Genomic DNA, 72,089 nt, shown 5'->3' on the forward strand with positions numbered 1-72,089 from the left:
AATGTTATTGCCCTAAAAAGTGTGATTTATCATGTCCATCATTACTCTGAGCACTTCAAGTGAAGTTGTTATACCATAAAGCTTTTATTTTTCACTGCAGTAAATCTCCCCTGTATTTGCAAAGTCTGGAAACAAACTCCTTTTTCCTGATTTCAAAAATTACAAGTTTTCAAAGCACTGAGCCATTCAAACCCAGAAGGTGACAGGGAGCTGAGTGACAGACCTTTGTTTTCCAGTATGACTCTCAGAAATTTGCTCTGAGGAGGCCCAAGTACTCCCAGCTCTAGTTTTGCTCATTAAACCTGGAGTGGTTCCATTCATGCCAGCTCAACAGAAATCAAAACCTGGCTTGAAGCCTTGGATCTTCATATTTCAGCTGCTCATAGCAGAAGAGGCCCTTGGAAATTAGTTCTCTCAGCATGTGGTCTGGATGGAGTAATTCTACCTCCAAAGCAATAAAAGACAAGAAAATGGCTGCTTTGAGCTGAACTCAAGGAGTATGGCAATGAGTATGTAACCAAAGCCATGGGCAGGGACAATTTTCACTATCCCAGCTCTGACCAACCTGGCCTTGGACACTTCCAGGGATCCTGGGGCAGCCACAGTTTCTCTGGGCACCCTGTGCCAAGAACTCAACCTCAGAGTAAAAAATTTCCTCCTAACACCTCCTCTAAACATTAATTGTATATCAAAAAGCAATGACCCCAGTGCTAAAGAAGCCCTTGACCTAGAACAGGAACAGAAGGGAGAATGAGCATTTTGATCCAAGCCAGGAAAACCAGCTACTATACAGGCAGCCTTCATTTTCTCACAGGATCTTTTTCTAGTTTTGAGATGGACAAAGTGCCATTGAAATGACAGTTACTGGCCTACTCTTCCCTACAGACCTGGGAGATACAGCTACAGAAAATTCAGGCAAAAAGTGATAAAGCACACAGCTGTTTGCAGCTGCCCCAGCCCAGATTGGAAGTGCTACATAAATCAGGAGCACTGGATGCCTCCCGACTCATTGCAGAAAGGAGGCACAATCTGTCTGAGCAGGCATCTGGCAGCACCACAACTGAGTTTTTACAAGCAGCTTTGTAAATCATTGTCTTCAGCAATTACTTGGTCCTGGGAGTAGCAGTGAAGTTATTTGCAACCAAAACAGCTCAATTATCTGAAATGGTAATGGAGGGAATTATCCATGAACTTAGTGAAACATTTCTGTGGAAGTCATGAGCTATCAACACCAGCAGGGGATTAAGATGTTCAGTGGGCCAGACATGGAGACGTTTCCTTCTCCAATAGGTTGTTATTAGGGAGGGCAGGGAAACTCCCAAACCAATTCAGTCACTATTTCCTTTTAAAATTAAAGTAGTTTTCAGGTAGACCTGGAGACCTCAATGACTAGATCTGAGCTCTAGTAGACACTCCCTTGTTATTAAAATGATGGCCTTAGTTTAAAAAAAACCAAGAGTGCAAAGAATTAGCATCTTTGCTTAAATCAGAAAATAATTTATCTCTATACACCCAGCAAAGATCTCTTGGGAAAGATTTCCAGCTCTCCAGGTGGTTTTCTGCACTCCTAAATAAGAGTTGCTGAGTTCAGATTGTGAAGGGTCATAGATGGTGACAGACAGAATGCAGGTGGGTGCTTGAGTTGGTGGTGAAATGCTCAGTTGGACACTCTGGAGCTTTGTCTTCTCCCCACCTGATCTTCTGAGGAATCCTAGAGAGAAGGGGAATCCAAAAAGTGGCACAGAGTCACATCAGTTTTCCACAGCAAAGGAAAACCAAGTCAGGAGCCCACCACAGCAGTGAGGGCACTGAGGACACTGAGCCTTCACTCCCAGTCCTGATCCCTGTTGAAGACTCTTGATTTTAGAATTTTTGATGTTAGCATCCCATTTTCCTGTTTCATTGCCAGTGTTACACCAAGACCATTTCTGGTTCAGATGGTATAAAAATGGGAAGAATCAAATCTCCTTCCATACCTCATTTCTAACAGTGCATAGACTTTACAGAGACCCAGACCTGAATTAGCTTTTTGATTGTTTATATTAACTTTACACTCAACTTTAGATTTCCTGCCTTTCCATTATTTTGTACCAGGTAAAACTTCAGCTAAAATACCTTGTGTTTATATATATATATATATAAATATATATATATATGTGTAGTGTAAAGAATAAAAATATGAAGGTTTCCCCAAACTCCTTGCAGGTTTTTTTGTTAAAAGGAAAAATTGGAAAAATTAGAGCAGGTACTTTTTAATTAGCAACAACTGATGGTTCTTCTTAGCCAGATGAATTAACATGGGAAAATTCTAGATAATGTCAATTACAATTGTTATTCCCCAAACTTCCTAAGAAATGAGTGAAATATCCTCTGAATCAACTGGAATCTTTTTTTGGTATGTCTCTTAACAGCGTGCCTATTTCTATAAACCAAACAAAAAAATTCACTGGAAAAGTTTAAAAGACACAGAAATATCAGATATTAGTAACTTTAACATATATATATAGAGGCCAGAAGCCTATAAATAAAGCTCTGGAATAGACAGGTGATCTTCACAAGATGTTATTTTGCACATAGTTTGATGTGACCATCAGTGATTTTCAATAGAGATGCTGCTCTGGGTGCTCAGGCAGACCTAGACTTAAAATCTGGCTGGTTTTAGGGTGTTGAAGGTGGGCAAATAAAAACGGAGGCCTCTACAGGCACCATCACTTCTGCTCACATTCTAGACTCACAAAATCTCTGTGACCAGCTGTGAGCTAAGGGCACAGGGTTCTGCACCCAGCATCACCCAGGGATGTTGCGTAAGGGAGAGAGCTAAGGATGACATAAGTTAGAAACAAAACTTACCAAAGTGGTTCTGCAGGAGACTCACTCAGGTTTTCCTACTTCCTTGGCAATATCTGGGGGCTGTAATGTTAACTGCTTGGACATCTGCATCCTCAGAACAATTTATTCCTTTAGTAACCAGCATAAACAGTTGTGTGCTGCTAGGAACCAGAATATATCACTACTCAACAAAGGCAACTGAATGCAAGGAAAGAACTCAATCTACTCTTAAATTTAATAATCTTGATTTTAATGCCTGGGAGAGAACAACTTTTTTTTCTTGCTTTCTTTACATGAAATGGAGAAGGACATTTTTAAGGTCAGGCATTTCCTGAGCCTTGCCCATGGTGGTTTTTTTGAGGTCTGTTATATGCACTCTTCTGCAGTGCTCCTGTTTTTTATTGTTCTTAACCTCCAGCACGGCACCTGATAAAGGTTAAACCCTGTAGGTTGGAGCATGTGACACAAAGCCCACACCCCAGATGTCATATCCCCCTCAGAGGACATGGAGGAAGGAAGTAAGGAAAGGAAGGTGCCAAACTGCCTGCATGATTCTGTTTCAATTAGCAAGACTCCTTGCCAGCCATGTGGAACTGGAAGAAGCAAAGCATGAGGAATATGCTTTGCCTGTAACTCTGAGCCACTTTTTAATTGCTGTGACAAGTGAATAAAGCTGAATGAACAGAAGAATTTTTTTCTAGGTAAGAAAGAGAGAAGACAACAGTGATTTAAATATCTAAACATTTAGAAGTCCTCCTGCTTCACACTGCAAAAGTAACTACATGTATCACAAATTAATTTGTGGTGCTCTCTGTGAATCATGTGCTCTGGTACTAAGTAGTATTCAAATGAGAAATGTGTGGATGGGATAGAGAAACTATTCTAGGAGTTATCCTTTCTTAATCCCTGGCCACTCATCTTCTGAATGGCACCTCTGATTCATACGGGAAATGTTGGGATGCTAGAAAAAACCCCAGTCAGTATTGATACCACAGTTTCTTGTTTGTACCAGCAGCAATGTCTCCCAGATACCAAGGGAGTGAGGGATTCTGTGTTTAAAAGATACAACAGGCCTGTTTTACCACGGAAATATGTGGCCAGTTTTTCAGGAATTAATACACTAAGGACTCTTGTAAACCTTTTGTCATTTTTTTTCACTCATATGAAGGCAGGCTCATCTTGGCTGGGCAGCTGTGCCTTGCAAGGGAAGTGGAACTCGAATATTCCATAGCAGTACCAAAAAATGGAAAAATAGTTAACGGTTTTCTCATTTATTGTATTCATGTGCTTCTTTCTATTTTATTTACCTATGTCCTCTGAAGTACATTTTGTGCTACACAGCCTGGAGAACGTAGTAACAGAGGGCTGTGCCATCAGCTGAGGCATGCTGGGGACACAGCACTTCTGTAACCTTAGCAGCACAGTGCCATGTTGGGAAATTGCCACTAAAAATAAAACAATGATGAAATCTGAGGACATGATTCACCTTATTCGGTTTAAAGGCAGCAACAATTGTTGCTGGAGAAGGGGTTGAATAAAACTCAATCATACATACTCATGCACATATTCATACACAAAACAGTGGGAAGAACAAGCCCAGGGGAGATGTGTGATGGGAACCACCAAGTAAATAATTTGTTGTGAGTGCTGCATGACTGCAGACCCCATCCTGGCTGATTTTGTTACAGTCTGAAGCCACAGTAACTCCTTTGTGATTTATGGGGTAACAGCAGCACTCAAGTGCTCCCATCACTGGTCCAAGTGCCAAGATCATACATAAAGACTCTTTAATGGCTCAGGTCTCACTTTCTAAGCTTCACTACACTGAACTATGGAATAAAAGAAACCTAAAACCAAACAGTAACAGGGGAAGGTTTGGCCATGAACTTCTCAAAGCAATTTTAAGGAAAACACATTAAAAGCACCGCTAGTTCACAGATCAGCTGTGCAATGGTTTTTATTCCAAATCTGTGAAAGTGGATATTTTCCTTGTAAGCAGGATTCATTTTCCATAACCATTTTTTTAGTGCCACCTGTTCTGGAGAAGCATCTGATGTTTTAAAATTAAACCACGGCTGCCAATACACATTTGAGTTTACTATAAATTTGTTCCTGACAGGTTTTTCAGAGGCCTCAGGCCAAAGTAGCATTGAGTTCTCTGCAATGTTATTTAAAATTAGCAAATAGATTTTTAAACTTTTATAATATACTCAGTGTACTTAAGTGTGAAAAAATACCCTAAATTGCCCTAAATTGATTTGATTAGTTGTCTGTTCTCAAAATTATTTACGGTTCTACCCCTTCTCTACTACTTTGGTCACCATACTTATCCACTCTAATTTTTAGTAACTTCTGTGAGTTGCACACAAAAGTCTGATTTCACTCATATCTCTAAGAGAAAGCAAATATTTTCAAAGCTAGATCTATATTTTACTCCTTTAGTTCTTTATCCTTTTATTTTTAGTTTTAATGATTTGCTGCCATGCTTTATCTGCTAGTTAGTGCTAAGCAACAAACCACACTGCCTTGGAAAAAACTTTCCATAGGAGTGTGAAGCAATGCCAATACAGGGAGAGAGTAAAACCTATGGTGAAATGGTCCAGAAGGAAACAGGTAGAATTCTTCTGTTCTCTTTGAAGATAAATCCACTGACAAAAAAAAAGTTTAATTGGTATTCACATACTTTATGGAAATTAGAAATTATAGATAGTGCTGGCTGATCGAGCTGTTACATTTTTCCAGAATAATACACGAGATATTCTGCATCACAGCACAGCAGTACTCTGCTGAGAGGTTTTAAAAGGACTTGCAAACCACGGGAAACCAAGGATGGTAGTAACAAAACATGAGTTGCCAATGCAAGTTTCTGTGGGGTCTCCTGTGGTGCCAAGGAACTGTCATCAGTGCACCAGGCCTGACTGGGGACGTGTTACAGCTGATACCTCTGTGGTTCATGCTGTATGTGGGCCAGAAATTATTTTTCCAGAGCTATCAGTGAAAAATAAAGATGAGTTGAAGTGGGAAAAACTTCTGCCTGTCCATCTTCTTCCTCCACATTGTTCCTGTTTGCCTTGGACAGTCATGAGGGTGGCTGGGACAAGGACAAGCTGGTGGCTGCAGAGAGAATAACCCTTGGAGAAACCCCTTCATGGACCTTCCTCAGTTCTCCTGCCATCTTCAGGCACATCCTTGTGTCCATCTCCATCTCATCCATGTAACCACTGCTGTGTCTCCTTTCTGCTTAGAACAACACAGACTGATTACAGCAGTTATGGGTCTGTGGGAGAGGGACAGGCAGGATGCTCAAATCCATCACTGTCATCTCATCTTTGAAATATTTGTTCTCACATTGGTCTGTCTTTTCCATAGCCCAGTGGACCACCATGCCAGGTGGCTCATAGCTAAAGACATTATTTTCCTCTCATATGGCTAATTAGAAACCCACAACCTGCTATTAAAATCTATGCAAAGGGGCTTAAAAAGAGAGGGGATATTAGGAATCCTTTTAGACACAGTATTATTGTAATGGAAATTATCAAAAGAGATGTTGATCATATGTGCAACTTCCATGAGAAGACTGGATTTGTACAAAGAGCTGGCTATAGGCAAATGAGCAACAGGAAAGAAAACCATAAACTGATTATTTTAAGATGTAAGATTTGCAGGATCATGTACACATCCCACATACTTTTTTCTTGTGTTTGTTTAATTTTGCCAGAGATTTTTTTTCTGTAAATTGACTGGCAATGACCTCACTTAAAAATCCTGTACATTCTTGCATGCAATGTTATGTAATACTGTTATTTGGCTTCCTTTACCAGGCAGGTTAAACTTCATATGCTAATGGTTCAGGGACACTACTACTTAGGCAGGGGTTTTGAAGAGCTGGATTGGAATGCTTGGCAAACAGTAATAAAAAGTAATGGAAGCTATGTGGAGTATGGTGAAATGGGAGACTAAAGCTTCAGGCTTAAATTTTACCTACAAGGGAGGCCAGGAAGCAATTTTTCTCCTAATCACACTGCATAATTGGAGAAGTAGACAGTGGGTCTGATCTAAAGGCTGCTGCTGCTAATGAAGCACTTTGCATTTATTTTCCTGAGCTCTGGCTCAAGCCTGTCACAGTCAGAGAGCTGCTCATCTTCCTCTTGGATCCGTGGAAAATTTTCATTGCTGGAAGCAACAAGGCAGACAACAGCACAGTTTGATCAGCCATCAGGCTAGAAAAGAAAAATGCAAACTATTATCGCAAACTCAACCCCTGTGAAGTTCCCAGGCACTGCAGATGTTCAAAGGATGAGCACACGTTTGTGCTCCCTGAGTTTCTTGGCTGCTGAATGCAGAGCAGACTCTGCTGAGTTACTTAGGGATCCTTTCTTCTCCTTAAAGCTTCTCTTCCTGAGCCTGGCTCCACGTGAAAAAGAGAGCCCAGATATTTTTTAAGCTCTTTCTAAGCTTTAATTGAGAGGAGGGAAATAGTGAGTTCTCTCAGCAGAGGTGCCAAAACTATTGTTCACCAGACAGACTTCTCAAGCCAGTTCTCCTCTCCATCTGCAGATTGTGGGAGGTCATGGATTCATCTGGGTGCTGCAGAGGAGATCAAAGAAACCAAAGCTTCCATAGCAGTGCTGGCTGATGTGATACTTTCGTCTGCAGATGCTCCCACTTCCAATACCTATGGCTGTCACTGTCCTGAAATATGGATGTCTGCTGGAGAGATAAAAATATTTTATTCTTAAAATATTAGATCATAAATGAGGTTTGTGAGTTGGGTTTTTTTCCTCTGTCTCCACACAAAGTTCCCAATAGCTAATAAATATTTCCTATCAGCTGGGAACCTCTGAGTGGGAACAATTATAATAAAAAAAAATATTGCAAAATCTTCCATCACCCTTCTGCACAGTTCCAGTGAAAACAAAGGAAGAGCAGAAAAGCGATATTCCTTATTTCAGTGTGATCAAAATTGCTGAATGCCCTTCCAAGGCCATACAAATTACTTCCATTTTATATTTTGAAACTGTCACAAGTCAAACCTAGATGCTGAATTAATTAATGATGCATGTAAGAATGACTTGTCCTTCAGCTTTTTTATTATGCTTTTCCATTTGCCCTCCCAGGATCTGTCAAGGCAAGCAAATAGCTCAGTTGCATTTTTACTTTATTCCTAGGAAATGCAGAGTGAATTTAAACTGAGTTACCTCCTTAAGTTAAATTAAACTGAAATATTTCAGCATAGCAGCTGGGGTTTCACACTGGTCATTGCTGCTCTTTGGGGCAAGAAAGTGCCTCTCTCTCACCAGTCCTTTGATTACTTTGGGACATTAGTTGGGTGCCAGATGCTCCTTTCAAGTTTTCTGTTAATGCACGCTCTGCGTCACACTTAATGATTTTTTACGTCAAGTGTATTGGGTTCTCAGGAATAATGTAAGGACCTATCCATCTTTGGGGAAAACAGTAAAACAGATTTATGTGGGTAAAACCAAATGTTAATAATGTCCTTTATTTTGTGTCAATATTTACAGAAATGTCTTATTAATGTAAAAGAAAAAAAACAACGCTGATTGAAAAAGCAGTTTCCACCCATTAATATTCACTACAAATTTTCCAGCTGATTGTAGAGGAGCCTACACATGACCTAGCATGGTTCTAATTATTTATACATAGATGTAAGCATTTAGGGATAAGCAATGCAATTGATTTTATTTAACTTTGCATCTTGTAGGGCTCTAACATTTTTCCTAAAATCCTTGTTCCTATCTGAGGAGCAAAAGAAAAGCGCAAGGGTTTAAAATTGGCCTGTGATGAATCTGCAACATGATCAGCCTCAGCTCTGGTGAGGGCTGTGAGGCCATGACTCCACTGTTGCTCATCTGTTTCATGTGATGCCTGCAAGCTCCAGAGTACAAACCAACCAATTACAAACAAGGTTTCAGCCTGCAGCCACAGAACAAGCCAAAGCCTGCAAGAAGGATGCTGAGAAACAAATGGTCAGCAGAGTTTCCTGGTAGACAGACACAGCCATCTGCAAGGACACAATTGTGTTGTCTTCTGCAAGACTCACAAGTTGTTTTCTCCATTATTTTATCAATTTAACTGCATTAGCAAGGACTGAATTAGTTCTTGGGTTGTTTCTCCTTATTAAAGCAAAAATCTCTCATGAAAGGGACCCGATGTTTATTTCAGGGTAGGAGCCTTCTCGGGAGATAGCAGAGAAAATCTGGTTTCATTTGTACCAGTGTAACTTTGAGGTGTGCTCAGACTCAGGAAACACTTGAGTCTGTGGGAATCTGCAGGGACTGGGGAACAGAACTTCACAGGGCTTGCGGCAGAGCTGTCCTTCACGGCAGGTGTCAGCCTGAGGAGATGCTCACAGCCCAGAGGGATGGGTGATGTGGGTGAGACCTGGCAACCCCACCACAACTTTCATTTTGTCCCGAGCTGACAAGCTGACATGAGGCAGCTGAAAAAGTTGAGAGATCTGAAAGATAAAGGGAACGGGAGTGATGTGAGAAACAAAAAGAAGAGCCAATAAGCAAGAATTTTCAAACTTATATTTTACCTTCTCTGTTCATACAGTAAAGCAACATTATAGAGAAAAGGGTTAAAAGTGACAATAATCCTTCTTTCATGCCAGACTGTAAACATCCACTTCCTTTGGAAAAGAACCAGGAACACAAGATAGAAGTGCTCTAAGCAACTGTCTACACAATGACCTGTTCATGAGCTAAGAGGCCCTGCCATCTGATCAAACTTCGTCAGAGCAAAGATTACATCCTAATGCTTAATTTAAAGTACGTTATCCATTTATTTGGGTTGGATTAGTTCGGTTTGTTTTGCTTTGTTTTTTTACAAGTGTGTACAGATATTATTTCGTGTCTCTTTCCTTGTGTACACATGCTGGTCAGAGAAACATATCAGCTCTAAGAAGGAAAGAGGAACTTAAGAATTATTTAATTTGTAAATTTAAAGTAATTACAATTTACAGCTTAGCTTAACATGTAGGTGGCAGCTCAAATGGAAAGATCCCTGTGAGTTTAGTGGAACATCAAAGGTCAGCAAACCTTTGATGGCTGTAAACAGGTTAAAAAAAGGTGTGGCTTTCCCGAGGTCCTTCTCTGGTATCAGCAGTACTACAGATCATAGTTGGTACTGAAATATTATGCTCAGTAACAACTGCTTCATAACTATCCCAGGTTAGTTAGTCCTCCCTTGGAAAGGGTTAAAGGGCTGTGAAAACTCTGTGTGACTTCAGTCCCTGCCATGAGCACGACAGCTCTCACAAGAGCTACAAGACATGGCTTTGAAACCAGGGCAGTCAAGCAGAGACCAAAAAACCAGAGGTTTACTCTTTCAACAGGCTAAACCTTGCCCTGAGTAACATTAAAATGATGCCTCCAATGAAATTAAATACTTTACAATTTGGCCTGAGGGTTTTATTTGCACTTTACAGGAAGTCAAGGGACCACAGCGTTAGTCAGAGAAGAATTAATGACCATTTCTTATTAAACACAGAGACCTTTAAAGTATAAGTGGAAAAAACAAGTTTACTGCTGTTCCTCTAAAAAAGACACATACTTAAAAGGAAAAAATAGGAGTCCAATGGTATGCAATAAAAGTAGCTTACAGAGAACAACAAATACCAAAATACTGCTTGGTCAGTAGTGTTTTCATTCCCCTGCCTCTGTTCTGCTATGTCCTAGCTCACTAGTAAACGGAGGTGATACAAAATCAATGTATGACTGCATTACAGGGGTGTCCATAGTACTCTGTTGAAAAGTACATTTTAAAACCAACATCCATGCAAAGATACAGCAGCACAAATTGGTGTACTGAGATTTTCTTACCTGAGGCCAAACTTGTTTTAACTTAAGAGCTGCTGCCCTTTAGCCAGAATTAATGGGCATGGCAATTATGCAAAATGGCAGCACTTTTTTACTCTTTCCCTGGTCCTGCTTGGCTCAGGATCCTGATCACCCTCTGCAGGCACCCTGAGCTCTGCTCCAGTGTCACCACCTCGCTCATTACAGAGGCCTTGGGTCTCTCAATCATGCGTGTAACTTGTAAAGGCACTTTTACTTTGTTGGTGACACAGGGGAAGATCAAAGGTTTGACCAGTTCATATTGAAGCAATAATATTTGGCTATCACCAGCAGCATCTCCAGATTTCTTGCTTCCAGATGAGGTCAATATATCCAGCAAATAATGTTGTTTTATTTTTAGTTCAATCTCTCTGTGTTATGCCCTGCCCTGCTCAGCAGGTTTAAGGGGAAGGTAGTTTGACTCACTCTGATTTCACCCAGTCAATGGAATACAGGCCACTACACATCTCATCCTGTAGTAAACATCTAGAATAGGTCAGGGAAATCCTAAAACATCCTCTTGTTCTCCTCTGACAGTTAAATGAGCCTGGGATTCCTGGTTAGGATGTTGACTCTACTTGATAAGCAGCCACGGTCAAATGAGATGAATCTTGACACTCTGGGACCAGGAAAAAACAATTTCCTGAAGTCTGTGCATAGATTTCAATTTTTCTGATTTCTAAAGTCACACTGAGACTTCACTAATTCTACCACTCACAACTTTTAGTCACAGAAAATCTTCCTTTCTGTTCTTTTTCTTTCTCAAGGTGTGGACTATGAGAGCTTAAAAATTTACAGTACCAACTGCAACAAAATTCTTAAATGCAAAACATTCTTTCTTTTTCTTTTATGAGAGTGAACAATTCACAGAATTGCTTACCACATTATACAACCTGTCAGAGACCACTCCCCCATCCCCAAAACTGACATGAGATGGTATAAAATAACCTCCAGATCATGGCTGTGTCCTCTCCAGACTGCTGGAAAAATCAACCCTGTTTTTTTACCACTTATTGGAGCTCCCAGTTAAAATCCAGTTTTGCAAAATTCTTGCTGTCCACCCTTTTTTTTTTCCTTCTACCTTTCCCTTTTTTTAAAACTAATTGTTATAAATTATATATAAGGAAGAGAAGAGAGGAAAACACCTGGATCAACAATCCAATGGGCAATAAACTGAAAGGAGACCATTTAACCTCATTTTCCAGGAAGCCTGCTGAGCCAGGAAGAATATTGACACACTAATTTCTATTATAACAGAGCAGTGGATTTGAAAATAGTGACTCGGAGGCATTTGAACATGGGGATTATCACTCAGCTTTCCAATGGGAACAAGCTATCCTGCTGCCTAACTTCCACTCTGGTTGAACAGGAATCAAAGTTTCTTACCTTTCTTTTGAAATCCTGGCCCACAGTCACAGAATTATCAGTAAATAGTGACTTATGAACATATTAACCCACTTATTCATAAGCAGAACTTCTCAGAGTATTAAATAAAAGAGTTTCATTTAGAATTAGATGTTATGGTCTTCCTGAGTTGGTTTATGCCTCCCTGTGAAAGTTGACTTGGAGGCAGTTCCCAAAATTTACTAGATTTCGATATTTTTAGTGTAATAATTCTTCATGTTAAAAGAAAAGTTAAATAACTGATGTTCACATAGTTTAGATATACAGAAAATTACAGCAATACTTTGATCTCAAGCTGTGATGAAATCCCAGCTATCACATGTGCTCACAGCAGTTATTGGAGCACAGAAGTTATCAATCATCCACTTTTCATCATTACAAATTTGAATTTTGCTTTGTATGCTTGCCTAGAAAATGAAAATACTTCGTAAACAGGTACCAGACACTTGGGTAACAACAGGATTGCACAAGCAGGTTACATCAACATTCCTAAAAATGAGATTTGTTCCTTACACTTAATACATAAAATTTAACACTCTTCTTTTAGTGGCAGTGTGGAAACAATATATAAGATTTGGGGTTTTCCCCTTTGGAAAGGAAGAGCAGCAGGCTGCATGTGAGCAGCAGGCTGAATTGTCCATGCAAAAGAGCAGTTCTTCTCCCAATTCCCAAACCAGCACACAGGTACAGGCTTTTCCCAGCTGAACACCTTGGAACCAGGTGTATTTTCTTTCTGATCTCTGAAGTCCAATGGAATCACATTTCAGAGTCAAAAGAGTGGGATTTCCTCTGCTCAGAAGTGAAGCCTGCAGACAATTACAGCTTTGTCGCTGTCAGTGTTTGCACTGAGTCAGAAGCACATGCCTGGGCAAATCCAATCAATTTACTGCTAGCACTCTACAATGTGGATTTCACACCTGCTAGGACAGAAAAACACTTGTTTTCACCATATGTAATAAAATGCCCACGTACAGGTCACATTACAGAAAGGACAAAAGGCTGGCATCACACCAGCACAGCCTCAGTGAGCACTGGCAGAGAGAAATTTGGTTACAGCCACACTAAGGAGCAGCCTCATTACATTTCAGAGATGGTGCTCCTCCTTCTTCAAGCTAAGAGAATGGATTTAAAGGCAAATAGCAACAGGGACAAAGCCATTAGAGATTTCTTTCTCTTCAGTCATCATTAATCCTCCACCAGGAAGAATTTTTGCTGAGGCTCTTGCAGGACCTTCTTCTCTCATCCCCATGTGCTGAGGCCACACTTGGAGTGCTGTGTCCAGTTTTGGGCCCTGCACTGCAGGAAGGACTTGGAAGGGCTGGAGCATGTCCAAGGAAGGGAACAGAGCTGTGGAAGGGGGTGGAGCCCCAGGAGAGGCTGAGGGAGCTGCAAAGGGGCTCAGAAGGAGAAAAGGAGGCTCAGGAGGGACCTTGTGGCTCTGCACAACTCCCTGACAGGAGGGGAAAGCTGGGGGGATCAGGCTCTGCTCCAGGGGACAGGGACAGGAGGAGAGGGAACGGCCTCAGGCTGTGACTGAATTTTACTATTTTGCCATTTTTATTTCTGCATGATCTTATTAGCTCCTAAGTTTGTTTCAGGCATGCATCCACTGTTTAAAAATCCAAAGCTCTGACACGTGTACTCGATTCTCTGGCAGATCTCAGCAAACAGAAAGAAAATACTTTTCAGTTGGACCAACATCAGAGTTTTCAAATTTTCTAAGGAAAGGACTCTTTTAGTACTTTTGGATTGAAAAAAAATCAATTAATTTTCATCCTGGCAATTTCAAAAATGGCTTTTTGTTTAAATCAAGCTTATAGATATTTTGTAATGAAACAATTGCTTCAAAAGAAAAATAAAGAGACTTCAAGAAGTCTCTGATGTGATATATCCTTTGCCCTGGCAGCCAGCGCCTGGATACTTGGCCTTGCACAGCTTTTACATTTATTTGCCAGAGTCCATGTAAATTAGTTCACCTCCCCTCCATCCCCCAGATATACACAGGAGCAGAGAAGAGCTCTGCTTGAATGCCTATCATAGCCAGAGAACCTACAAATCACATCCATGAAAATGGGATTCAGATCTTTCCCAACAGATTTAGCCTCTGAGGAGGATGAGAACAAATCTGTAGGAGGAGCTGGTTTTGCCATCCTGAAGCTGGAAAGATAATTACATGCTCTCCACCCACCTCCTCAGGGGGCTGAGCTAGTGGGACCTTCACTGTAACCTGCAGTTAACTAATACAAGTCAAAGCAAAAACACAGACTTGCCTCACAGGCCCCAAAGGTCAGCTTGAAAGGCCAGTGGATAGAAATCCCTTAACACCTTCATTTTATCTCTCACTGATGGTTTTTGGGCCACATGCACAAATCCTACAAAGGGGTGCTTGTTGGGGAGCTGGCCCTCAAATACTGTGTTCAGAAACCCCTTCAAGACACTGACTCAGACTCTTCTCCTCCAGCACCAAGGCACTGGCTCAGCAGGAGGCTGAAGCAGATTCTACAATATGAGAGGAATGTTTTGCAGCCCAAAAGACACCTCAGAGGGCATCCATCCATCTGCATATATATATTTTTATATATGCACCTGACCATAAATATAGGGAGATTATGTAGGTGGCTGGATTTAGTAAAATTCAAGATAATAGCCCCCAAGATTAGTCGAGCCATAGAAATACCATTTGTTTTGCATTTGAAGTTCTATTTTCAAAGGTACCCAGCAAACTTGTGGAGCTACTAAAGTCAACTCCAAAGCTTTTGGCAGTATGTCCAAGAAAATCCATGTACTGCATTTGTCCTGCATTCATCTTGTTTTTTCTGCAGTTTCTGAGAACCCAAAGTTTATCCCATTCCCCTGTTGATTTTCACTGCCTTTTAAATATACTTTTACTGCTTCTTCAACAGTGCCATCCTACTATTTTCCTCTATTTCCATGTGTAAAATACCATGTGGTTTCCCCGCACATATTTTGCAACAAGGAATGTTCTTTGTTCAAAGCCTTTTAGACTTCTGAGTCAGCACCTTTTAAAGGAAATGCTCAGTCTGCTGAGGGCTCATGACTTTACTCAGCAAGTGAGCACTCAAGGCACAGTCAGCAGAATTCTGAAACATTTATTTAAAACTTCAGGCTAATGACCAGTTCCATACAAGATTCTGCAGTCTCTTTATATCAAGAACTCACTCATAACTCTGAAAATTGACTCTGTGGACTTTCTTTTCATGAGCACAATAAATTTGGATTGAACATTGCCATTCCTGAAATTAAGTCATTACTTTTTACTACACTGAATTTTGACATAACACAACTGTTCATGGATTTATGGCACCACCTACTGAAATATTAGATATTAAAAATGTTAAAATTATGCAAACTGGCTTAAGAATTAGCTTGGAATAACCTTGCTGTTTTACCTGTACAGTTTCAAAGTGTAGATTGTATATTCAGGAAAATATTAGTATTACTAAAAAACTTAAAGAATTACTTTGAAGAAAAAATGTCTAAATGTGTTTTATTTCCTTTCTCCCAATTTTATTTACAAGCAGCAAGGCAATGATGAATTTTGGTGATGATCCAATGATCACTGAATTTAATCCCAAAGCACCGTTGTGCATTATGACACTGCTCTTTGCCATGTTTTATTTTTAATGAATGTTTAAATCAAGCCTGATTTTTGCTTCTGCCACTCTTTTTGCTTTGCTCAGGTAGCACAACTTCCTACTGAAATTCCTATATGTTAAAATGTACAGGTATAAATATAAAATGCTTTATTTTTTTTTTTCTGTAATAAGGCCTACAGGCTCCAATCAGTATTGTGACATTGATAACCTACAACTACATTTTGATATTTATAGTATTAGTCCATATAGTAAACTGATTTTATTAGTCCAGCTGGTCCCTTGGACACCCTCCTAACCTGATTGCTGTTATGCAGAAAACTTTGTTTTGCATTATAGGTAAATCATTTGTGATTTCAGAAGATTATAAAACTAGTAGGAGTGAGGAAATGCTTCCCAACCAGGGTTGTACAGGTGTTTAAATAAATTTCAGTGAAGAAGAGCCTGGGGACAGATGCAGAGCTTGAGCAGACACTATTTTTTTTTCTCACATGTGCATTCACACAGAGAAATTTTTTGCATGCTGAGAAAATACAGGTACCAACCACATCACACATCTATTATATTTAGAAAATGCAACCCCAATATTTGCATAAAACACAGGTTAAAAATGCTACTTTCTCTGATGTGTGAATACACACATTTGTGTGCTGTTGACAAAGGTAATGGCCCAATTCTGTCCTCAAAAACCCACATGAAATTCCAAAGGAAGTGTTTGGTCACCTCACTGGTGCACAGCTGAGCGAAAAATAATCCTGTAACACAAACTAATGTAATGACACTTCTTAAAGGAAAGTCTGTGTGTACAACAGAGGGAAAATCTAATGAGAAGCAGCTGCACATGGAGAGGATTTTGAGTGAAATGGTGTGTGTGGTTTCACTTTGGGCACGTGTTTCTCTAGCACGTGGGGAGAGGGAGTATATATAGCTATGCAAAGGAAAATATGAGCTGTTGAAAAATGTGTATGCTATCAGGGGAAAAGGAGCTTTAAAGGGGAAAGTAGCCAGATGAAAAAGCAAATTCTGGAAGTCTCAGGAGAGCTCAGAATGCTTAAACTACAAGTAATTAATTTGGTGGGGTTTTTTTTTTCATTTTTGGGAGGCCAAGAAAAATGACAACAATTCCTTTCTGTACCCACAGGACAGAGCTGCACCTGTGCCAGCTGTGAGTACCTCTGCTGCTCTGTGCAGCAGCAACACCTTGGATGGCCACCACTGCCCCAGCTCACCCTCCCTCACCTCTGGCATCCAGCACAAAGCTCCACATGCCCGGTCTGTACATTTTTACAAACCCAACCACAGCACCAACATCTGCTGAATGCTCAGGAATCTTGGCTGGAAAACCAGGTAAAAACTCCTTCCTCCCTGTAGGGAAGGAAAGATTTTGCTTTTGTGAACAAAATACAACACTGTGTGTTTAAATTGTGTGGTAAGGCAGGAATCATTTTTATGAGATACTGTTGGACTGAATGGAGCAGTGAAACAAAATTATCATGGCCATCTCAAGGGAAAACTATTTTTTCAAGGCATCTTTAGGGTATAAATAAATATTTCACTCCTACTGCTGTAGAACTGTGTAATATAAAAGGCCTACAAGAAGATGAAACAACTGCAAGGCCAAGGTAGTTTTGGGTGGGTTTTTTAAAAATTCCCCTCAGAAATGCTCTAATTCCACTAAAAATTAATTCAGCTTGTGGACAGTTGGTGTCCCTCATTCAACACATGAAGAGTCTTCATCCACTGTGAGGATTCACATTACCATGAGATTAAAAGTAAGATTTACCATAGGTTGCCTCATCCACCTGTTCTATAAAACAGCTCTCTTCCTCTAAAAAGAACCTGAACAACCTGTAGGCCAAGACCAAACAGAAAAAAAGTAAGGAAAAGGTGAAACTAAATGAATTTTTTAAAATTATTTTTTTAGTGGTCTTTTCTGCAGAGGAACTGCTTCCATGGACTCTGAATGAGACTCTCAGAGCACATTAAAGAGTTCAGCTTTTCCTGAACTGGTGTCATTAAAGCCAACAAATGGGCTGGGCTGCTCTGGGAAACTCATTCTGAGTATCAGTATGAGAAATCATTGTTTCAGAGCTGCAAATGTCAGTGGGGTCACAGCAAGAAGTCAATGAATCATTTAACATGTGTGTATCAGCATCACTGCCTGTGTTCTGCAGTAGCTAAACAGATTTAATTCAATCCTGTTCTACTGCCCATAAAGGTCCTTCTTTTTTTAATACCTTGCTATCCCTGGATGCAAAAATTTGGCAGGCAGGGATGCCAGATCCTCTTCCGGAGCTGCAGGGCTAGGATCATTTCCATGCAGGGAAAGAGGGTACAGCCCACCTGCAAAGTGACAGAAAGTCTGAAACCCTCCTGAAAACCACCAGCCCCAAGAAAACACAATTGCAATTTCATTTTTCAATGGGCATTGTGTGTTCCACATCAAGGTGCTCAAAACCAGACTAGGACTGCACCCCTGGCTTCTTCACTTAGCACCTGAGTTGTATGTTGGAGCAGTTAAAGGAGAAAAATTTTGCCTTGCACAAACTTGGGCAAAAGCATCAGGAGCAGAAGGCTGTTTTTATGAGGCTTAATCCAAAAATTAGATGCTGCACAATAGAGAATGGAGGTGAGATTAAAGAAAAATCTGCAAAAGATAAAAGGAAGCAAAAGCAAAAAAAAGGAAAATGTTTTCCTCTGAGAAGTATTTTCAATAGTCTCAGTCTGAGTCTCATTCTATAGAAACACTGACATATTTTGGTCATTTTTCTCACTATTATATGAAAAATAAAATCCCTGAAAGGTCCCCAACTGTTTTAAAAGCTTTAGAATTAGGTTGTTGAAAAACAAAAAAACCACAAAGGATGCCCATTGTCTGAACTAATTAAACAAATCAATCCAGAGTACCTGATTCCTCTCTTATTCTTTCCCTAACTGTTCTTGTAAAAAACATATTTTATCTTGACTTGCATATTGAAGGCAGGATTTTGCCAATCTAAACTTTTTCTCCTCTATCTTTCATCCAGTGGCAATTCAGCACATAAACACTGCTGCTGCTGTTGCTGCAAGTGCTGGCACAAAACTCGCAGGCAGTTTTCAGTTGGGGGAGCTGAACATTGTTCCTACACATCCTGTGATTGGGAATGTGGTGCTTTTAGAAAAGATTGATAAAGAGTGGCAAAAAAAATTCTGAGCTTATTGCCTGTGTTCAAGTGCAGAACAGGGCCTAAAACTTTGGAGCTGTTGACTCCTCCCAGTGGCTTTGTTAAAAGCCCTTTGCTACTCTTTCCCTTTTGCTGGAGATATGTAAAGGGTAATAAGTATTTGTAAGGATCAATATTAATTTTTTAAAATCATGCTGGTTATTCCATTCACTGTTGTGGGTATTGCTGTCTCCTCCTTCAGGGAAAAACGGAGCCCTCAGCTGGTAGAAGTGCAGTCTCACAGGTTTTTCACAAGCAGGCTGTGGGTGGGTGTCTTTGCTTCCCAGTGACTTAGTTTGGAAGCAAACTTAGTTGGAATTAGAGAGAAAGAGGGAGGGGTGCGTGTCAGAACGTCCCATTCTCACCAGGTAGCAGAACCCAGGATGAATGGCTTGGGTTATAATTAAAATAACTGGCGTACCCTGAGCTCCTGGGCCAGCCAGGCCAGAGATGAACGTGCTGTGTGCTCCTGCTTGGGCTGGATTTCCTTCCCAACCCTCTCCTTAGGATGTTCTATTCCCGTAAAACGTTTCTATTCTCACATCTACGTCAATGGCCGGGGATCCGTTCTCAAAACCTGCCCGTTTCCTCGATGACTCAGCTGCTCAGAATTTCACTGTTTGTGTGAGGGGAGTAATCCCTGCAGCAGAGATCCCCCCACGTGTAGTGCTTACCCAACTTATGTCATTAAAGGTCATGTAACATCACTTACTTCCTTATATACTCCTTCATGTTGTCCTCTGCTTGTCCTACATCCTTTTTTTTTAAAGTGTGGTTTGTGGCATATGACAGTGGGAACACTATGGCAGTGGAAAAAGACGTGTTTGAATGTGGCTTTGAAAAGAGAATTCTACTGCTATTCAGATGCACTTGTCAGAGAGGGAGAAAGAGAAAGATAAATAACTGATTTATATAAAATTATTTTTATGTACATCCTTACTTTATATTTGTAAAAATGCACTCTCTGCACTTCATGTCCTTTTATTTGGTCTCTTTAAAAATTTATTTTCTCATCTTTACCTCACCTCTCCATACCTCAACAATCTACCATTCTCAATATCAGATGCAAAACTATACATCAACTGATTTTCCTTATTAATTGGTCAAGAGATATCCTCATCTCATCCAAAACCCTCCTTCACTGGAATTTCCCAACCAGTCCCACCTAAGGATCCCTGTGCATTGATTTAAGCCCCAACAATTTTGTTATTGAGTCACAACATGACATTTCAAACTTCTCCCATTTCTCCTTTCTGAAATTGCAATGGTTATTAATGCTAATTATGGGGGGGAAAAGGGGAATCATAAACAGAAATATAGTTTTATTTTCCCCTGAAATATTATGCTGGCAAGGAAAAAAAATCCTGGCCTTCAGATATCTCCTGGAGATAATTGTTGACAGCTTAATAAGAAGCACAGGGGAAAGAAAAGAACAAAGGTATGTGCTAAGTAAGTTCTCAAGTAAATGAGACCCAAGAGTCCTAATAAATCTCAGTGCTGCCAAAAGATAGTTCAGTCCCAAAAAATCTGAAACAGCAACACCAGTCCTTCTTTGGTCACATCAGTTGAATTTAAAGGATAAACAAGAGTCCTGAGTTTACAGAGAGCAATTCCAATGTGTGCTGTCATTTTTGTAAGGTATAATGGGCTTTAAAATTTACACACACAGAGGGTTTCCAGCAGCTCCTGGTCTATTTAAAGCTTTATTGTACTTTTCTCACTTTGATTATCAAAATATCTCCTGCCTTTTAGGACTTAGGAGGTGCTTTTGTGCAGACTGCAAAATGTTCTTATCCAATACCAACTTAGCTGCTCAGAAGGAGGAGTTAAAACTGTCTGGGGCCTGGCATAGTTCAGAGACTGAGAGGCTGTGCAGTGGGTTTGGGAATAAATCAAAAATCCCAAAGGGATGAGGCCAGGCCACTGGAATTGACTTCAGCTACACTGTGCAGAAACATGAAAAATACAACCCCCATTTCTCCCTGCTAATCTTTCGGATCTTAGCTAAACATTGACATCTTCTAACATCTTGAAAATCCAGCATTCAGTGAAAATATGGCAATAAACAGTGGCCTTTCTTCATTCCCATGTCCATAGACAAAGACAAACATAAATGTAGTTCCAGTCTTAGTCAATGCAGCCAATTTTTCTGACTCTGCATGATTTTCAACAGAGCAAACCAAAAATCAAATAATTTAGGTTCTTTCTTCAGAGATAATTTGCTCATTTTATACTGTAGTCTATGACTGGTTCTTTATCTTTTACCTTGGTTACAAACACTTCTTACACAGAGAGGAAATGTGGTTTTCATGGTGAAGTTAAGAGGAGAGTTGGATCCATTTTTAAGAGCAGCTACAAAATACATAATTTTTCTTTGTGGCATTAAATATTTTCACAAATATCAAAGCACTCATTGGCACTTACCATCGATAGTTTGAAATAATCCTCAATAATTTCTATGCTGATAAGGGACCTTGCTTCTCCTTCTGAAATACTTTAGGAAAAGTCTTTTTTTTCCTGAAAATCAAGGGCCTCCAGTGTTTGTCATACAGGGTACACAAAATCAAAATATTACAAGCAGAGTTGCCAAGTATTTGCATATTCCAGTCAAATGGAATGTGTTCTGGTCCATATGTTCAAGTCAATAACCAGCTAAAAGGCTGAGCATCCTACAGAAAGTGATAAATTATTGACATCCCTGCCCACATTTGGATGTTGGCATCCAAGAAATACTTCCCTCAAAAATGTTGACCCTTAAGGCAGCCCCTAACCCAGACAAAGCTTATGGGTTTTTATAATACCTACACTGTAGAAAAGCATAGGCAAACATTAAAGTGTGGGAGGTGGTTCATAAAACAAGAAAGAAAAGAAAAATTGATTTATCCAGGGCTGGAGTACAATGATGAGGGGAAGTTTCCCAGAAACCAGGGGTAAAGTTCTTCCAGTACAAATAATCTCTTCTTTTCCAATATCCCTTTGAATCTAAAAACCCATTAAAGTTTAATTTCACAAATTGCAACTGAAGCCAAAGTTTTTAAAAAAAATCTGTGGTAAATCAACAAATATAGCCTCTACCATTCATCATTCTTTTCAAATGATGGATTTAAATTAAATTAGAGCATAAAGCCAAACTCCATGAGGAGGACATTTCATGTCCAATTCTAATATAATCCATCACTTTTTGTTGTTTGTAAAATAGAAATACCTGAAATGCTTAAAGGGAAAATCTTAAAAAATGTGATTTTACTTGAATTTAGAACAATACTTACCACATGTTGCTGATGTTACTTGTGATGACTGTGCTGAAATTTCAGCAGTCCTGAGGCCCGAAATAAAAATGGGATTATGAAAACAACAGGCTATTTCACAAAAATCTTAATACATTATTCAAGGAACAGACTAGGAATGCATAGAAGAATTTAAGGAAGGGGGAAAAATAACCTGTTCACAATGCATTTTTTGGTCTCTTGTTCTTGGACAATGAGAATCCTGGGATTCAAGACCAGAAGGTGTCTGTGCATGAACAGATCATCTTCAAGTCAATACAGAATCACAAGGCCTTGGACAAACAATTAATTATACATTAAATTAAGGTGATAAACTCAAGTGCCTCTCCCCTGGAGAAAAATATCTCCCAGAAGATAACACAAGAATATCTCAAATCATAAAAGTTCTCTTGTTGTTTTCTTCTGAAAACTAGTGATAAACTCTGTGACTTAAATATATTCATTAGACAAAATTTGTTCTGTGCTTAATCTTACTCCAGAAAAGTTCTTTTTAAACTAATTTATGGTGAAAACTGGATATATGAAAAAAAAAATACAGTAGTCATAAACCCCTTTACTGGATGTAAAAAGTTTGTTGTTTACAAAGTTCCTTATCTCTATCCTCCAATAATAATTATCCCAAAGGATAAATATTATGGACTCTGAGTTTTAAAAATATTTCTAGAATTGGGTTTCTGTACCCAACACACAAAAGTGGGTTCCTGTTAATTTTGGTAAGCTCTCCATAGTGCCACTAGTGTCAATAGGAGCTGAAGGATTTAATAGCTCTGGAAAATATGTTTCCTTCAGCTGCACCAATATCTCCATAGAAATAAACAGAGGTCCATAAGGAAATGAGGGTTGCAGAATTTGCCCTTACTAAGTGAAGCCTACAAAATAAACTTAATTAATAAACTTCAAATGTACTGATAGCAAACACAGCCAATTAACTGTACATTTCAAAAGCACATAAAGGACAGAATGAACTTTTTGTTCAGTGTATTTTTGTTCTATAGCACTACAAAACATGAAATAAAAGGAAAAATGTGACAGCAGCAATAGATGTGATTAATCAGTGACAACCATCAAACAATGTGTGGAGGACACAGACAGGCTGCACTTCGAACTAAAATTCCACAAAACACCACAGTCTGCACTATATCTGCAACCTAAACCTCTCCAAAGCTAACACATGACATTAATCATCCTTGGCCATCCACTATAACCTGATGAATTTGCAGAGTTTGTATTCCGGTGCACTGAAGACTTAAATATAATAAAAATAAAAAATAGGCTGGAGCAGCAAAAATACCAGAAGCCAAAAGAATGAATAAAGCATAGTGACTCCACAACCCAGAACAAAAAATCCCTGACTAAATGGGCCATGTAGTGGCCTCTACTATATGTACATTTATTTTTCATTAAAAACTCATTAAAAATGGGTTCACATCAGTTTTCTGTGCAAAACAGTGGAGTTGAATTAGAACAGCTGAAAATATCCCATAAAAATATCTCAAAGCACTTCATGAACATGATTTGTCACAAGCAGCTTAACTTGCAAAGGACATAATTGATAATTAACATTGCCATCCTATAGATGTTGAAAATGGAATGCCTCATTAAGTTTTAGGCCTGAAATTTTGGTACTCTTCATTAAATCTGGTGTGAGCAGTCTCATTAGTGTAATTCTTAATTATAGTCAAAATCAGAAATGTATCATGTATATGAGAGGAATTAACCTTATATTACACAAGAAACCAGGTAGTATTTAAATTTTAAAACTTCTTTATATGTGAGACCATCTTGGCGGTTCAAAAAGGCCACCATGAGATTGTCACACAAATCCTCAAAATTACTTTCAATGCATTTTTAATAATCTACAAGGACTGGGTTTGAAATAGCTATATTATTTTCCTTCCCTCCTCCCCCTCCCCAATTCTAAGTACTTCAGAGGAAAAATCGGCCAAAATACTGTGAATACTATAAAAGTATGATTTGCATTTTTATGCATTTGGCTGCAGCAGGCTGCAAATGGAACAGAAGATTTCAGCCCACTATACACTTCGATCAATACTCAGTCTCAGGCACAAAATACCAACTCGAGGCAAAATTTACTTGGCAAACAAAAGATCTGTTGAAAAATTCCCTTTCCATAATGTGGATTTAAGCAGAATTTAGGCAGCATGACAGGCCTTAGGTGAGCCTCCTTCACAGAACTGGAATTTTTCTATAATAGGAAGAAAAAAACTGCATTTAAAGGCTGTGGAAATGTGAGACAGAGGTGGAAATGGACCTGGAGCTGAAAGGAGGCTTCCACTGTCTTATCTTTGCATGTTTGACAGAGAGATTTAGTACATACATAAAAATTTGGCTTTGCTTGCCTCAAACAGACCCACTGTTTTCATGCTGGTTTCTGTTTCAAGGTGGAAAAGGTAATTTACTCCTTTTTTCAAAGCAAGGGAAATTCAGCTGTGTTTTTAAAAAAAAGTCACGAAGAATCTGGTTTATAGATTAGAAAGGAGATTGGATTTTCTTAAAACAGTTGAAATTATTACACATAGGGCTTTGCTTCAGATCCTTCTTTCTGGGAATTACAATGGCTGCTGCCAAAACCAAATCTGTTTAACTGGTTAAGCTAAGAACCTAAATCAGTGCAAATGAGATCAGTTTATCAGGGTTTAATAGCTATAACACAGACAGAGAAATAAAGAAATAAAAACAAACCCCTTCACTTGAAACACAATCTTCCTCCCATCTTCATTGAGATGCATAGCCAAAATACTTTTCATTTTTTAACTCAGGAAACATTGTGGGCCTCATGTTAAATGGGCAGTGCTTCTTCCAGATCCCTTTCTTTGAAGCCCATGAAGAGCTCTGGTCCAAACTGGGTAACTTCCCCACATTGTTATGGCTGCTCCTCAGAGTGCTGAGGAAAGGTCAGATCCTGGAAGATCTGCTTTGGAATTCAAATCCTATTTGCTTGGCAATGAAAAAATGGCATTTTTAAGCAATACTGGGTGAAATTTGATTTCTCAAAATGCTGTAAGTGACCCTGCCTTGGCAAGGGGGATGGATTAAAAGATCTCCAGAGGTCTTTTCCAGCCTACACAATTCCGTGATTTTGTGATTCTGCCAAAGATTGTGACACAAAACCACCCCCTGACAACCTGAAAAGGGCTGGGGACAGTCAAAAAGTTGGGTACTATTGGAAAAAGGAACAGACAAATCTGTTCCTAGGGGTTTTCTGTGCCCTCACCAGAGGAAAAAGAACATTTGAAGCCAGGTCTGCATGAGGGCATGGGCAGAAGCTGAGGGTGAAAAGAAATGGTGGGGACATCAATAACAGAGGAATTAAAGGGAGTCAAGATAAAAATGAAGGACTGAAAGGAAGGCAAGACAAGAACAATCCTCTCTATACCATGGAGTGGCAGAACTTGGAAAAAGGGGTGAGAAGAAAGGGGATATAAAGGAGAAAGCACATTGCTGTTAAAGAGATTGGTTGGGGAAGACTGTTGTTTTATGTCCATTTCACTGTTTAGAAAGGTTTCAATTGCTGGGCATGTCTATGTGATACAAATTCTGGTTTTAGCACTTACTGCTTCATCTTCTGATATACCTAGAAAAAAAAAATCCTAAAAACCCCCAAAAATCCAAAACCCCCCCCCCCCAAAAAAAACCTACAAGAAACCCCCAAAAAACAGGAGGAGGGAGTTTGTTTATTTTCAGTCAGAGCACAAAGTAAAGTAGTACAGCCCAGTGAAAGGACAGCTACCGGCTGAGTCCACTCTGGGGCTCGTTTCCTTACCATTTCCTTGTCCAAGCCAGGTTGGCTGGATGAGAGTACTTGGATGCAGTTTGGGATCACATTCCAATGCCTCATAACTCGTATATTGAGTATATTTTCAATATGAATGCCATCCCCAAGCCAGGGGCTGTGCACACACTGCAGCCTCCAGCAGGTCTGAGCACCACCAAATTAGACAGTAACTGATGTCTCTGATTTCTTGTACCAAGCACTATTTTGTTTTTCCTAATGGTGATGATTCACACTTGAAGATGAGGCATAAACCCTTGGAAAAGTGGAGCTTTCCTTTGGCAGGGAATTTGGCCTTCCAGCTCCCAGTTTGGGAGAGCACCCTGCACAAAGACAGAGCCCTTGCAGTGCACAGGCAGGGCAACAAAGGTGCTTTCAAGCAAAGGAGAGTGCTGCTCTTAGAAGCTTAAGCACTTTAGATTCTTAAGCAAGTCAGGCCTGTAAGTGACTGTTGTGCTTATGGCAAATTCCATATGGTTTTTTATTAAATTAACTTAAGATATCAATTAAATGATGATAAACTTTTAAGCCCAAACTGTTTTTCAAGTCCAGTGCTCAGTTTGCCAAGGGGGTCCATTCTGAATCTTGTGAGTGAACTGGAGCATCCTCCTTTTTCCTTTTCATCTTTGCCTTTCCTGTCCCCATCCTTTTCACCCTACAGCCTCCAGGCAGATAATTCTGGGGATGATTTTGGGTTTGGATTGATTGATTTTAGATTTGAGTTTGCTTTTCCCTTTCTGCCTTAATCACATTGTAAGCGGTAGAGTGAACCTTGTCAACAAACTTTGTCACATTTTCATGTTTCTATTAAGCCTGTTTTTTCTGATACCTTTGCTGGTGATTCAACCCAAAAATGGAGCCAAGCAAAGAAACAATGTGCTCAAAAGGTTTGCCAGTTTAAGAGAAATGACTTGTAAGAAATAGATGTCTTTTGAAAAGAAAAGCCATGGGGTAAGGTTTTAGTAACTTTTTTTTTCTATCTTCCAAAGGTAGGCACTTCAGACAAACAGTTAAGGAGTGGTTTGTATCTGTTGCTAGAATTTTAACACACCCCCAAAAAAACTTAGTATTAATAAAAAAGAAAAAAATTTTATCAGTGAAAGATGTGAAGGTGTCCTGAGGCTAGAAATTTAGGGAAAATAGTTTCAGATCCAATCTTTTCTTTTGTAGGAAATACTTCCTTCTTGCTTCATCTCAAGTTTAAGCTATTAAAAATTTATGCATTTTGACTTCACCAAAAATACATTAAGTATTTGCTTCCCAAATAAAGGAATTCAACAGGTCTGAGGCACATGATTCAGGCAAATTTTTTTGCTGAAGTAGGAAAAATATGTTCTCCAAAGGATTATTAATTTTTCTCATGACACTGATTCAACTTCTCCAGCTTTGAAAACAGGAATCTGGAATTAAGTGAAAGTATGAGTTGATTTCAGTCAGTATTAATGCCTCAACATGTTTGTGATTTCAAACTCACAGAATATCTCCCCTGGCTGATATTAAACATGAAGATATTTTATAATGTTAGTCATATTAATGTTTTCATATTAATAAATTTAAGTGGAATATTTATCCAAATTCTCTTTTCAGTTACACACCCATTGAGAAATTCAGCCATCCAGTCTACCAAATAATTCCCAAGAAAAACTTGCATCCACACAGCAGCTGTTTAACACTTCTGAATAGCAATTCTTCTGTTCATTAATTAACAACATGTCAAACATTAACTTCAACCATTAATCCAGGAAAGGTAGTAAATTTAAGCCTCATTACTGTCTTTCTCCTGTCAGTGCTTGCACTGGATGATCTGTAAGTAAATGCATTTTGGTCTCATCCTTTTGGTTTCTGTCACTTTGAACCTTTTGAAAAATATATATGTACTTTGTGCAGAAAAAATCCTATATTTGCTTTGAAAAGAGCAGCTGTTTACGTGCAATTATGTGTAGATATTCCAAGTTAATATTTGACAAAGACATAAATGTACTAGAGTGAGCCATTCAAAATTTTGGCTGTTTATGCATTTCAGAACTGTAAGCAAATCATGTAAATAACACCTGGTTTGAGGCAAATCTGAAAAGATAAATAGGTAAATAAGTAAAAAAGAGAAATCTATGAATGAAAATATTTCCAATTACACATTGTAAAAAATCAGCTTCTAAAACATTAAGAAATAAAACAGCGTATTGATTTTGAAGATAGCTTTATTGCACAAGCTCAAATCCAAACTCAAATTATTCCATGTGCTATTAGGGAAGATGTTATTTGAGGTTTGTATCTATCAACATATGCAATTAGGTCAGTTCAGCTCTCCTGACAGAGGCAGTGGGTGTCATTTGAGCTGTCCAGAGGATCTAAGATGTTACCACGAGGGTGGCAGATGTGAGACAAGACTTCCAGGAGACCCTTTTGACCTGGCAGCTGGAGCCAGGTGGGTCCCCAGAGCCTCTCAAGTGGCATCAGACGTTTGGGAAAACTGGGTTGTGCCAATGAGGTCTGAAATTTCACTTTGATGAAGATTACAGGAAAGATAAAGTTCCCTCTTTGGGTATTGCTACAATAGGAAAAAAAAAAGCCAACAAACCCCACAAGAATGTCAATTGAAACAGTTCAAAATTTTGTTTGAAGTCTGCTCCTTTGAAGTGTTTGGGGTTGGGATTGCTGTAGATTCACTTTTAACCCTAGAGGGTAATGGCTCTCCCTTAAGGCAGTGGCAGGGCTGTCCCTAGAAAAATAGAATTCAATGGATGTTCAGGTGTCCATGGGAATGCCCAGGTATCTCCCTGGGGGGCACTTTTATCCTGGTGAAAAGCCTCAGGAAATGTTTTACCCTGGTGCACAGCCTCAAGTGGGGCAGCTTTGGGAACCTTTGGTCATTTATGTTGCTTCTTTCCACAGTTTTCCACAATGTGCCAAGTTCCTTCAGTGATTTTAACAATGTTTGAGCTGTTTCAGTATCTGACAGTGATTAAGGGATGTTGTCATATAGCTGAGCCAGAGTTAGCTGTTCCCAGCACTCCTGCAGTGGCCATATCTCCTCAACATGTCCCATACCCTTGGCATGAGCAAACAGAATCCATATGTGAAAATGATGACTTCACATCCAAGCAGGCTGTCATTTCTACAGGCCTGTGACTTCATCCTTCCTCTCTGACATTGGCAGGGCACCAGAAGCCCAAAATATGAAACACTCCTCTGAAATAAAATACCACTTAAATGGTCTCTTTATGGCTTAAAAGAAAAAACAGAAACAAATGGGACATTCATACTTCTGTCCAATAGCAGAGCTCCTTTATCCACCAAGCTTATTAGGAATCTTGTCCAATTTTGCAAATATTATGAATATTGAATTCCAGATCAGCCAGGTAAGGGCTTTTTTGTATTAAAATAAATGTGCACTTGTATGTCATTTGGACATCTCTGACAGATACAAATGAGGCATTAATAAAGTGCTTCTCATGCTCAGTTTTGAGCAATGACATTTACAGGTGTAAGAATTCAAAGTTTTGACATGAAAAAGCACATTGTTAACATGAAGGAAAAGTACATCCACACATGAATTTCAGCAAGATTTTCTGCACTAATGACCTAAACACACTAATATTAGCACAAGTGATGTAGTGTTAGGTTTCCACCAGGATAAACGTGACAGAATGGGCAAAACCTCACTGAATGCCACGAGTACATTGCTCAAATAGTGTTTCTAATCTGTGAGGACATTACATCATGAGTCACTCAAAGGAAAGGGCAGAGTTTCCTACCAAATCTATTACAAGAAGAAAGTGACATTTAGAAGGCAGAATATGAGAATTGTGTCTCAGGTAGAATTCTTTTTGTTCTCATGAGAATTCTTTCTTTTAAATAAAAGAGAAAAATCTGGAATTCTGTCCCACTAGCTGAAAATTATTAAGGTTGTTTCTTAAATTTATAAGGCATCTAAATAGAATAATCACTAGTAAAATGTTATCTCCTCATAGGCAATTCATGGAAGGGACATATTCTGGGTTTGTTTTAGCTGTTTTTTTTAATACAACTTGTACCCTCCTGTGTATCTGAACAGCAAACCCTATTACAGTGTGAAAAATGCTATAAAGATGATGCCAGGCCAGCACTGGAAAGATTCCCCACAGATCACCTTTTATTTACATGGACTAAACACTTCTGGCATCACTGAGAAACAAATGGAAGTTGGACCTTGTGATAGGATGATAAAAAATGTGTGTCCTTTCTAAGCATTTAAGCACTTATAAAATTTTATAAACACAGTGAGTAGGGGTTTTTAAAACACTATTTCACATCAGCACATTACTTCCCATCTCCCCTCCAAATGTGGGTCATTGTTGCACTTTCAGCATGACTTCTGGCCAAGTTTGCCACAGTGGAGTTTTAAAAACACCAAACCAATTGCAGAGGATGGAGACAAACGTGATCATGTCAATTTTGTTGTGGCTTTAAATGCTCAAACCAAGCACTGTAGAGAAGTTAATCAAAAGTTTATTGCAACCCAGAGCATCCTTTTCTGTGCATTCATTGTCCACATCCTGCTCCATGGTGTTGGGAGATGAACAGAATGCCAAAAGAAGGATGAGAACTTCAGTGCTGAGCATGGGGGTCAAAAATTCACCTGACTCCTGTCTGTTAAACAAGGATTTAAGAGATCAAGACAGCAGCAATCTGATATCTACAGAGCACCAGCAATTCCCTTCCCCAGAGAATATCCATCTATTTGAAAAGTGGCTCCACAGAACATGTTGTGGGCCTTAGATCTAAAGGATCAGCCAGACATCCGTAGTTTGGCTCTGGTTCACAGCAACAGGGAGATTTATCTGAGATGTAACACTGTGGTGCTCACCATAACAAGTTTTCTACTACAAATTGCACTTAAACATCTTGGAACAATGAAAAATAACAGCCCATCCACTCCTACCCCACTGCTCAGCCATGTCTTTGTGCCAAACCTTAGTTTAGTTTTGCCTCAATGCCTTCCCAAGCTGTCAAAACTAATTGGAATAAAGAACTTACAAATTGGGCAGGGTGGTTTCCCTGCATGCCAGCAACACAAGGGAGCAGTATCAAGCTGTACAGGAAACAAGGATGGCACTGAGACTTTGTTCTCACTTGGAACTTTATCATTTCCTGACTTTTGGCTTGGGATGCAGACAATTTAACCAGACCTGGCTTCCCTGCACCCCAGGAGCAGGCGCCAGTGCTGCGCCTCCTCTGGGGCTGGGGACATGAGGGACAGTCTGAGGGAGGGACTGAGGGAGCCCCAGGGGAGGGAGGAGCTTTGGTTTCTGTGGCCTTGATAGAGCTCTCCCAACCTACATGATTTTGGTCATAACCCAGAGTTTTTCTATGGCAGATGCCTAAATTGAGGCCTCTGTTATGAGGAGGATCTCCATGGTGTTCCCAGGCACAAAGCTGAGGCTCAGTAGTTGGGGTCTCCTCCTTCCAACCTTTTAAAAGATGTTTCCCTTTTCCCAGTCACCTGGGCTTCACCTGACTGCCAGGACTTTTCAAATATCATAAACCTATAAGAGGGACTTTTTGCAAGGGAGAGGACAAGAGGGAATGGTTTACAAAATGGAAGAGGAGATTAAGGTGAGGGTGGTGAGGTGCTGGCACAGGGTGCCCAGAGAAGCTGTGGCTGCCCCATCTCTGGAAGAGTTTAAATCCATGGTGGATGATGCTCTGAGCAACCTGGGATAGTGGAAGGTGGGACTAGATGATCTTTAAGGTTCTTTCCAACCCAAACCATTCTGTGGTTCTATGATTCAAGAGAAAGAGAGAAGGAAGGTCCAACAGTGTGTGGGCTTGCTTTGAGCAGACTCCCTCTGAAACGGGCAGGAGGCATTTCTTCAATTCATAACCAGGATTTATGACAATAAAAGGCAAAACTGACTATTTGTGCTGAGTAAAGAATTCTTTGGAGCTAAGATCTGGAGGAGAATAGAACCTGTGGAAAACAGATTCAAGGGGAGAACTACCACATTGCAGCATGTGCCTTCCTTCCATAAATTATTATTTAAGCCCTTTTGTCCTCTTGTTTATATCATTATACTTACTGGACAATTCCTTGCTCACACAGACCCTACTGAAACAGTGTGTGCAATTACTTTTCAGTGCCTAAGTGCTTTGCAGAATTAAAATCCTAGAAAGAAACTGGCTGTTGAGTTTGTCGAATACACCGATACAAAAAACACACAGCCTCGTTTTCTGTCCCACACATGTCCGTATATGGTTAGAAATGGGATCAGTTTAACAATTTCCAGGACAAAAGCATCAGATTATAATGCTGATTTCCTGAATCTAATCATGAAAAGGAACTGGTCCATGCAAATCATCTCCCTACTGGAAATTACAGAACAACTTTCCTGAGGAGCTGGGGGAGGTTAAAGCAAGGGTGGAACACTGAAACCGTACAATTTGTATGATGCTGGGAGGAAGGAAATGCAGCATTTCTGGAGTTTTGTTTAGGATTGGGAGGGATTAATTCTTCCTGTCAACTCCCTCGCCCCTTTTTAAATCTCATTAATACTTTTGCCAGTAAAGCAGGGCTCTTAAATGCTTGCAGAACTGACACAGTCATCCTGTCTCTGTCTCACATGGGGCTTGAAAAACACAAGGTTCCAGATCTGCTTTTAAACACGCCTTTGAACACATTCCCCCCTCTCCCCCTTCCCCAAAGATAAGGAAGTACTTTAACATGGAAAAGGCAGAACAAAGGGAGAAACTCACAAGAATTATGTCACTACTTTTTTTTTTTTTAAAGCATCAAAAATCAAAATATCCAGGAAAATGTCTGCATAAAAATATACAAGTTAAGCAGCAGTGACTCAATAATGAATTAGAATTGCAAACTCTTGTAAGAAAAAGGCTCTTCAAATTTAGCTTAAACCATGTGAAAATGAAAAGTGGCTTCTTCTTAAAAACCCAAACCCTCTAGATTCCATACTGTGCATTTTTACACAGGCAAATCAAGAGAAATTCAATAAAAAAGGCCCACTGAGTAGAAAAGACCATGTTTAAGTCAGCATAAGTGTCCTTCCCTGGCCTTGTCTCTCTCCCAAAATCTGAATGAGTATTGAGGAGTTACAACCACACAAATACAGACTTGGTCTGCCAGCAGGAAGCACTTTTGCTTTAATGGCATTCACATTCCCATCAGTGAAATTATAGACCTGTGTAATCTACTCTCTCCATGGTTATTTTTTATTATTATTATTATTTTGGAATGGGTTCAAGGGGAAAGTAGGTCAAGACTTTTGAAGAGTGATTGGCCTGCATTTTGTACATTTAGCAAATTTGGTTGCCTAAAAAAATCACGGTCAGCAAAATGTTCTGGTTGCAAGGTCATCCTTACAAAGCTACAGCAACTGGGTTTTAATGCAAGTGCAGTGGATTTTTCATATAAAATAACATATAGTTCGATTTGCAGCAATCCCTTTCCTATAGCACTGTCATACAGGGAGTTAAAAAAAATACTATGAGGAAATGTGTGAAGTAGAGAAGCTTTTGGAATTGGAGGGGATGCTATTTGTCATGTGAACCTGGCTCAACCATGAGCTCTGAGAGCCCAGAATCCCCCTGGGCTGCATCCAAATCCCCATGGGCAGAAGGAAAAGGGGAATTCTGCGCCTCTGCTCTGCTCAGGTGAGACCCCACCTGCAGAGCTGCCCCAGGAGGGACCTGGAGCTTCTGGAGAGAGTCCAGAGGAGGCACCAGGGGGATCAGAGGGATGGAGTAGCTCTGCTGGGAGGAAAGGCTGGGAGATCTGGGATTGTTCAGCTTGGTGAGAGAAGGTTTCCAGTACCTAAAGAGGTACAAGAGCCTGGAGGGACAGGACAAGGGGCAGTGTCTTCAAACTGAAAGAGAGGACCATTAAATGGGATATTGGGAGGAAATTCTTCCCTGTGAGGGTGGGCAGGCCCTGGCACAGGGTGCCCAGAGAAGCTGTGGCTGCCCCTGGATCCCTGGAAATGTTCCAGGACAGGCTGGATGGGGCTTGGAGCAACCTGGGATGGTAGAAGGTGTCCCTGCCATTAACAGGATGTTAGAACTGGATTAATTTAAGGTCCCTTTCAATGTAAGCCATTCTGTGATAGATTTTAGTCTTGTGACTCTCTCATGATTTCTCCTGCTGACCAGAAGCTACAGGACATTACCCAGCAATCTGAAAAGGGAAGGCCATTGATCTCAATAATTCCAGTAGAGCTGACACAAAACCAAAAAACAAAAATTCCAAACACACATCCACAAAACCCCACCAACAAACCGGCCTCACATGTGCCAAACAATGTAAAGAACCAAGTAGGAAGGAATTATAAGATACAGTTTTTCTTTAGGATGGGTGTACCTCTGCTGGCCATTTGTCAAGGAAGCCCCTGAAAGGAAAAAAACAAAGACAATGAGAATGCTTGGAGGGCACACAGTAGCACAGAGAACAAAAAAAAACCTGTGAAAATGATGATACTGGAATCTGTGCTTTCTGATTTCATGTGACCTCAAGCTGTGCTGTATCACACAGTGTTGATGTTTTAATGTCTCTAAATCCACATTAACAGCAAAGCATTTTAATAGACATTTGTCACAGCATTCCAGCATTTCAGGCAAAGCAGCAACTGAATAGTTTCATTCAGCTACACATGGGCCACATGTGTGACTTTATGAGCACATCACCCAAAATGGGCATGGAATGATGATGAATTTGTGCTGGATTGCCCTGCTATGTTGTGTGAAATCTTGTCAAAACCTTGAATTATGTCCATTACTGTTTCCTGTTAAAGTATAGCTCTTGGCAAATACTGACATCACCAGTGCCACATGTCCAGCTAGACCAAACAAGGTTAAACTGCAGAAAAAACAACAAATCATCACCAGCTCCAAACTTAGGTGAAAGACTACAAACAAACTTACTCGTGGCTTTGCTTTTCGTGTAATTTCAGCAGCACAGCTTGCTGGTGACAGGTTGTTTCATTAACTGCTGATTAAAAAAAGCTTTCAGAAAATGGATACACAGCCTGTGTTTAAATTTAGTTCTTGCTTTTACATGCAGGAAAAGTAATTACATGTATCAGGTAAACATTGTCTGATACTGAAATGAAACGCCCCCAGGACAATTGGATAATATAAACTCTCTGTCAGTAGGAGAAATGTGAAGGCTGATTTGTTAGCACTCAAAAAATTTGCTGTCTTTACCTTGGGGCTGGAACAAATATTCTCAAGTGTCGCCAAGCTGGAGGGGAGATGGAGAACGGAGAAACACAGAGAAGTGCCAGCAGGAAATAATTTTTTGGGGAAGTCATGCTGTAGCTCAGATGTGCAGATGGAAGAGGATGACAAAACCTACTGGTTCTTTGCTGGGAATGATGACATTTGGCCAGTGATTTGCTCTGGCATGAGGAGAAACTGGAGGTAAAGATAATGCCATCAACAGCATGATTCGCAGTGTACCAGATTCCATTGGTAGGAAATTTTGAATGAGTTTAAACAAAGAATTGCAGAGTTAAGCAGCCATCCTACAGCAGGCTGTATGTCCATTAGAAAGGCAGAACTCTCCAAGATCCTGAGGTGGGGAAGTGAAGAGGGAGGTTCTGGGCTCTTCTCCCTGGGATCCAGTGGCAGGAACATGGGAATGGTTTGAAGCTGTGCTGTGCAGGTTCACACTGGACATTGGGAAGCATTCCTTTATTCCATTCCATGTCAATTAATATTGTAATATACTACCACAGCACACACCTCCCAAAGAATAGATCAGATCATGTGCCCTATATATGCTTTATATTTATAAATGTGGCAATTTTTGTCATTTGTTGATTCTTAGCCGCAGTTTTCCTTTCCATGAGCTCTTTGTGTCTTTTGGATGATAAACCATGGAAACTTCTGTAAACATGACATGTATTCAGCATGAGCTCCTGCTGCTCTGTGGGGAAACACCATTCTAGACACAGCCACACAACATTTATGTTTACCATGTTGGCAACATCCGAAAGCATTGCCTGTTGTGACTACAAAATCAGATTAACACACAATGGGGGTAGCATTGAGGCAACAGCCCACCTTGTCTCATGGCTGTTTATAGCCAACCTCTCATGATGTTCTTTGCCAGCAACCCAAGACCTTGCAGCAGAATTCCCATTCCTGAGCAAATTTTAGAGGGAAACACCCCTCAGCAGGCAAAACCACAGCCCCAAGCAACTCCCTGTAGAGTTGCCAGCTTGTTCCTCACACCTTCCCACTGACTCCCTGCTTCTATCACTCTCCAAATACTCTCCCTTCAAATCTACAGGCAAAGAAAGTAGAAATCATATTGTTGGAGGTGTTTCACTACTTTTCTGGACACACTTGTCAAGCCTTTCTGTAAAGGGCCTTGTGCCCCCCTGGGATAGTCTGAAACCACCCACAGACCATGCCTGTGACAGTGCAGGGATTAAGCTCCCATGTGCAGGAGTGTGGGTCTATATCTGATTTATCCACCAATAAATGCTCTTAATTACCTCAAGGATCACAGGCACTGCAGGGTTTGGAGTTGGGGTTTTTTTGCATACTCTTAGAGCAGTTTGACACATTAATCAAACAGGTTATTTCACCCACATGAAGCTCGCTCGCTTTAACAGAAGACAAAGAGCAAAGCAAAGGGGAATAAAAATGAGGGGACTTTGTTGCTTTAGAGACCAAATCACACTGATTTCATGCACAGAAAATGCTTGTGCATGCCCCAGATTCTTCAAACACAAAGAACACACGTTGCACATGATGTGTTGCCCCTTCTAGAATCCACAGCCCTCACAAATTACAAATTACAGTGGCACAGACTGGGGCTCTGGAGGGGCTCCAAGGAGCAATTCCTCACATTTCACCCACACTCAGAGCCTGGAGGATTGCTTCATTCCTGAGGCTGTGCTGCTACAAGTTCCTTGGAACAGGGCACCTCCAGCCTCCCTCCAAGAGCCACAGCATCCAAAATCTGCATCAGTTTGACTGACACTGCACAGGGCAGTGGAAATCTCAAAGGCAAGAGCCCAAATTATTTTAAGAAACATGAGACTGAGTGAAGAATGTGGCTTGCACAGCTGAAAATGAAGGTTGTCTATTTTGAAATGTAGCTTGTGTAAATAAAATGTTTGGCTTCCTTACATTTTTCTACTTAAATTCCTGCAAGAGTCAGTGAATTCAGATGATTGCTGGTAGAAAGTCCAAATTCTTCTAATTGTCTTCCAAAAGTGAGCCTCAGTTTTACCAAAAAAAACCCCCAAAAAACTCCAAAACCCCAAACCAACGAATCAATCAACCAACCAACCAATCAAAAAAACTAACACCAAAATAAAAGCCCAAAAAACAAATAAAATAAAATAAAATAAAATGTCTTGGTTATTTTCCAAAAAACATGTTTGTTTATATTAAACATATATGATTAATTTTAAAATACCTTCACTGTTTTCCTAGATAATGCTAATAATATTTTAGCTTTAAGCTTCAGTAACCATGGAAAATGGAGTGAAAATTTAAATATCTTCTTGAAATAGCTGTCCTAGACATCCCAATGTGAAGCTGGCAAAACAGTGTCAATTGCACTGAGATTTTATTTACACAATACACTCACATTGTAGTTAAGTATCTCACTTGATTCATTAATTTGGGTTTTTCTAATCTTTAACTCTCAAAACAATGTGAAAATGTTTTAAGCATCATAAAAAAACATTTCCAGAGTTACTGGTATCATGTATGTAAGTCATGGGTGAATTACGACACTGGAGAAGAAAAATCATAAATAGCTTGGAGATACTTAAAATGTGTAAGATTCTTTCTCTGTAGTGTCATATTCTAACATTATATTACTAGTTTCTCACCACAACTGAATGCAATGAAATCAAGTCTCTCACTTGTTCATGTCCAACCTGTCTGGATAATTTTCAGATAAAAATCCCTTTTTCTGCCATGATTTCAGAATCAATATTCATTACTATGCACAGAAGCAACAAACAGAAGGATACCTCTTTTGAATATACTTTTGCTTCTTTCCACTTTTATCAGGCACTAAAATGCACAGCAGACATTTTGAGACATTGCTCAGGAGGGAAGGAAGAAAAGTGATTGTCTTGATCAAAAATTCCCATTCCACCTCAAGAGCTGCTCCAGTTTGCCAGGCAGAGACACACAGGAATAAACCTGAAGATTATTAACAAATCCAACAAACTGGAATTCCCCTGACAAATCTAGTAGGATATTTAAATAGATTTTTAAAACTGCTCTACACAGCACACAGTGAACCTCTGGGAATTACTGCCTCAGGAAACTGAATTATTATCAGCAGGTCCAAAGAGGGGTTGGACAAATTCGTGAGCATTAGTTCCAGACACAGAAACTAAGGGGACTAAAAAACAAGAAACCCTGTCCAGTTGCTTGGCAGAGACCTGAACAGCAGCACTGGAGAGGACAGGAATCCCAGTTCAAAGGGAATTTCAGTTAAAAGGGCATGCAAGTCCATGAAATGGAAAAATGTGTGCAATTGTGCCTCCAAATGAAACAAGCTGCTGATAGCAATGCCTAAAGCTGAATATATAAAGCAGGTGTTGTCAGCTCATGTTTTATCTCCAGAGCTGTATAAAATGGGGACAAAGACACCCATTGAGCACAGCAGGATGTCTTAATAAGTGAGGGATGCTGCACCTGGACTGGGGCAATCCCCAGGCTGGGGATAAACAGATCCAGAGCAGCCCTGGGAGAAGGATTTGAGGGTGCTGGTGGCTGAGAGCTGGACAAGCCCCAGCCCAGATTCCCCCCTGTGCTGCACCCAAAGCCCCGTGGGCAGCAGGGATGAGGGGATTCCACCTCTCTGCCCCTCCTAGGTAAGACCACACATATTTATCTGGGTCTGTCTCCTCTATTGGACTGTGCATTTGTGCAGGTATCATTTATATTTGACATAAAGTGTTGAGATAATAAAAACCAAAACCTGCCAGCTACTACAATAAATCTTCTGTCAAAAATATCAACAACAAAACGCTCTCTTTGTTAGGCAGACAAACTCATAGAAGGGAAATTTAATTCAGGGACTGGGCTGGGATAATTAAATCCAGTTTTAACCTGGCAATATATTTTGTAAATGCTTGAAGAGGTCTTCCAGTACTTCAGTTCCTCACCTGCGAAATGACAGTGAAAATTCCCATCTCACAGCCAAGACAGAAATTCCCTTAAATTACCACAAGGCAAAGGTAACACAGCATTGGGAAGTTGTTGAGTCAATGGGACTGGGTTCAAGTCAGATTGAACAAACAAGACCTGCCACAGGCGTGTTCCCACTTCCAAACTGTGTGTCATACAGAGTTTATCTTCACAGCCAGGAAACTCCTTAGGTTTTCAGCTGCAGAGGCTCTGCAGCCAGTGCCATAGAAATCAAGGTTAAAATATTGTGTTAAAAGGGCACTAAATGTCAGTGCAAGGCCATTGGCCCAGCTCGAAGCACTGCAACACGAGCAGACACTTTTCAGGTCATTCCATCAGATACAAGAAACAGATTTTCAATCCACAGGACACTGGTGAGAGCCAGGATCTCAAAGGACATCTGCACCTTCAAAGGTCTCCCTTTGGATGACTCCTTTAGGAGAAGGGGGGCAGGTATTGGACTCAGGACTCAGCCACAACCTTGTGATGGATGTGCTTAAACCTCAAAGAAAACCAAAATGCTTTAAAACTCAAAATAGCCCAGAAGACTGGAATGTCTTTAAACAGAGGAAATTCAAAGTGTTTATGGGAAATGGAATAGAAATTAGAAGGATTTATACACAGCTTTTGCTGTACCATGGCAGGGATTTTGCTTCCAGGTAGTAGATCAGCAGATTTCTGATTTGCATCACTCTCTACCCTCTATTCCCAGGAAGGTTTGCATATTCCCTTTTGAGGCCACCTGGCAGCCTGCAAGGTGCCTCAGAAACCTGCCCAGCATTGCACTAGCTCCATGATCCCTTAAAAGAGCTTTACATGTTCATGAATAAAGAGGCAGGCAAATAAAAATAAACAAAACCTCCCCATATATATATACACATACATATAAAATTTATCCAGCAAGAAAGAGCACTGTGCTATTTTATCTACCTGTGAGATCCTATCAGTGATTTTAATGCTATCATACATTTGGCTTTTTCCAAACACATTTTTTTGTTTTGAGTCAAGGATGGTGAGTTGACACTTGAGAGTGGTGCACATTAAATCCAACCCATCCTGAAAGTTTTGGGAGAAAATTTAAAAAAACCACCCACACTTAAGAGGTGTGTTTTTATAGAGGTTTTCTATACACAAAATCAACTCTCACTACCTGTTTTGGATTGCTACATCCCTCAGGAAATAATCCAGTAAAGCAGCTTCTAAGAGAGCCATGGATAATGCAAGACCTTGAATATTACAACAAAAACTACAATAGGTGAGCCAATGAGTCAGAAATTCCATAAGGTGAACCAGACAACAAATTTCTTATGAAACTTGTCTTTTACATCTGGAATTGTTATTTCTCACATTGCTAATTCCTGACACCTTTGGGCAAAAACTGTGAATAACCCTATATATCAAAAATTTTTACTAATATCCTCATTATCTAAGCAAATCAATCAGCTCTCAGCAATCCCATATGTTGTTGTCACAGAACTTCTCTGTGCCATGTACTTATTTTTTCTAGGGTTGTATTTCAGTGTAATGGATATACATTGAGTAAATCAGTCTCCTTGTCAACAGTACTCTTGTTAATTATTGCAATGATTAGAAATAGGCATTTGGTAATTGAGTGCACATCACATTAATCAGCAGCCTGTTAGCAAACTTTTCAAGAGCTGAAGGAAAGCTGAAGTGGCATTGAGAATTTGCATTTGCTAAGTACTGCTACTTCCTCCTGGTGCTTATGCAGAGTCTGGCAAGCTTGTATAGTTACAAATTTATCAAATTTGTCCCCCCACATTCATGCTAGCATTAAGGGTTTCAATAGCTACAAATATACATATAAAATTTCAATTTATATTGCCAGATTAGAATAGAAATATTGTTACATTTATGGCATTCAGTTCTTACCACCTATTTCTAGATTCTAACCTGGTCGTGAACCAGAGAATCTCTGAACTAATTCTGTGTTTTTTTAAACTCATAATGATACTTTTCTTGGTGCTAATTCCAGCACTGAAGGTTTGTTCTGTGCTTTGCACTATAAACAACTAAGTAATAATTACCTGTGGTGTCAATAATTTGTGACTTGCACAAATGAAAATGTCACATCCTCTGACCCTGTAATATGGCAGGACTTTTGAGGGATGGGTAGATATTTTCCCTTTAATTCATAATCAACTAAAAATCACACAGAATAAAGGTAAAATCCTGAAGGAATGAGTTGGAATTACAGCAGAAGCAAGTATTAGGTAGAGCATGAGAAAAAGCCCTCATGATGCTCTCAGTCATCATTCCCCACTGCCCATGGCAGGGAAGAAGCAGAGGGGTTTTATCTCTAGGCCCAAATTATGTTGAATAGTGTCATGAGCAATTTTGCAGCCCTAAGAGGCTGCTGGATGCAGAGAAAAGCCACCAGAGCTGCCAGTAGCTGCAAAATACTCTAATTAAACCATGAGCCAAGAACCTGACTGCTCTCTCTGTATTTCTTTTGTGCTGTCCCATCTGGAACATAATCTGGGATTCAGTTTTGTTCCTTCTCCCTGAGCCTCTGCCCCAAGGTGTCCAGCTGAAGGCAGGACAACAATACCAGATAATCCTCCTGTTAAATTATCTCCATGGTGAACACCAAACATTAACCTGGGCCAGAAAATGTCATCACATTGGCCTTCACAAGGCCAGTGCTTCTATCTTGGTTGTTTTCAGGGACCTAATCTTCAAACTACTTTTTTTTCCTCCCTTGAATTTCTATTTGAGGTACACAAGCATCCCAGAATACTCTTACTTTTTTCTTTTCCATCCCATTAATAGTCAGAATATTGTCACTAGCTTTGAAATACTGGGGGGAAAAAAACCCCAAAAAGTCAGCCAGGCTTTTCTATGTATCTGCTGATCTCTCATATCAAAAATGCCTTTTTATTAGCCCATTTGTACATATCAAACTGAACTTGAAAGCAAACATCAAAACATTATTCAGAACATAACTTTTCACAGTGCTATAATATGTCTTGGTTAAATACCCAAAGATTTATAGATATCTGTGAAAAAAAGCAGAAAGCTTAAAAATAAAGGAGTTTAAAGCCTGAAGTATATCTGATGGATTTAGGTAGCTATGTCTGAAAATTAAGCCTCAGTCTTCTCCAAGCCCCATAACTAAAGCTGCTTTGTATTTCAGTGCTACAAAGAACTAAATAATTCACTGGCTACTGTCCTGCAAAGTCATTTCCTCTCTTTGTTTTCCATACTTGAATTTTCATATCTTTTCCAACCTTTGTGCTTCGAATGAGTCAAGTCTGGCAGTTTTTCCCAGAATGGCCCTTTTTTTTCCATAGATACAGTCTTTATTATCCTCCTTGACTCCATCTAACACAGATTCCTGTCAGTGCTCCCATAAATTATTCTTTTTTGCAATTTTAGAACTGGTGACTAAAATGGATTCAATGAGACAATTTGTGCTAAATTAACAGGTAGTGCTGGGGAATAGCAGCATCTATTTCAAATTTTGAATGTAGTTCTGTATGGAGAACACATTAAAAAAGCACTTGTTAATCAGTTTTTATTGTTCAGAAGAGAAGAGAAATTCAGCATCTCTCTTATAATTGGTCCTCTCAGCAGGGAATACTACAGCTAATTTTTAACTTAATTTTGCTGCAGGGCCTTTCTGTTCCTAGGTTTGCTATTATGTATTTATCAAGGTGATAAAAGGGAGAGGAAATAATCCAGTAGCAGGTCCCAGACATTCTGTTTGGAAAGAACTATTCCCAGATTAGCTCTGCAAGAAAAATGACTGGAAAAACTGTGATTTGTTGATTGCATCTGCAATAGTCCAAGTCAGGGGTAAAGGATGAGCAATTCAAAATACAGAGAGCACAGCCAATGTGCAAGCAAAGGCTTCTATTTTCAGGAAGACACATTTTTAATGCAGACCAAAAGAGACAGGAGCAGAGAAAGAAACAATCTGTTCATGTCAAGACAGAGAGACTTTGTGACTGCCCAAGTGAAAAGTGGAGGCAAGAGGAGAAAGGATACAAATGATTATCTATCACTTCACTGTTTATATCATGCAAAAAGCAGAGAAAGAGAGGTTTGAATTCTGTGGGGCTGGGACAGGAAACCAGTACTTGCCCATTTCTAGGATACTTCAGACAAGTTTCATGCCAGATGCCCTCTGCAGAGCAGGGAAATTCCCTTTTTAATAAGGTCGCTCTTTTTGTTCCCAAAGCTTCTCCTGTCCCAAAGTTCCCCACTCAGAGCATTTCAGCCTTGTCTGTCCCACACAGCATCTCTGTCAGCAGCTCCCAGTGCCCTCACAAACAGCCTGACAACACCTGAGAGCATCCCAGACACACCAAACCCCATGGGAATTCTGGCACTTGTTCCAGCAGGGCCTAGAAATGATCCTGATATTTCTTAGTCCCAGATGTTTTTGTAAACATCCAGTTCCATCTTGGGCCTGTCCTAAGAGACAGATACTTGTCATGAGTGGTAAACACATCCTTGTACCTAATGCTATTCCTTCCTCAGAGATAACTAATATGGAAAAACAGGAGATTTGGGGCTATTAATGTTATTTCCCTGAAAGATGCTGTTCCAGCTTTGGGAGCTCTGACATTCTGCTGCTGCAATTAGATTCCCAGAAGTGCTATCTACTGATGGTGCCAAGTGCCTGGTGCCAATTAGGCTAAATTCAATCCCAATAGAAGCATGTGCAATAACCTCAAGAGAGGCACTCCCTGAATTTGTCCCAGGCAAAATGATCCCAAATTAAAATACAGTGAAATGATCTTCTGATCCCTCCTTGTCTTCTTTTCTGATCATAGTTCTCACCCAAAATAAGTTTTTTAACCGCTGTGGCAATGACACTGGCACCAAAGCTCTGTGCCACAATGGCTGAATGCACTGGGGCATCTGGAAAGGAAACAAAAACCCTTTAGAAAGGGAATAAAATACGTGCACACATGGTCACACAAGCCAGACTGGGCAGGTGAAATGGCCACCAGGGTGCCAGTGAGGTGGGACACTGGGCACAAAATCTGGTGTCAATAAAATGGCAGGCACTAGAAGTCAAAAGCAGTTTTTTCATTATAGAGTCTCTCTCACTTCTGGGTAAAGGCTGCTGTTCTACTTGAATTTAATTTGCAGTTAAGGTGAAATTCCTGAAGAATCCTCTGTCACTTAAAAGAATTGATTACAGAACCAAGAGTTATGCAATATTTCATACTAGATAAGTTCTCCTATAGAACATTGGAATTCTCCTATGTAAAATACTAATATAATGATTATTGCTGAAAATCCAAAATGTTTCCATGAAGAATCCAAGAGGTGGACACTTGTGTCCCTTGAGCTTCTTATTATAAATCTGTACATCGAAGCATATTTTGAAAGTTTAATTAAATTTTTAATGGAAAATGCTTTTTTAATAGCATAGTTTTTAATTCTATGTGAAATCCTTCTGTTCACAATTAAAACATTATAAAGATATCTGATTTAAGAACCAGCCCACTTCATTTGGAACAAGATAAAATAACAAAAAAAACCCCAGATATTTCAGGCACTTTGGAACAACAGAAAGAAAATACTCTTACATTTTCTTTTGTTATTCAAAATCAGTTATTTAGTTACTCAAAAATTCAGGTGTTCATATTTAGAAATTGTTCATGCTTTAGGCTTCTCTCTCTTTTTTTTCCTTCCTCCATATTCAGATAAAACACTGCCGATTATTTTTCTTCTTGTGTGAAATTATTCCTCCCTCTCCTCCCTACTGTGTAAAACCCAGTAAAAACAGATGTCCCCTGTATTAACCAGGTGCTTCCCTGTCTCCTTCCCTTCTTGCATCACCACATCACACTTGCTTCTTCTCATTTCCCATTTTCAAAAAATTAACTCTGCCCCAGCCAAACCCAGCAAAACTTTGAAACTTGAATGATAACTGCAGACACAGGCATATATACACAGGTTTTTTTAATATATAAATACACATATTACTCTATTAGCTCTGAGCATGAGTTAGGTGTTTGTGGTTAAGCAAATTAAGAAGAAGATTAGAAACTGTAATAAAAACAACAGGATTCAGTTCAGCAGCCAGACCATGGTCCTGTTAAGGGTGTCTCAAAGGGTGCTGGAGCCAGGCCATAAATATTTTAGGAGATCATCATGACAGTGACAGTGACACTGGGTCACAGAGCTCAGCTGGGAGCCAGGCTGCCCTGAAGAACAGGCACAGAGACAGAGCTACTGTGATGGACCTCTGTAAGGAGAAAACCCCAGAACAGTGGGCTCAGATCAGCATTGTTACATCACCCAGGCAAGCAGTTTTCAATTGTGGTCACTGGCGCTTGTGCAACAGCGTGCAGTGAGAAAATGAGTCTTTGTTTTAAACACACCAACCACTCATTCCCTTTCAACCTCAGAACACAGCTTCTTTTTTATTTCTTTTTTTTCCCCTGATGGCTCCCTGTTACACTGCTACATGCATTGACTTCTGTTTGAATAAAACATAATCATTTTTTAAAATTATACAGATCAAATGCATACATGCATAGAAAGAGGAATGTGGCTTATGGCTGAGCCTTAGTGGCCTCCAGCCCGTCTGGATGATTTTTCTCACCAGAGTGAAACAAGGAGGGATAGGAAAAAGAATTATCAATGCCCAGCATATGGACAAATCTTATTCCTGCCCTGAACTAGACACAGATTTTCTTAACCTCCAAATACAGGGATGAAACAATATTGCTGTGGTTTGGTTCTGTCTTTTGATGATACTACATAAAAACTACATGGATATAATGGGGATGGAATTCAAAGGGATGCAATTTGAATGGGCTCTGAACAACCTCAAAACAAAGTTCATTTCATTTCATCTCTGCCATGGGCAGAGACACCTTCCACTGTCCCAGGCTGCTCCAAGCTCCATCCAGCCTGGCCTTGGACATTTCCAGGGATCCAGGGGCAGCCACAGCTGCTCTGGGCACTCTGTGCCAGGGCCTGCCCACCCTCACAGGGAACAATTCCTTCCTCATATCCCATCTAAACCTACTCTATTTCAGTTTAAATAACATGTAATAATAACACAGAGGCTTTGGAATTCATTCCTACTCAATAGGTGTCATTTTGGTCTCCCTCTAGTTGCTTCTGCCAAAATATTCAAGTATAATATCCATAGAAATGACATGCAATATGGTAACTGTTACATATATTTTTCCTCAACCATTAATTTCTGTGTACTAAATTGCATACTTTGGCATAATCTTTAAGTGTGCACCATTTAGAAATTGCAGTATAGTATGATCTGGCCACGTGAAATGGCAACATTTGGGACACTGATCAGACAAAATCAGTAAATGGTTTAAAATAGGTAGTTCCACATTTAAATATAATACAGAACATTAACCATATAAAATTAGTCCTAGTAGGTTAACAAAAGAATTTTTTATCCCCTTTATATGCACACAAACACGTTCATGCACTACCATTTCCAGAAAATAAACTATATTAAAACTAAATCTCTTCTTGAATGGCAGTGGGATCTTAAAAAGACTTTAATGATTTTGCTGAGTCAGAAAATGCTCCTTTAAAGTAAAAACAGCATATGGATGAAAGTGTTGAAAACAAAAATTCTCAGTTAAGATTTTAATATTTAAGATCAAGTGTGCAGAGCTCAAGAAATCATTATCCTGGAATAATAAGTGGTATTTATTGTGAATCTGTAAGGTAGATATGTCTACATTTTAATGTATTTATATAATGTGAACTGCTGCATGTACACAATATAATGACATGGATGTACTCTGTTATGTAGGTGTACACACAAAAGGGGAAAAACCCCTGCAGCTACACGTGTTTTTCAGAATAGGGAAAGGTTCTTGTTCAGACTCCAATATTTCTGGTGGAAATACTGTGCAAGGCAGGCATGTTTTCCATTAACCCAAATTCTGTTAGCCCCCCCAGAAAGCACACTGCTGAGAAATTACTTCATCCTGCACCCTTCAAACCCATCACCCTACTTATCTGCGCAGGGACCTGGGTATTGTAACAGGCTAATGGTGAAATACCAGCCTAATTACCTTGGGAAGTTATTTGTTTGTTCTGGAAAACTAATCCACGGATTCATGTTCATTCACAGACAGCAAGTCTGAGATCCACATGACAAGCTTGAGCCAGAGCACATTAAAGTCAAAGAAAGTTCATTGACGTCAAAGGATTTCGGATCAGAAGCTAAAATAAGGTATTAAATAAGGTATTACAGCTCAGCAGAGAATAACTCTTTTGTTAGGCCTTCTTCTTCTTGGTGGATGAGGGGAGGGATTGTCTTTTTATCTTTCTTCTTTTACTCTCCTTTTTTCTTGTTTTTCCTTCCTTCTTCTTCCCTTCCTTCCTGTTTCTCTCTTTTTCTCAGCAGACTGGCATGAGCACAATGTCTTCACTGAAACTGAGTGGAGTTGTGCTACAGACACAACAGAAGTAGGAACAGCTCAGATGTGGCCAGCTACTGAGCATCCCTATGGAATAATCCAAATCCCAAATTGTGCTACCCTGAAACAAACACCCTCAGCTGACTGGAATTTCTCCCAGGCTGCAAAGCTGAAGGGCTCAGACACTGAGGGCTGAATTTCCCTGCAGCCACACATGAAGAGATATTGGTATATTTAAAGCAAATCCATAGGCCTCGTGAAATCCTCATTAATTCCAAGGAAAACATTGGAGTTTATGCAATCCTGACATTATACTCCGTTACACAGTACAAACAGGGGCCAAAAATATCTGAAATAGTGCAAATGTGAACTGTGAGATCCAGAGGGCACCTTGCAGACTTTGTTCAGATGTTTGTAGTGTACCTCTAACAACTTTCACACCCAGAAAGGTTTCTCAGCCCAGATTTGGCACAGCTCAGCCCTTTCCTGATACCATCCTGCAAAAAATTGCTGAGTGTAAAAGAAGATTATTTTGTCCTTTTGAATGCATCTTACAATTGGTAAAATTACCCTTGACCATGACAGCAAACACATTGTCTTTCTGTGTCTTTTCTGTCCTCTTCCAGAGGCTCAGCTGTCTGACAACCCTGACATTGAATAACTAAACCACCCATTGTGTTCCAAAACTCACCCATTTAGGGTTTTCTTAGTAACTGCCTCTGTGAAGAAACAAATATTGTCCTAATCTTTCCTTGGGATGCATTAAGATCCTGATTTTCATGTGATCTCTAACACAAGAGATTTATTGAACTGTTTTTGTTCACATGTGAATATAAACATTAATTTCTGCTCCTGTAAATGCATTTCAGTTCTGAAACAGTATATTCAGAGATGCTTCCAAAAGATGAATAAGTAATATTAAATATATTAAACTGAACTCCCTGCACATGTCAAATACAGTGTTCTGCTTTTGCTTCTGCATTTATTCTCTATAGTAGTGTCTAATTGCATCTATTAATTAAGCAAAATTAACTCCCAAAACCTTGCACATAAATATCTCCATTTGTGTGAAGTCACTCATATCCTACAGTAGGAAAACCCTCCAACTTCCATTTTGCTTCAGGTTTTTCCTCAAAAACTCAAGATTGTTTCCTCTTCTTTAACATAAAACCAAGAAAATCACCATTTACTTTTGGGGCAAACTTTCTGCTCTGGCCTTGACTTGGAGTACAGCAGTGTAAAGGTGGTGTGATAGAACAGGCATAAGTAAAAAATAATGTTTAACAACACAAAGCCAGCTTCTTACGTGGTTTCTCTGCTTATTTTGGGAAGCATCTCACTGCACAATTACATCTACTGATGGCAATAAGTGATGATTTTCAATCTGTTCTCAATGAAAAATAGACTTCAGCTGAGAGACTAAAATAAATATTACTTGTGCAAATATATTTGTGCATAATTAAAGGCATACATGTTATTTGCCTGTTGAGTTTGCTGAAGTTTCCCATCACTTTGCTCTATATTTATTCTATAATTCCATGATTTCCTGAAGAGTTGGCAATCACAGGTTTATTGAGTGGGCAATTTCTTCTTGGTTTTAATTCTCTCTTGATGAAATCTTTCTGGTGGTTAGATTTGCATGCAGGGGGATGGAAACCAATTTCAAAGACAGATGTCCCTTTTCTTTCATCCCCCATGAAACTCTTCCATATGGATAATGTCAGTCAGGAGCCTGGCCACCATTTAAAAGTCACTGCATTTTATGGATTGTTTTAGGGGCAGAGCGATATTTAAGTAGCACCCAGAGGCACCTCTGCCTCCTTCCAAGGAAATAATTTCACTTATCAATCTTTATTCCTCTTGTTCCACAGATAAATTAGTAGTGAAAATGAATTATTTTAATACAAGGAACAGGTAATACTGCGAGTGAGGAGTTTTCAGCATCATTGACCGGAAATGCAAGTTTAAGACGCTTCTTACATTATCTCTCAAATTCTCCCTAGCTCAGTATAAAAATCTATTTGAGTGATTTAAAATAGCTTAAAAGAGAGATCCAGTCTCCTACTTATTATCTGTGCTAACATCATCACCCACCATGTTTAGGAAATTATTATTTTCCAAGGAGATATTTTTTTCTAATGGATTAAAAAATGTTTTCTAAATAATGAAGTTTTATAAGGAGGAAGAAGGCAATTTTTAAAATCAGGACTTCTCTTGATTCTTATTTTAAATTCAAACTGCAAGATGCCCTTTAATTCAATGATGCTGGATCAAACCTGTGAGAATCCTTTACATAAGACAGTGTTGACACCCTAAACAAAACACTCTCTGAATCATGTGCTTGCACATTTTTGGGAGATCAATTATGGAGATTAATTTTTCTGCCCAGGTCTTCTCACTGCCTGCCTGTGAGTTCTGCAAGTGATGGTAAAGTGTGAAGGTAATTTAAGGTTGCTCAGAGGCTGCTTTTATTTTGTAACTTGGTGCTGGCTCTTCACTGAGAGCCAGTTATGGATAAGTTTGGTTTGTTTATTTCCTGCTAATATCAGAAAATAACCTAAAGCTTATACAACTGTTAAATGCATGACATGACAGCTTTCTATACCTCATCTTGGTAGGGGCTGAACTCAGAGTGAAGAGAAATGACCACCAACTTGAGAAATGCACTGCTGCTTTTGTCCCACAAAGTGCAGGTCACTGCTGTGCCATGAGTGATGCTACCATGCTCCAGTATCGGGAAGTGACTGAAATGCTGAGCAAAAAAAATCCATCAAACCACGGCTTTCATGTCTTAGGTGTCCAGTCCTTGGATCTGCTGCAAATATTCCCCACAAAAAGAAGCACTTGACTGCATCAGCCCCCAGCTAAAATTGTCCAGATCAGACAAAGTGTGTTCTTGACCAAAAAACCCCCCACACCCACATAAATTATTGTTAAAAATCAGCAGTTTGTGGTAAGGACCTGAGAGCAAGGTTTCACCCTTGGAAGCTGTAAGCAACTACTAATTAGATTTCCAGGCCTTGCTGTGGCTCTTTGCTGGCTTTTCATTCTCAAGGAGTGTAACCAACCCGTAAATGATCTGCTGCAAACTGAACCGAGGTGTAGGGGATTTCGACCATTTCCATAAATACATTTAAAAACAAACTTGACGGGTGTTTTCAAACAGGCCTGGAGTGAAAAAAGCCAAAAGAAATGTTGAGGGCCTGTGCAATCTCTGCAGCTGATATCTTCTCCATATGTGCCTGAAGTGCACTCAGCCAAGGAGCTCTCAGAGAGCCCGAGCGGCTCTGACGGAATCTCGCAATGTGTCTCTGGACTGGGATGGAGAGAGCACAGCTAAAATTCCTGGCTAGGAAATACATCACTTACAAACAAACCTGCTCCAGGAAAAAAGTCATGGAAAGCACTGAAAGCAGTCACATGGCAGTGCAAGATGTCAACAAATGTCTCTTTTTACCCCAAAAAAAGGTGAAAGTCAGCATGATTGAATGTCTCATGCCTCCTTCCTTATCAGGAGTATTTTTATCTGAAAAAGTACCATATAAAATTAGACATTAAAAAAAAAAAAAAAGAAAAAACAAGCCTACTCTCACTGTGCTAAATCACTAAATCAGCTGCAAACTCAGCATTGACTGCAGTCCCAAGCCAAGACCAGGTAGGATCTGATTATTAAACAATGCCTCTGCCCAAATTAAGGTGCAAATGGGACCACAGGCCAAAGTAAATAATATGGATTTTATTTACCAGCAAATGTGAGGTAGAGAGAAGCAGGGGAGAGAAAGAGAGAGAGACAGATTAAGTAGAAAATGACATCACCATGTGGGTTCCTGCAGTATCCCTGCAGTGACCCTGAGATTTCTTTATCATTTTTACTTGATTTCTCTTCATAAAGTTCTCAGACATGTTTAGAATTTACAGCTCCAAATGGAATATCTTCTTAAAGATTCCTTTTTTTTACTGTGAACTGAAAAAACTATTTAAAACCCTGCGCAAAATTTAATAAGAAAGTGGTAAAGGTCTGGAGCAAGAGTGAGCTTGGTGAACATCGGATAATTTTAATCCACTCTTCCTGTGTCATTATGAAATTAGATTTCTTGTTCTCCCAGCTGAAAAACACCCTCTGAGCAAAAACAAGAGGTATTTCACAGCATGTTTCAGATGCAGAATATCTCAAAACAGCTAAGAAATTCAAAGCTGAAGCATGTAGCATTATATACTCCACTTTTCACCTTTAACATTTATCATTCCAAAAAGCAGCCTGTGCCTCTCTGGGGATGCTCACATTATTAGGCACCACAAACTTCCAAAGTAGCAGCTGGAAACAGGCAAAAAGAACGCAGAACTAAGTCTGTAAGACCTGAGCCAAAGAGGACAGCAGCTGTTATTTGGTTATTTGTGTTAGTTGAGTTGTATAAGTAGCAGATCATTTTCCACCCTAACACAATTATGTACTTGCAGAAGTTGTTGTTCCTTTTAATTGCCTGAGGATAGTTTAATGCTATTAGCAGGATATGTCCAGTCTTTATAAAGGAAATTAAGATTGTGAAATGCTGCATGATTGTGGGAGTGAATATATTGTTGTTCCATTACTAGAATTCACAGAAAAATAGTTCAACAGTGAATTTTGCTATATTATAATCAAATTGCCAGTGGAAAAATACAAGCATGCCAATGGAGGTGTCTTGACTTGCATCAGACAGTCAGGTGACTCTAAAAGCTTCTTAGAGCCATAAAATATCCTGATACTTAGGACTTTTTCAAATCTTCATGACAGAGCTTGGATTGAGCATTATAATTTTGTGAATTGCTACAGATCATATTTTAATCATCATAAATATTTCAGAGTACTCCAAAAGCAAATCATCATCTCTTGTTCTCATTTAAAATGATTTAGGATGTAAGTTCAATAAAGTTATCTCCACTAGAAAGCCATTTCATTATTTTTAATTCAGTATACAAGGTAAAAACAGCATTGGCAGTGGAGACATCAAGACCTGAGCTGTCTGTTCTTAATGCAACAGATCCCTTGTTTGACTTACAGTTCTGAAGGTCATGACTTAGCAGAACAATTTTTACACAAGTTCCCAGCAAACTCTGCCTGTTTCCTCCTCTTGGCTGCCAGACTCCACATGTAGCTCATATTCACCAGCCTCAGGTCAAGTAGGTCAGGTATTTTATAGTTCTTTTCTAAAATTTGTTAAATCAGCCGAGTTTCTTCCACAAATCAGCTGGAAGTCTTTAAAGCTGCTGTAGTATCATAATGAGATGGAAGAAGGTCAGTTGTTCATGGCCATCAAAGTCTCAAAACAAGTTCACAGTGACAATTTTGACAAAAAATTAAAGAAGTTTTTTATACAAGAAAGGAAAAGTCTTTTGGGAAAAGGAACAAGACATTTTCAAACACACAATGTGCTCTTACAGAGATTACATGAGGTATTTTAATGGAGTTTTGAATACTCCAAATTTTTCAAGACATGGGTGGAACTTGAAAACTGGTCAGTTTTAACCTTTTCAGGCAGAAGGGAGAGAAGAACACTTTTCACAAATTAATAACTTCTTTCAGTTCCAGTTGATAATTATAGTGAGTTTGTAGAGTTCAAGAAAATCAAAGGCCTCTGCAATCAGTCCAGACAAATATTTTTCTTGGTATGCTCTATCACTTGGACAATCTGCTTGTAGTTCACCTATTACTTTCACATACTACAAAGTTTATACAAAGATTATTTTCCAAATTACATCTGTATATTTTGACTGCAAACTCCTTCCTACATAAAGACCACCAATATCTTGCCAACCACAATTTCATGACCTGTTTCTTAAACAAAGAACAAACCAAACCAAACCAAACCAAAACACCCATTTCATTCAATCACAGAATGATTTGGTTTGGAAGAGACCTTAAAGACCATCCAGTTCCAATCCTTGCCATGGGCAGGGACACCTTCCACCATCCCAGCTTGCTCCAAGCTGGCCTTGGACACTTCCAGGGATGCAGTAGCTGTTTAGAAGTCTGTGTGACATGAATTAATGGTCAATGCCATGCCCTGGTCAGGTGTTGCTCACCAGTGGTCCCAAAGGACAAAGTGATGGCACATGGCTGAGGAGATGCTAGGATCTTAAACTGCAGGACCTGTTCTGTGGATAAACAGAGGACTTTGCCCTCACAGACTTGAAGTTTGGATCATTTCACACACAGGCATTTGTTCAGATGGGGCAGCCTGTGTCAATATTTGAATATTTGCCATGTCTACCCAGCCATTTCAGCTCTCCCCATTATCTCACACAGGGATCAGGGTGAGTTAAAAAGCACACCCATGACCCAATACAACCTTCAGTGCTATCCCAGTGCTAAGTGTAGCTTTAACCTATTTCCATACTAAGGATACAGAGAACTTGTCTCCCTAGAGAATTCAACTGTGCACAGGTCGACCGAGAAACACCTTTGAGATCTGGGGGTGAAGCCACCCCTGTAACATCTGCACTGAAACTCGTCTGATGACAACTTTTATCTTCTTCCTCTGCTGTCCTCCCAGGATCTGGTTCTTGGGTCTTCACCTGGACTCCGGTCCCATTCCCTGGGGTCACAGAGGAGAAAGTGGAAGAGCAAGGGACATAATCCTGACTGTCCCAAGCCCCAGGCTGCTGTCCCTCCTACTCGTGGCTGTCAGAGGCAGTTGAGAAATCTCCTGATCTGCTGCTAATCTCCAAAGAGCCTCTTCCAAACCACACGAACCTGGCTCTGACTTCACAAAAATCTCCCAGTCCAACAAAAGTGAGGCTTCTCCAAGCACCAGTTCCAGTCACAAATTGTGGTTTCCCGTAGGTGGAGGCACCGCCAAAGGCTTGGCTGGGCCAGGAGCCTTCCTGGCCTTCCCAACACCCACGGGAAGCACTTTGGGAAAGGGAGAGCACCCGGCACCAGTGATGTCACTGCACTGGCTGAGGGGACACACACAGAGCACAAAACCTTCCACTGGGTGTGTGGGGCTCTCCCTGCAGCTTTTTAGGTCAAACGTGGCAGCTACAAGGTCTCTCCCTGCTTGCAAAACATCAGAGGTCACACACACAGATCCTTGGGCAGAAAGGGAATTTATCTGCCATTGCCAGTCCTGTTAGAAACAAATGATAAGTGTTCCAAATGATTAGTATTCCAAATAATCAGTATTCCAAATGATCAGTATTCCAAATAATCAGTTTTCCAAATAATCAGTATTCCAGGCTGCAGGGACTCCCTCCAAGAGCTTTGCTTTCTGTTAAACCTCACTGCCGTGCTCAAAGGTCACAGGAGGAAGTCTGTGAAAGAACTCGGATACAAATCCAGGTGTCTTAAACACCAAATTTACTACAGTTCTCTAATTAGTTTATCCTATGTAACAAAAATGTTTTGCATCTTATTTTATTATTTGGAAGCAGGGCCTTCTGGATTTTGTATTCCATCATGGGCAGCAGTTCCATAAATATTTCTGCATGTGACGGATCCTACACAGGATCTGAAACTAGACTGCTTAAACACATGGCTGCAAGAGTGAGGTCTAGATTTGTTTTCAGTCATTCTTATAAGAAGTTATTCAACTCCTGAACCCCTAAATCCCATCTCAGAAGGTTTTTAGGAGGAAACCTAAAGGTGTGCCAAAACCTGGGCAGATACCTGCCCAGTCTTCTTTTCAGTCTCCCAACATGGTCTGTTAACCAACAGATTATTACCCTCTCAGAAAATAAGCGAAATAGTCAGAAATATGATTGTGAAGATCAGTGGTACCCCAAATGAAAAAGATGTAAATTCCTTTTTACGCCCTTTACTAAAGTATACCACTCTTTTCAGTTGTTATCATTTGTTACACTTGGAAGGGAAACTGTCCCATGAGGGAAAATCACCTGCAATCCCCTCAGCAGAGTGAGCAACACCAGCAGCAAGCCTGGATTACAGGAGGGTTTCATCAGAGTAACAGGGTGAGTAAGTTTGGCTATAAAACTGGACCAGACCCAACTCTTGAGCTGCCTTCTCTCCATGCACAGTCTTGCACTGCCATCTGCAGGAGCCTGACTGTGTTTGAATTTCTCCATCAGCAGGCTCACATCGACATTGGCAGCAGCATCCTCCCTGTAAACATTAGGAGAGTTCAGTGGCAGGCAGACTTTTTTTTCCACTAATATTATCATGCTAAAATAATCAAAATATTCCTTTTTTTTGGGATTGTGTTTGTTCTTTCTCCAGCCTTTTTTTAACTTTCTGCTTTATCTCACTACTCCACTGTCTTTGCCAATTGAAAATGAATGTCAGATACAAAGAGAAACATATTTATTAATCCAGAAGATTTTTAATACACTGAGAAATAAGAAGTTTAGATGTTGTGCAGGATGTCTTAACTACACAAGGAAATGGTTCTAAATTCATATAACTACAGCTAGAGCATTAAAACTGGGGTTTATTTAATATATCCCCTAACATCTATCGCCACAGAAATTAAATAGGCTTGGTAGGATTTGAGCTGAAATAAAGAACGAGCCTGAAAAGGAATTTATTCAGGGTGATTGTCATGTTCTGAAAGATTTCTGTCTCATTAGCAGCCAAGTCCTGCCTTCAGACATCCTCCTACAGCCCCATGATGCAGAGGGGGAATGGCTTCACATTGAGGGACAAAGGCTTCTCCCAGTGCATGGTCAAGTCACAGTGCTGAGGAGCAGACCCACGAGTCTCTTAGGAGACAGGCGTTGGGCCAGAGGCAAATCTTACACAGGCACATGGCCAGGAAAAATGTCACATGGAGCAGATCAGCAAGAAGGATTTCAAAATTGAGATCTAGCCCCATAGCTGATGAAGTTGGACACCCTGAACTGAGAGCACTTGCAGTTCCCCAGATACCTCAAAAAAAAGAAAAAAAAAAAAAGAAAAAAAAAATTGTTTTGGATGGGACCTTAGAGATAATTTAGTTACAACTCGCTGTCATCCATGCATTCATGGGACATCTTCCACTATCCAAGGCTTCTCCAAATCCTGTCCAACCTGGTCTTGGACACTTACAGGGATCCAGGGGCAGTCACAGCTTCTCTGAGCAGGGTCTCACCATTATCATAGGGGAAAATTTCTTCTTAATATTCAACTTAAACCTATTCTTCTTAAGTTTAGAGCTATTCCCCCTTGTCCTGTCCCTCCAGGCCCTTATCCAAAGCCCCTCTCCACTTCACCTGGAGTCCCTTTAGGCACTGCAAGGTGCTCCAATATCTCCCTGGAGCCTTCTCTTCTACAAGCTAAACAATCCCAACTCTGTCTCAGCTGATCTTCATTGGAGAGATGCTCCAGCCCTCAGATCATCTTTATGGCCTCCCCTGGACTTGCTCCATTTAATTGCCAGTGCAAAGGTCTGAGGGAATGCATGTGGAAATTTAAACTGTAGCACTGGGATCAGTCAAATAGGGAAACATGAAGAGAAAGTGACCCGGGACTTGTTTAATACCTCAAGTGCTTTCTGCACAAAGTGCTTCAAGGAAATGGTTTGTAAGAGTACAACTAATCCCACCTGCCAGTGTGTGTCCTTGCAAGTGTTAGCACAGCAAAACCAGAGCCAGAACATAAAGATCAAGGACACTTCAGTATTAAAAACTATTTTTAACAAGAAGTAAATTACATTCCCTGACATCTTTTTTTATCTTAAATATTTTGCCCTATGTGAAAGAGTCACTGCAAAGAAAAAGAAGATTTATGGCTATATGGCAGGACAAATTGTAGTGGTATATGAAGAGATTGTGTTACCAGAGGTATTAGAGTTTAAAACACTGCATGAATCTGGGCAGGACTGTGCTTGACTTTTCATGTAGCCAGACTGACATCTTGTGGTTTGTGCAGGACATCTGAGGGGAATTAACTTGTAATTCATTAGGGCATTACACGCTTTTCTTTCAGCAGAACAGTGTTGGAGCCAGTGAGACAAGGGCCTGCCTGAATCCTCTAGCAGAAGCCAGAGTGCTGATTTGGAAGGGACCCACAAGAGCCACACCCTGTGCCTGAGGGCACTGAATGTCTCCTGCACCTGCAGTGAGAATTCTTACAGAAATGGAGAAAAACTGGAGCTCCTCTTATGAACAGGTCACAGTTGTTAATGCCATAAATGCTGTGCACGCTTCCAAAGAACAATTCAAGGCAAGGGCATGCCTAAAGCTGGGAAGTATCCAAAGCCATCATCTCTCCCTCTCTCTGTGGAGGATGAAGGAGTGAGACCTGTCTCCTGACCCAGGACAATTGGGCTGACCCAAAATAAAGGGCAAATGTCCCAACATCCTTGCAAGACCTTGCAATCCTGATGCCTGGGCAAATGCTCCTGCTCAGGCTTCCCATGCTGGGAGCTCAGTGTGGATGTAGTCCCCAAGGACAAGTGGCACAAGCAGAACACTCTGCCAATAAATGCTAGGTTTCTTTCCTCCTTATTTTTAACAGGAGAGAATAGAAAGGGAGGAATTAAGGTCACCATGCTAAGAGAGGTGTTTTTGAGGGCAGACTGGAGCCACATGCCCAAGTACATCAAATTACTCTGGCTGAAGTTACAGGGAAGCAGCAGCTCGAGCTGGCCTGGAGCAATAAACTCAGCCAGGAGTCTCCCACACAGCTCCACTGCTGCACCTCCAACACAGCCTGGATGAAATGTCCTTGCTGTCCCAGCTGGGATCTGCTCTTCATCAACACCTCACATTCACACCAAGTTGTAGTTTAACATCTGTCCCTAAACACATAAAGCTTGCTGATAGAAGTGGACTGGCAGCTATTTGCTTACAGTTACTAAGGTACCCATGGGCAGGACTTGGTGTTCCCATCTCTGATCCCTAGGTTGTTCCCATCCTTTCCAACCCTGCTCCCAAGCCACTTTTCAGCTTCTTTGCATTTTGAACAAACTCTGGCAATAAAACATCCAGTCCTTGCACTGGAAGGATAAAGTGGAGGAAACATGTCCCTCAACATATTCCCTTCTTTTTCCCACAAGAAAGGGGACAAATATTTAAAAGCAGAGTATTTAAAGCAGAGCTGGAGAGCTGTGTGGGTGAGGGGGTACCATGCCTGCATGAGCTGTCCCAGCTCTGGCCTCTGTACCCAAAGCATTTCTTTCCCGTGAATGAGAGAGAACAGTAGCTCATTCCATTTCTTATTTCCCATTTGTCTTTATAACAAGCCCTTAAAGCACAAGCACTTGCTAAAGACTGAGAGATCTACCTATCACTACTGTGAGGTAGTGAGCAGTGTTTGGAGATCTCTGAACTTTCTTAAAACCCAGAGCAGCCACCCCAGCCACAGCTGGCAGCACTGGCGCTGCTAAAGCCAAGACAAGGTCATGCTCACAGCACTTCATACCAGGGCTTGAGGCTGCATAGGCCAGTTTTAAACTGGCCTGGAAGCATTTGTGAAGCATTTGTGAAGCTGCTGGGATTATAGATGCAAGCACAGCAAGATTTTCAGGGTGAAACAACACCTTTCATTAGGCTCACTGACAAAACTGGAATAAACAGGCACAAAACTGAAGGGGCTTGTGCATCCTAAATCTTGTCTGATTTCTCCCACTAGCCCAACAGAGGTTCATATTCCTCCCTAGAAACTTTCCTTTAGCCAGGAGAGCCCATCACAACCAAAGGATAACATCTGGTGGCACCAAACACAGCTCAAGGCCTGCCCCAGGTGTGAAGAACCAGCCATGTATTTGCAGCTCTTTGTCAGAAAGATGATTACAAATAAGACCACTGTCCTTCTTCCTCTTGCAGTGTTTTCTGTTGCTGTGTCAGGGAACAGAACCTCTCCCCACAGGCACCATCTTGCCTCATTAGGGGAGTCTGTGGTAAAGTTTTGTCTTCTTCATCTCCTTTGTTGGACATTACAGCACCATGTGGTAGAGATCATCATTCTTAGGTGGCCAAACCCATTCTATTATTATCTGCAGAAAGACAGTTCTACTGAGAACTGGCCTCATGAGCTAAATCAGCACCTTCTCCAGGAGGAAAGACTCCAAGGAGGAGGACAAAGGCTGGTAGGTGTGAGCTTCAGTGGCTCTCAGGGCTTCAGGAAGGGGTTTAGACAAGGCTTTGCTGGCTCTGAGATGTAAGCTCAGAGCTGCTGCGTCCCATATTGGTGTGCCCAAGTGAATTTTATGTTTCTTTTGAGCTACCATGAGCTGTATCAGACAGCCAAGTGACAACACACTGGAGTTTTGCTCAATGGCTCATCCAAACATTCTCCTCTTTCTTGTCCTATAAATGTACACAGATTTTTCCTCAGGTGGACTCACAGAACTTAATATCACATTGGGCCTGGACAAGAGGCAAAAGGGGGATCTTCTGCCTCCTCCAGCACAAAAATACTTTGTGCTCTTGGAGAGATCCACCAGCAGTCAGCAGCTCTGTGCAGCTGAGGGAAATCCTTTCAGGGCTAAATTCTTTACAGGCAAAACCTCAGGGGTCAGACCCAGCCTTCTCCACACTCCCCAGGTAAGAGCTGCTGGTATTTATTTTAGTTGGTTTCCAGCAGCATTTATGTGGAGTTAATTATGCAGCCTACACTGCTGTTAATTACAGTCAAACTTAATCCTCCACATGCAGCACACTCAAAACATTACCCCATGAAACTGCAGTTTTGCAGTTATTGCACTTCATTTTATGCACTTTCCCTTATGCTGCCCAGAATGCATTTTCATTCTCTGCCCAGGAGCATTCCAATCCCTCCAGTAGCAAACAATAAATGAATCTTAGGAGGCTCTAGTGTACTTAGGAGGCTCTGGTGAACCTATGAAAAGAGGCAATTTATTTCTGAACTTGGCACTAGGCACAGCGTGCTTTGTAAATGTCATTTTGTGTATGTGTGAGCATCTGACACTGCTCAGCAGCACATGGCTGGGGCCAAGAATTTGACTGACTCTGGCTGATTTGCAAGCCTAAAAATATTCTCTTTTATCAATACCCACCTTTTTGTGCTGATTTGTATGGTAGGAAAACCCTAAGCATGTGGTGGTTTCATGGGAGTGTGGGATGGCCTGCCATAAACAGTGTGATAGCACAGTTTGCACCACTGCATACTTTGATTTTTCACTCTTTGTCTGTTCTAAATCTGCTGGAATCAGAGACATTTCAATCTCTTTTATTGTTTTGTCTTCATTTACATGCAGTGCCCAAAGGGCCACTGGCAAGCAGAGATTCAGCTAAGTAAGTCAAATGCATTGTTTTTACTACTGCAGCTCCTACCGTGGGCTCATTTCTCCTCCCATTGACGTCAGCAGTAAATCTTCCAATGGATTTAGTGAGAGCCAAAAATCTCTGGTCACACCCTGTTATGTTTTGTACCAGCAATACTGTGGGCTCCAGCTTCTAATTCTAGCTCTTACTACAATATGGGAAACACAGGGGATTTGAAAAGAGGGTTTGATCATAAATGTGTGTATTTACGTGGCAAGATGCTTCATTTGTCATTGGAGCATGACAAAGGTCAAGGGGCAAAAGAAAATCCTCAGAAATACCAAGAAAAAAATCCAAGTTTCTAACTTTTCTTAGAACAATATGATAATAGTGCACTATGATAACGAGTAGAATACTTAAATGACACCCTAAGTATGCAGCTTGGATATACCAATTTTTCTATCTCATTTTCAGCTGGTGACTCTCAGTGCTGCCATAGCACTTTCAATTTCACCCACTGAGCCTCTTAATTTCTCTCTGTAGTGTTTAAGTTGATCCCTTTTCCTAGTTCTCTCACCATTTATCCTTCATTTTTTATACTCTTGTCTGCTCACTACTTTCCTTCTGTGTTTGCTGCCTCTCAAAGACCTCTCTCAGCCATTTAGAGCCACCCAGCCCTCCTCACCTGCAAAGCTTTTTCTCTCCATTGTCAACTTTCCTACTTTTGCAAGGCCAAAATCACACTGCTTCCAGGACTGCTCCTTCTCCCTCCAATTTCTTGATTCAGCTTTGTTTCCCCTTCTTTAGCACTTTGATAAGCCCCCCATAAATTAATTTGCTTTCACAGACACAGATCTGCCCTGACAGGCTGCAAAACAGGGAAAAGAGACATTACATGAATTGTGCACAGTGCACATCACACTTCAAACTCCTCACCTCCAGGGGGTGACTCCAACAAGTAAACCAAGCCTACAGAAACATTTGTCATATCAAGAAATCTCAGATGCTGAGCAAATAAGACAATGCCACATTTTTTGTGGGGCTGCAAAATGTAGGGGAAAGTCAGCAAGGTGGCACTGAGCACATCCCACACCCCATTTTCCTGACAGACTACTCTGTGACACTGAGGAAAAATGACAAAAAGCTGCAGAATCCACTTTCACATGTGTTAAATAGTCCTGCAACTGCTGGCCCAAGGTTAAGGGCATCACTAGTGGAAGTCAGCAGTCAGTGAAGGCAGACTCCTTCAGCAGGGAGGCTGGACTAGATGGCTTTCAAAAGTCTTTTCCCACTGACCCATTCTGTGATTCTGGGATTTGCAAGAGCCAGAGGATGCAGGAAACATACACTTAAAATGCTGTGCAATGTGCCTTGCCTTCAATGACCCAGCAAGTGAAGCTTCCTGTACACAGACCAGAATAATCTCTGACTTTTGAGGAGCAACATCCTGCAGATCAAGAAAAGGGCAAATATCACACAGGCCAACCTGCTGCCTGGAAGGAAACACTTCCAGGAAAATCACCTTTGAAACACAAATTTTGCAATTTCTGCATGATCATCGTCCTGCTTTTAACAGGTCCTCTGGGAAACTCAATGGAATAAAGGTTATTGGGCATTATGGAAGTGTATAATGAGATGAGCAAACTTAGTTATTGTGATCCCATTCTTTGGATCACTCCACCTTAGCCTCTAAATTACAAGTGATTGCAACTCTAACATGTAACAAGAGCTGCTCTTGTGCTCTGGCAAGCAGATCTGCAAAAATCATATATTCCTGCTGATTTTAAGAGTCATCATACTTTTTTTCCTCCTGAAGTAGGTATTTATTCTTATTTATGCCCCTTGTGAGTACTGCAAAGCCACGTCCATTAAGGAACAATGAGTTCTGCTCTGCATCATGTTTCCATATGTTCTGCTGTTCTGCATTGTGAGTTAATGGATTTCTGTTCTGCATCACGTATCAATATGTTCCAAATCCAAGGCCATAATCCTGTCTCTCCAGACAGCCTCTGCAAGACAAGGAATGAAAAAGATTAACCAGAAACAGAATCTGAAGAATGTGTGCTTTCACAAATGCAATACAAGACATGGTTTGGCTGGTAGGAAGTTATCGTGACAAGAAGAAGTCAAGGGGAATGCAGCTTGAATTTCAAGAAGATGAGGAGCCTGCAGAGCTGGAAGATGGACAAATGTGTCTTGTGGAGTCAACAAAATGCCATAAAAGCTGCTGTTACATAGGCATGAAACTATATCATGCCTTACTTTCTGTGCTATTGTTCAGAGTATGAGTCAGTAATGTAGAAGGCCTTTCAGCACTTATTTTGTATTTACTTTGTTTTCTTTTCTGGTAAAAAACCCAAAAAACTCCAGAGAATGGAGGAAGAAAAATTCTGATTGTGCATCTAAATTTTTAAATTGCTCTTTCAGTCTAAGGGAATAAAGTCACACTTTCACAGTTGCAGGTTATAGGGCAGAGATTTTTTTCTGCATGGCTAAGCTTTTAGGACAGCAGCACATCTGAAAACCCACTGCAGATGGATACCAGCAGTGGGCAGAGCTGGAAAACTGCATTTGAATGGGTCATGTATAGCCTCACTACTGGCACAACATCAACCCCATGAGAAAGCCATAAAAATAAACCAGAGTGTTAATAAAAGATGCAAAAGTAACAGAAGAGAGGTCAAGCATTTTCCCAAATGCTGTATTGACCCTGAGGCCAGCTCCTCCATTAGGGACACTTCAGTTTTATCTCAGTGAGGGCAGGGGAGGGGTGGAAGAAATAAATATTTATTTGAATTATTTACATCCCTCTCTTTCTTTATGAAAACAGTAGGAAACCAGAATAGACACCCTTCAGCTTATGGCAACTGCAAGCAGACTATAAATGGCAATAAACATGGAGTTAGGGGCTTAGTCAGGAGATTTTACGGCAGATGCTCAGAGCAAGAGACATTTCAAATCCTTCACAGTCCTGGAGTTCCCAGCTCCCACCCCGAGAGTAAAGATTTGCTGTTTTATACAAGCTAATCAAACCATGGTAATTTTTCATGAAGATAGCACAGCAATAGGGTAAATTATGTGGAGGTTTTCTTCTGCAAGTAACCACAAATTGCTACACACTACAAGTAACCACAAATTGTAAGTGCCATTTGCAAGTACTTACAGTACCAGGAGTTCCTTAGACTAAAGAGCAATGAAATATTGAGTCATACATGCTCAAAAATCATCTTTTGCAAAAAAGGAAAAGTAGTTTTTGGACTCAGCCTACAGCCACTTAATGTTTTATTATACTTTAATCAAAGCCCAATTAGTCATAAGATAAATTTAAACAGACTTCAGCAATAAAATGTCTGTCTCAGGCTTGCCTTACGCAACTCAAGACCAAAAGAATAAGTTTTTTTTAATGGAAAACAGTTTTGTTTGAGTTAAAGAACATTTATAAAATCAGCTGCCAAATCACAGTCTTTGCAAAGGAAAAATATTTTAATTGGCTTTCAGATTTTTCCTGATGAGGCAAATTTGTTATCTTTTCCATCTGTGCACCTAAAAGCATCCTCTGGCTGGGAGGAGTTCTTCAGGTACTATGTTAGTGCTGTCATTATTATTCTTAGCATAATATCTGGACTATTGTGGTAGGTCTATAAAATATTTTCCTGATGGCACACAAATCTTGTCAGCAAATGCACTCCAGTCTGCTCTCAGCTGGTGCGTAGTAAAGATAAATAACTAAAGAATTCTCCATGTGACTTCACGCAATATCCTTGGTAAACTATTTATTATGTCTGGGGCTATACAATGCCCTGTCTCCCACTCTCCACTTTGCACAATTTAGTGATTAATGGTTAAAAAAGGCAAAACCCCTGCCAGTTTGAACAAAAAGTCCTGGGGACTTGATACAGCTGGGCATGGTTCCAAATCGGAGGAGGCGCCAGTAAACCAGTGCAGAGCATTACTGATCTGCTCCAGCCATGAGAGATCAGGATTTCAGCTTGGACAAACGACACAGAGCCAAACACAGCCAGCCCAAGAGTGCTCAGGGTGTCCCTGGATGCTGGTGGTCCAGGTCTGGTCCAGTGTCACAGCTCACTCCAAGGAAGCCCTCTGATGGTGGGGGAGATATTGTACTCACAGGGGACCTCAGCCCTGGGTAACCCTGTGTGTCCCTGTGTGTCCCTGTGTGTCCCTGTGTGTCCCTGTCTGTCTCTGTGTGTCCCTGTCTGTGTGTCCCTGTGTGCCCCTGTGTGCAGGGAGGGTCACAGCAGTCCCAGGCTCTGCTCCAGGGCCCAGCAATGGCACCAGAGCTACGGGCAGGGACTGAGCCCAGCAATTCCCCCTGCATGGGAGGCACAACTTGTGCCCAGCCCTGAGAAGAGAGCAGAGAGGTTGTGGGGTCACCAGAGATATTCCAGAGCCATCTGGACACTCTCCTGTGCCCTGGGATGAGGCCACCAGATGCCCCTTCCACCCTGTGCCATCCTGGGATTCTGTAGGCAACATTTGCCAGGGCCACAATTCAGCAAAAAGGCTTTTGCACATGGTTAAGACCCTACATCTGCAGGGTTTAACCAGTGTGAGATGAACACTTTATTTGCAAAAACAAACATTCTTCTTGCACACATATAATTGGAATATGTCTTTTGCATGTGGTAAATGAGTTTGCTGAAGGCTCCTCTGTGCAACCCAAGGCAAAGCTGCTCAGTTGGGACGGGGAATAAACTCTCTTTTCAGCAGGAGATATTTAATAAACTGCAGGCAAGGTCTATGTCCCTACATCTGCAGAGTTTTCTTCAACCAGTGTGAGATGAACACTTAATTTGCAAAAACAAATGCACATATAAGTGAAATATGGAACTTCTTTGCAGTGTTTTACATACAAATGAGACGTGGGTCAGAATTCTTGCAGAACAGAATCATAGTTGAGAGGTATTGAGGCTGTCCAGAAAATCTTATGACTGGCATTTCCTAAAACAGGTGCTTAATTTTGCAACTTGATGTCTTAGGATTTTTATAAATATTCAAGAATTGCTTTAGGGAGCTTGTTTAGTTGATTTGGCCTTTGGATTTTTTTGCTGTTTTCATAAGAAATGTGAAATATAAACTTGCAGAAATTCCTGCCTGTTCAGCTGCTGCTGAATTCTAGACCCACCTAGATACATTCTGGTTTCAAATTATTTTCTCTCAATCCTGAAACCAAGCCTGGCCAAGAAAACCCAACACAACTTTGTCTTTTGTTATGAAGTGTCCCACTCCACCTCATCACGTTGCAGAGATATCACAGCACTCTGAGAAAGCAGTGCAATGTACAGAGAGAAACAGGGACAAAAGCAGCGTTGGAATGATGAGAAGAGCAGGCAGCTCTCCAAAGACAGGAAAAGGAATAACTGATAAAACACAAATGCAAGTACAGTCTTTCCCACAAGACAGAGCTCAAAAGCAGAACAAGTAAAGGCACTTTATGTTGGAAAGTGCTATTCTGCAAATTCTGTTGTGATTTCATGATTTGCTGTTCAGGGGTTTGTCAATCTCTTGTCTTAGTAGGGTGACAAAAACAAAGGACAAGGGATGAAGTAAAGAGAGAAGAGCAGGGGTAGAAAATTAGAAGAAAGGTCACTCCAAGGAGCTGGTTGTGCACGTGGGACTGCAGAAATCAGCAAGCAGAGCAGCACAAATCACAGCCACTGATGCTGATCCCATGCCTGGATGAAAGGGAGGTGGCACCAACACTGCAAACAAGTCCAGCTCCACAAGTTCTACCAGCTGACTCCTTTGTTTCCTTGGTTTCTGCTAGAGGTGATCCAGGTAGGAACATTGTGCTACAATTCTGCTGGAATTTCCACAGAACACCTTTTGAGGCTTTTTCAGGTTGGAAAACAAATCACAGAACTTCATGTTCAATGCAACTCAAGCCATGTTGGCTTCTGAGTTTTCACTTTTTTACTGAACTGGACACTCCAGTACAATCCCTGTAACCATGGAATGAAGCTCTTAGGAAAAAGCCAGCTCTCCTCTTTGTACGGCCACACAGGAGGCAAGTCCCCAGCTCACCTGCAGCAAGCAGCATCAGGGCTCCCCTGCTTGCTTCAGGAGAGGGCAATTTGCCTCCTGTACACAATCTGCACACAAACATGTGTGGTTTGGCCCTGTGAAGGTCTGGAGAGAACCTTTTCCCTCAGCAAAAACCCAGATCAGCTCTACTTAAAATATGCACATGAAGCACTCTAAAGGCTGAATAACCAAAAACATTCTTGCAGATTTGAGGCAGGACAACTTGGCAACATACTTTTGGGGAATTCAAATCCTCAGTTACTCCTGGAATTCCTACAGCACTTCCAATTAAATCTACAAGTCAATAAACAGCAAACTGTGTCTATTAATTAAAGACTACAGGTCACTCTGTTGGTATCCTCACTCCAAAGGGTTGCACAAATTCATTTTGCTTTGGCTATTGTTTTGAAGCTTGTTTTCCAAGATAAGCAAGCAACTGTTAGCAAATCCAAAAAGCATTTAAAAATAAAATTTAGGGAAAGCAAAGATACTAGCAAAGAATGCCTAGTTATGAAGAAGAAAGTCCCTACTTTAAATAAATGCAGTAATTAAAACAGAATCACAGAATGGGGTTCTGGGGTCCCAGAGCACACAGCCAGGGCATATCCAGCCTCTCATCCACCTGCAGATATTTTGAAGTTACCCATTTTAAAACAGAGTGAACCCTCCATTTATTTTAAATTAACATTGTTACTTTAGCTTCACTTAAATTCTTGGGGGTTTTCTTCTGTGTTTAATGAACTTTGCAGTGCTTTTACAGACTAAGTGTTTAACATGTGCTGACCATACAACCAGAAGGATAATTTCCACTGGAGAAAATTATTTCAAACTCCATAAATCAGAATTAAATTTACAATGTTCTCCTCTAATTGCTGGGAATAGTTTGAACGCAAGAGGAGAAGAAAAATGTATTAAAATAAAAAGCATCTTTTAATATGCTGCAAGCAAAAGAATCTACTGTATTATTGTAGTGACATCAATTCACTCTCTACTGAGTACCAGGGGAGTCCTAAATTCAGATGTCACATGTGGTAATTACTGCAAGCTCACTGAGCCAATTGGGTAAAAAGGAATAGGAAAATAAGGAAGAGCCTCTTACAGCACACTTGCACAACCCAAATGTCCAGAGCAGAAATAAAATTATCAGACTTCTTACAGCCTGTCAGGAATTCTTTCCTATTAGAATGCATGTAAAAGTCCTATAAAGGTGAAGGCTGCTGGGATTTCAAGAGACTCGTGAAGAATGTTTCCTGTAAGGCCAAGACAAACTACAAAATAAATGTATGCATGAGAATTTAAAATCTGATGAAGCAGCACAACATCACTGGAATAGGTACAACCACCAATCTTAAAACAATAATTGCATCTGGAAGCTTAACCAGAAGTTAAACCTTAAACTCCAGATAAGCCTAATCATAATATGAGCAAAATAAATCTTCAGGCCAGGAGTGTGGTAGAGAAATAAAACTCAATTTCTTACAGGTGTTAAAAATCAAAATAGCATTCAGCATCCAAGGCTTTTGTTTGGAAATCCATCATGGGCCAAAGCTCCACATTTTTAATGGATTCATTTATAACTCATTTTGCAATCACTTGCTGCATGCCACATGCAGCATTCTATGAAATCAGCTAACTAATTACAAAGTGCTGAACTGGCCATACCCAGACCCATCAGAAAATAAAATTCCTACTGCTCTGCTCATTTGACAGTCAAATTTGGAAAACAGAAAGGGGAGACTGCAAACCTGCATTTCTGGGTGACATCAGGGGACTTTCAAGCACAAATCTGGAGCCTGCCTGTTTTTTGAGATATCTTAATGATGTCATCAATGCCTCAGATTGCCTGGTGGAGCATGGCTGGCAGGTTGTGTTTATTGGGAAGTGCAATATGAGGTTGAAGAGGGTGCTGGACATTAGGATCCAGGACAAAAATCCAGGAAATAAATGGGGTTTGTACAGTGCTTGTGCTCTCCTTGCTCCTGTGTGCCTCTGATTGGTGCAGTCACATCTGCTCATAAAAAGCATCATGTGTGGCTCTAGAAGGCCAATGAATCTTCCTGAAACCTCTCTGTCTGCTGCTAGGACAGCATGCACTAGAACCACACTGGTTCCCCGGGCACCTGCATGATGAAAAGAAATTTTCCAGAAATAGGAGGAGGATGCTGGAAGCACAAGACCAATGTCACCTGGCAAAGGTGACAGCGAGCAATGCATCTCCAGGGAATGCAGCATCACCAAGTAGCTGCACCCAAATCTCTGTATCAGACAGAGCTGAGAGGAGCAAGAAGATCAGGAAAATGCCTTGTGACTTGGCAACTACATTTCATAACATTTGTGCTCAAAACTGTCCTCCCATTTGCCAAAAATCCATCTAAGAAAAAGCCAGCCTGGCTCTTTGGCCTCGGTGACGATCGTGGGGAGGGAGGTGGCTGGGGGAACGTCAGAGCCATTTAAGGAGTGAATTGTGTGAGGAATACACATGGGAAAAAGCAAATGGAAACTGCTGAGAGCATGGGGACACACTGGTCCCTACTGGTTCTGCCTCTGAGGCAGCAGAGGCAGTGCCCTGTCAGGGCAGTGCATCATTTCCATAAATCTGTGATACTTTAAGCATCAACATAATCTAGTGGAAGGCATCCCTGCCCACAGCAGGAGGGTTGGAACCAGATTATATTTAAGGATTTTTCCAGCCCAAACCATCCCTTGATTTTATCATTGTATGATAACTTCAACTTCTGGAAGATATAATTGCAGCAACCAGGCTTGTAACAAGTGTGGTTGTCTTTTAGGAGACAGGGATAATTCTCTGGGTAAATTAATCATTTTTACCTGTCCTGTATTCTCTGTTCAAATTTTCTGCCAAACAAAGCATTAGGCTATCTGGTGGTACAGTTTGAGGATGTATGGGTTACTGTGCCAGCTTAAAAGCCAAAACTATTAAAGGGATAATCTCTATATATTGGGCAGAAGAACAGGACAGTTCTTTTAGAGAAATACCTGATGAATCTGGAATTCCGTGCTTTGCAATGCACCAAGTTTTTCTTCAGAAACAACCAACTAGGTATGTGATCATGTAATTCTACATTGCTTCTTTTCTTCTTTTTATTTAGATTTTTTTAAATGGAAACATATTGGCATAGTCATTGCTAATGAGCACAACTGCAGTGGACTGTAAATAAAGAATCACATTTAAGACATAAAAGGAAACAAACTTGTTCTTGTGACTTCAAAACATCAGTTTCCTTTTCTTCTTATAAACATTAACAAGTTTTTACATATTAATCATTACTGTGTGGTCAATTAATCAATTAATGTGTGATGCTTGAGGCCAGTTAAAGCATGTGCCCTTTTGGCTATTAATATTGTCATTAACCAGGAAACACTACTGTAAAAGATACCCAAGATAATTTCTTCCTTTAAATTTCAGGAAAATTCTCACTAGCTCTTACTCTTCTTCAGACAGAGAATCACCATGAACTATAAAAATCCATAGAAAGGACTTATTTAAAGAATAATTCTAGTAGTGTTGTTTAACTGATACTAAGATGTGAGTGAAAGCACACAGTCATTTCTAGGGCATAGTAAGAATTAAAATATGCCTTCCTCTGGCAAGTAACAGCTGTAAGCTGTTTTAAGTCTTGAAGGGACACACTGAAATTCATCCATTAATGTCTAAAGTAAAATGTTAACATTTTTTTTTTCAAATGTTCCAGCAAAGTTGACATGTGTTACTTATCTGTTTCCCTTCCACAGACCTTGTTCTGTGAGTGCTGTGATCCATGTTTCAACAATGGGAACCAGAACCATCAACGACTGTCCAGTCACAAGATCGTTTTTCACAATTTCATGCTCTGTTTTACCTGGCCATTTGAAAGGGCTTGGAAAGTGCTAGTTGTCTTGTAGGTGCAATGCTCAGATAAAAACAGACAGGATGTTAAAACAACTGAAAACCTGTTGAGTTTTTCTGCCATTCACCATTAACAGCTGCTCAGGAAAAAGCTCAGCTCCCTTTCCTAAAGACTGCAGGAATAGGATTCCCAATACCTGACACTGTGAAGCAGTAAAAGTTGTTTCACACCCACCTATCCTAATTGCTATGTAGGTAAACCATACTTAGTAGAAATTACCTTTTCTAATCTATTTAAATAGAGAAATATTCTGTACCATCAGAGCTGTCAGAACTTCCAGGGGTGTGGGATAAGCCAGGTGCTCTGGAGAGAAGGAACAAAAGCAATGATCTATGTCCCTATACCCTGAAGGAATTCCCTCTCTATCCACTTCAGTGTGGCTAAAGCTGGCCTTGCTTGATTAAAAACAATCAGGTTGTGCAATCCTTTGGCTCCGTGGCTTTTGGAACACAGGATGCATGAGGGGCAGAGGATTCCGAGCTCTCGCTGGTCAGATCAAGCACCGCTTTTTGCTGGTACAAGAGCACCTTCTGCTGCCTGTGCTGTGCCATTGCCTCAGGAATGCTGAAGCTTAACACAGCTCCCTCTGTGCCCTCCGAAAAAATGTTAAAGGATGATCTCATCTATAGCCTGGCAAAGGAAATTATGCAGATTTCAGACTGCTTGTGTTTTTAAAACTATTCTTTGAGCTTCAGTTCAAAATCTCATTTATTTCTGTGCGTATACTCTGTGACCATTGCAGATGCTTTCCCTGCTTTTGTCCCTGCACTTATGTTGAATTTCTACGTTTTATTTCAGTTCAGGCATAACTGTTGGGACTATTAGCAATTCTGCTGGAGTGTAGGATCCCACAGCTCACAATCCACCCATTAATAGAGCAGCAATTCTAATTGCATATGTATTCCATGTTGAGGCATTTGAATTCCACGTTCTCAAGGAACAACAGTGTCCTGCCAAATTATACACTACAGAAACTATAAACATTGTTTAGCAAAATGCTACTACAACCATCACATACAGTTAGTCATTACAGATCTATCTGCCAGGGAATACTGGAACTTTTCCCTCCTTTTTTTCCCTTCTCTTTCTCTTAATCTTTTTTCCCCCTTGGCTTTGTATTCTTGCTAAATCTGCCCAAATACACGTTGAGTGTCCTCACTTAAATCTCTCTTTCAGGGAAAAACAGCCGTTCATGAGTTTTTTTGTTAACTACTACATAGATCAATTCAGTTGCAATATGACACCAGAAAGAAGCTCTGACCTTAACCAAACTTATGGTCACCAACAGAAATGATTCAGCAATTGAATGGAGAGAAATAGAAATCATCCATTAAATCATTTAGTGGTGATAATCTTTTTTGTTTTAGTAACCTAATTCTCCATGAATGGAACTAATGGAACCATTGCCACCAAGAAAAACCCAGTGTATTATGGGTTCAAATCTCCTTCTCTG

Source organism: Catharus ustulatus, chromosome 2, assembly GCF_009819885.2.
Source record: "Catharus ustulatus isolate bCatUst1 chromosome 2, bCatUst1.pri.v2, whole genome shotgun sequence".
In the NCBI taxonomy this organism is placed as follows: domain Eukaryota; kingdom Metazoa; phylum Chordata; class Aves; order Passeriformes; family Turdidae; genus Catharus; species Catharus ustulatus.